We start from the raw sequence: 62,663 nt of genomic DNA, 5'->3' as shown, positions 1-62,663 counted from the left end.
CGGCAAGTGGGATCTTCCCAGACCGGGGCGCGAACCCGGTTCCCCTGCATCGGCAGGCGGACGCGCAACCACTGCGCCACCAGGGAAGCCCAGTGATGTTTTTTAAATGTATGTTTTCTCTTTATTGTTATTTTTAAAAATACAATTAATTTTTGCATAATGATCTTAACCTAGACATTTTGCTGAACCTTGACTAGTGCTAATAATTTGCATGAAATTTTTTTAAAATTTTCAATATACATAGTTTTATCTAGGATTAATAACTGTTTCCTTTTCTTCCCATCCTTTTGCTATCTCCTTTTCTTCTTTATTTTACTTTCTTTTATTTACTTTATTTATCCAGGACTTTCAGTGCAATATCCAATAGGTGTGATAATAATAAACTTTTAATATGGTTCCTGATATTAAAGGAAATTCTTCTATTTTTTTTTTTACCCTTATAATGTTGAGTGTAAGTTATTGACCCTTGTTATGTACCTGGTACTTCCCAACCTTTTGGGCATGATTAACACCCACAGAAAATACAGTTTTTAGCATGCAATGATGGAAATGGATGAGGCTTCTCAAGGCAGGAGACAACAGACCAGGTTGCTCTGCCGACTCAGGCCACACCAGCTGCGCCTAAGCCTGAGGAGATAACATGGTAGCACAGCTGCAACACATTCTTGGTTTGCAGGTTAAAGCTTTATCTTGATCTGAGGAATGTATTGGGTTGGCCAAAAGGTTCGTTCGTTTTTTTCCGTAAGATGGCTCTAGTAGCACTTAGTTGTCTTTAATTTCATTCAAAACAATTTTGTTAGATTGTATGTGACAGCTGTCTTATCAGCGTGCATTTAAAAACAGACATCAAAATTGGTGAGTTTTTGTGTAGCCATTTTAATACTGAAGATGGAAGAAAAAAAGCAACATTTTCACGCCTATTGTGCTTTATTATATCAAGAAAGGTAAAAACACAACTGAAATGCAAAAAAAGATTTGTGCAGTGTATGGAGAAGGTGCTGTGACTGATCGAACAGTCATAAGTGGTTTGTGAAGTTTTATGCTGGAGATTTCTCCCTGGATTATGCTCCATGGTCGGATAGACCAGTTGAAGTTGATAGCGATCAAATCTAGACATTAATTGAGAACAATCAACATTATCCCACGTGGGAGATAGCCAACATACTCAAAATAGTCAAATCAAGTGTTGGAAATCACTGCACCAGCTTGGTTACGTGAATCGCTTTGATATTTGGGTTCAACATAAGTTAAGTGAAGACAACATTCTTGTCCGTATTTCCTCATGCGATTCTCTACTGAAACGTAATGAAAACGTTCCGTTTTTAAAACAAATTGTGGCGGGCAATGAAAGGTGGATACTGTTCAATAATATGAAATGGAAGAGATCGTGGGGCAAGCGAAATGAAACACCACCAACCACTCCAAAGGCCAGTCTTCATCCAAAGAAGGTGATGTTGTGTATTTGGTAGGATTGGAAGGGAGTCCTCTATTCTGAGCTCCTTCTGGAAAACCAAACGATTAATTCCAACAAGTACTGCTCCCAATTAGACCAACTGAAAGCAGCACTTGACAAAAAGCATCCAGAATTAGTCAACAGAAAACGCATAATCTTCCATCAGGATAACGCAAGACCGCATGTTTCTTTAATGACCAGGTAAAAACTATCAAATCTTGGCTGGGAAGTTCTGATTCATCTGCCATATTCACCAGACATTGCACCTTCGGATTTCCACTTACTTAGGTCTTTACAAAATTCTCTTAATGAAAAAAATTTCTATTCCCTGGAAAACTGTAAAAGGCACCTTGAACAGTCCTTTGCTCAAAAAGATAAAAAGTTTTGGGGAGATGGAATTATGAAGTTGCCTGAAAAATGGCAGAAGGTGGTGGAAGAAAAGGGTGAATACGTTGTTCAGTAGTTCTTGGTGAAAATGAAAAACGTGTCTTTTATTTTTACTTAAAAACTCAAGGCACTTTTTGGCTAACTCAATAACTAGGAGGACCAAACTGGCCCAGTATTTTTATTTCTTTAGTTCAGTCCTTGGGTACTATTAGCAGCAGTGGTTTCAGTTGCTGAGTATACGAAGGCAAATCAAGAATAAATATCACACCTGCATATTCCATTGAAAAATGGCAGAAGGTAGTGGAAGAAAAGGGTGAATACGTTGTTCAGTAGTTCTTGGTGAAAATGAAAAACGTGTCTTTTATTTTTACTTAAAAACTCAAGGCACTTTTTGGCTAACTCAATAACTAGGAGGACCAAACTGGCCCAGTATTTTTATTTCTTTAGTTCAGTCCTTGGGTATTATTAGCAGCAGTGGTTTCAGTTGCTGAGTATACGAAGGCAAATCAAGAATAAATATCACACCTGCATATTCCATTTGAGTCCTCTTGGAAGAATAGGAAAAGAGTCAGTGTAATTTGCTATGTGCTGAACCTTCTCCCCTAGGAATATTTCTCAGAAATAGCTGCAAATGTTGCTTTTCCTATTGGAAAGCATCATAATTTTATGAACGATTTGAACTTCAGCAGAGCCCAGTGGTATATGTTGCCATTCAGCCCATCACTGCATGGCTTGAGTTCCACTATGTTCATTCCTTTCCTGGGCCCACTTTGCCACTTCAAGTGATAGAACTAGAGCATCAACTTGATTCCAGTCACCTTCAGAAACCAGAAAGAATTTTTGGTGAGCAAGAGTTCTACTTTGATCTGCACTCAGGATTGCCATAGTGATTTCTGAAGAATGGTACGTGACACAGGGGTCCCTTTATCATTCAGTTATCTATGTCCACTTACCAGACCAAGCTGCAAGTCCATAAGCAACCATTCAAGATTCAATAAGCATGTAATTGCGGGGATTTCACTTGTGTCCAGTTCTCTTACTGCCAGGAATAGGGCCTGTAGCTCAGCCCACCGGGCTGCTGACTTGCTTTTGCCTTCTTCTGTGAAGGGTTTGTGATTTGCTGGACACAGGACAGCTATTTTCCTCATGGAGCCATGGCTCTCCATTCTGGAACTGCCACCTGTGAATCAGGCCAAGTCCCTCATATCCTTGGGACATTGTTGGAATGATGAGGCCCATAAGTAAGAGCAGCAGACAAGTCTTCAGATGGCCTTTTCGGAGGTCCTAGTGGAAAACAGGCTACTTGCTCATGAATAAGTTATGGATAGGCTGAGTCCCACTGTGTATCATGGCTGTAATATCGCTTCCATTTTATGAAGGAATTCAACATTTCCCTTCTTGTTGGGATGCTTTTTTGATACTACTCATGACATGGGGGTAATTCAGCAGCTGATATAATTTTATGTTCTTCAGTTAATGGGGCTGTCATAGTAAACACCCAATAAGTAGCTAGTAACTATCTTTAAAAGAAATACACCACAGTATATCTGAGCAGTATAAGATAATTTTCTAGTTGACCACGATTATGGGCTTTTGCCAAGAAGACTTGAGTCTGCATGAAGGCAGGGTGGTTGACACTTTGAATATCATTTCTACATTGGTGTCTGTATTAGTCAGCACAGGCTGCTTTTAACAAAATATCATAGACTGGGTGGGTTAAACAACAGACATTTATTTCACAGGTCTTGAGGCTGGGAAGTCTGAGATGAGGGTGCCAGCATGGTCAGTTTCTGATGAAAGCTCTCTTCCTGGAAGGCAAGCGGCTTCCTCATATGGGGGAAAGAGAGCTATCCTGTCTCTTCCTCTTCCTATAAGAACACTAATCCCAACATGGGGGCCCCACCCACCCCATGACCTCATCTAAACCTAATTATCTCCCAAAGACCCCATGTCCAAATACCATCACATTAGGAATTAGGGCTTCAACATATGAATTGGCAGGGGGGCACAAACATTCGGTCTATAACATTATGCCTCTGGATCCCCCAAATTCATGTCCTTCTTGCATGCAAAATACATTCACCCATCCCAACAGCCCCCCAAATCCTAACTCCTTCCAGCATCAACTCTAAATAAGTCCAAAGTCTCATCTAAATTAGGCAGGGTGAGATGTGAGGTATGATTCATCTTGAGGTAAATTCCTCTCCAGATGAGAACCTGTGAAACCAGCTACTTCAGTCAGTTCAGGCTGCTGGAACAAAATACCACCAACTGGGTGGCTTAAACAACAGAGGTTTACAATTCTGGAGGCTGGAAACCCAACATTGGAGAGCAGCATGGTTGAGCTTTGGTATTGGCCCTCCTCCTGGCTTGCAGGTGGCTGTCTTCTCTTTGAATCCTCCCGTGGTGGAGAGAGAGAGCACGAGTTCTGGTCTCTTCCTGATCTTATAAGGACACTAACTCCATCATGTGCCCGCTGTGATCTCATTTAAACCTAACTGCCTCACAAACACCCACCTCAAAATACCATCAGATTGGGCATTAGCGCTCCAACATAGGAATTTAAAGCTCCAACACAATTCAGTCCATTGCGGTCCACACAGGATAGTTTGAGCTACAGACTCTGCAGTTTCAAGAAGGCTTGTGTTGTTCAAGCTTCTAACCAAAAATGACCTTTTCCCAGGTGATGTAAATTAATTAGGCCCAATAGTGTCTTTAAGTGGGGGATATGATTTCTCCAAAAGCAAGTAGGCCCATTAGGCATTAGGCCTCCTGTCTAGTCTAATAACGGAGGTTGGGGAACAAGAACAATGTATTCCTAGTGGTCTGCAGTGTATCACAGGGCACTCCAGCCCATATAATCCTCCCGAAGTTTACAGTCTATGCAAGGTTCTGGATTGTTTTCGGGGTTCATAAACCATCTTCCATCAGTCATATGATCATAGTAAAGTTGCTTTCAGGTTGATTCTCTGTTTCAGAAATAATCATAATGTCATCTCTATTGAGCACTAGAACACTGTAATCTAGTTGTATTACACTAGATCTGCCTCACTATACTTGTGACAGTACATAAGGGAGTTCAAACATCCTTGAGGCAAATGTACACTGGAAAAAATTCCACATGAATGCACACTGTTGATGACACTCCCTAGCAACCGATATTGAAAAAAGGCATTAGCCCAGCCAACTATGGAAAACCGGTCATCTTTAGCGTGTTGAGTCATGTGTAGCAGTTGAATAGTCTGGGCCATACTGGGGACTGCAGAAGCTATTAGGGCTGCTGTTTACTGGAGTCTCCTGTAGCCCTGGGTCAGCCTCCACGATGCATCGTCTTCCTCACGGGCAACCTCAGGTTACTGTGGAGGGAGGGTGTGGGATCAACACACCTGTCCTTAATTCGGACGGTAATTTTTTGTGGCTGTAGGCACATGACAGTGGTTCAAATTAACCACTTCAAAACTCTAAGGGCCCCCATTATTCAAATCCAGTTACTACTGGATTTAGGGCAGATCTACAAGTTGTTTATCTTCCTTGTTCTACTCAGCACAGGGAAGGATTTTTAGTCAATGACTACATAGATAGCAATGATACATTCAGGTGAGGAAGTTACCCCCACAGCGGAATTTTGAAAATCACTTATTCCAACTTTTAATGACTTTAATTTTTATTCTTCTTAGAGTAGCATCTCTCTACTCCCCTAAATTAATTCTATCACCTCCCCAAGGGGCTCACGAGCAGGCCAAGGCAGTGCTCCTGTATCCAGCTGACCTAAAAGAGTTCCTTCTCCATCGGCAGGCCATCTCACCCACACGTTTGTAAAAGACCTTGGTTCTCGCACAGGGATTGGTCAGGAGAGCCCATCCGTCATGTCATGCTCTTCCTCTGTTCCTGCCTGTGGTTGGCAGTATTCTAAAGATGTCCTGTCAAGATTCACATACCCTGTTGATTCAGGTGAAAACTAATCTAGGCACTTCCCTGAAGGGACTTTAAAGATGGAATTAAGGTTACTAATCAGGTCAGTTTACAATGGCAAGAACATCCTGGATAATTATCCAGGTGGACCCAGTGTAGCCACGTGAGTCCTTGAAAACTGAAGAGGAAGGCAGAATCCAGAGAGTTGCAGCAGAAGGGAAAGTTCGAGAGATCTGAAGCATGAGGGCTGGATCGACTGCTGCTGGCTTTGAAGGGGACCACAATCAGGGAATGTAGGTGGTCTTTAGAAGCCGAGAAGAACGCCCAGCCACCAACCAGCAAGGAAGCGGGCTGCAGTTCCACACCCACATGGAAGTGGATTCTACCAGCAACTGGAATGAGCATGTAAGTTCTTTTCCAGAGCCTTCTGACACCTTGACTTTGGCTTTGTGGGACCTGGAGCAAGGAAACTAGCTAAGCTTACTAGGCTTCTCATCTATAGCACCATGAGATAGTAAAGTCTCTTGTTTCAGGAAGTAGTAATAGAAAACCCATACCTTGCCTTAGTAGTAAATGTGTGCATTTTGGAAACTCGATGCTGTAGGCTCATGAGAACCTTTCTCTATCTGAATTTCCCCTAATTTTGGACAAGACAAGCATTTCTGCTTTGATATTTTTATATCTTGGGAAGTTCAAGGAGAGACAGTTGTGTTTCCTTGGCTTTATCTAAAATTCTATCCAATTTCCTCCTTGTTAATGCCATTTTAAATTAACCATCTAAAGACTTCCACACCATTAGGTCATGAATTCTTGCCCTTTACTTGTTTTGATTACTTTTTTTTGGTAAAACCCTAACATTTGTATTTTCTTGAAGTCTTATGGTTGGAAGCTGGGATTAAAGATCCACAACTGCCTCTTTTACATCCTCTGAGATCTCAAGAGCAAAATCACATATGGTGTCGATGATGGTGGGACGCCTTGTATCATAACCTGGGTGAGGGGCATCAAATAGTGAGTCTGTTTCACTGTCACAGAGCCAGTCCAGCACTGCCTGCATCAGCAGCATTCCTGCAGCTTCAGTAGATACTGACATTTCAATGACAAGGGAAGGACAGAGCAATTACTCTTCTCTTCTATTCATTCTAGGAATGAATAGCTCCTGTCCTAATCCACTCTCGTCAGCAATGATTTTTCCTAGAACTATCCCCACAAAGATAGCAGCCAAGAGGATCAGGGATGAATGCAAACATCCCCCTCTACTCAACAGTGTTCCAAGCCAGAGACACTGCAGCTTGATCTAAAATTCTCAGGAGCCATTTTAACAAGGGTCATCAGGACAGCGCTTGTAACAATTTACAAAACACCTCCACTTTGTTACTAATTAATCCCTTGCTCCACTGGCTTCCTGCCCTCCATGATCTACTGGCCCTGACTGGACTACCTTCTTGGCTGCAGCGGGTCTCCCAGGCTAAACTGACCCATCAGAAGTTATACTGCCCAGGTTCCTGTGGTTGGAGCTCCACTTGCTAGCCAAAGAGGATGAAACTCAACCCAAGGATATTCTGAACCTTTACTTTTGCTAATGTTAAAAGCTTCAACTGTAACGGATTTAGCCAACCTGCCATCAGCTTGCTCTTGTCTTCTAATTTTGCTCGCTCTTGGCATTTAGGTTCTATCATTTCTAGATTGCAATGGAAAGTCTTATAATCAGTAACTGATTTCAAAGCCTGTGCAACTTCAAACCAAGTGTGGAAACCACCTCTGCACCAATATTTCATTTTCATCCCCTTTCTCAGAATCATCCTTTTTCTTTCTAAATAATGCCTAAGCCACACTTGCAGCAAAAAGTAAGTCAGAAGTCTACTAAGCAATCCCACGTCTAATGCCAACTGTACCAAAAGAGTGTTTGACTGCTAAGGACCCCGAAATAACAATGCTTATAAATTTATACTCTACTATAGGAAAAGGATACAATATAACTATAGTGTTGAAATAAAGTTTCAGATCACTGCCAAAGACTATCTCATAGCCAGGGGTCTGGGAAGGCTTGGTACAAGTTTCTATCTTCTATAAGGGTCATGGTTGTAAGCACTTTCTTTCTTGGATCAGAAAGATCTACACGTGCATAGAATGCCTTGGAACTAGGGAGCCCAAAATGGAATATCACTGGGTTATAAAATATTTTGCTGGTCATATACACATATTCTTGCTACAAAATCGGCCTTAACAGTAGAAGTTTCCAGGGGGGGAGATACAAATCATCAATCTCATTCTTGCCAATAAACAATGCTGACAAGCTCGTAAAAACCACCCTAAAACTCCTCCAAACCATGGTTACAAAAGCGACATTACTAATCCGCATGTTTCACGTGTTGGAACCAGAGGTTAGTGTCATGCAGGAACTTTAGCAATACAGTTCAGACAGATTCCAGGTCTGCCAGAAATTAACCTGCACAGCACATCATGCTGAAGAATGGTCCTATTCCTAATTTTCTATTATGATTGGGGAGTTGATAGGTATCAAATTCTTTCACTGCATTTAATCATTTAAATGACTACATATTTTTCATCTTTTATCTGTTACTATGCAAAATTTACACTAATTTCCCCCCCTAATGTTAACCCACGTTTGTTTTTCTGGTGCTTTGCTAGATCTGGTCTGATCATATTTTATTTGGAAATTTTTTCCATTTTTGTTCATGAATGAATTGACCTGTATAATTCCTTTCTCATTCCATGCCTCCTCTGGTTTTGTTACCAAGTTTATATAAGCTTTATTGAACCAACTGGGGAGTGTTACCTATTTTTCTATTCTCTGGAAGAGTTTGTAACAGATTTTTTTTTTCCCTAAAAGTTGTATAGCATATTTTCTTTTTAATTTCAAACTTCTGATTCGATTTCTTTAATGGCTATCCAATTACCGTCTTTTTAGTTTTAGGATCTATCTTGGTATGTTGAATTTTTATAACTTTCTGATTTTATTTTTTCATAGATATTGTGATAAAGTTGATCTTTTAAATCTCAGCTATCTATATTTATGCCCCTTTTTTGGTCCTAATATTATTAATTAGTAGTTAGTTTATTGAATAATCAATAATGGCAACATTTTCTCCTTCCCCTCCAAGAGACTGCTGTAGGCTGGAAACTTGCAGTGAGATAGAGGGTCTTGATTTACCTTCTCTCTTTTTGCCTTTCCCAGCTAGCTAACTGGGCCTTGACTCTTCAAGACTTGGTATGTAGGGAATAAGAATGGGACGAATGAAGGAGCTGTCTTACTTTAACTGGTCCAAGATTAAAATGACTTCCACTTCCCTGGGCCTGAAGTATGATTCAGCCTGTATCCTGGTGATTTCTGAATGCTTTAGATGTATTTTCATTTCTTCATCCTCTTTCATGTCTTCTCTATTTCTGGATTCACTATAACAAGAAATGTACCCATTTTATCGACTGCTTCAAAAAACACACTTTAGGACTTCTTTGAGTGTCTCTACTGTATCTTTTTCCCCTATCTCTCTAAATGAGTTAAGGTTTAAAGCATTTAGAACACAGCCTGACTATATATGTGCCATAAGTGATAACTCTTATAACCCACTAGGAAATAAACTTTACTAGAGTCCACTTTGTTCAATGCTATGTTCTCAGCCCATAGAACAGTTCCTAGCACAATGAAATAAAATGAATGTCTCTTTTTATCTTTCGAGCCTTCTTTTTCTGTTGTTTCTCCCACATCTTAAAGAGAATATTTATTTCACTAATTTTCATTCTTCTTCATTCTAAAATAAAAGAACATTTACATCTGTAAATTTCTCTAAATGTACAGATTTTCCTGCATCCTACAATTTTTTTTTTTTTTTTTGTGGTAGGCGGGCCTCCCCCTGCCGTGGCCTCTCCCGTTGCGGAGCACAGGCTCCGGACGCGCAGGCCCAGCGGCCATGGCTCACGGGTCCACCCGCTCCGCGGCATGTGGGATCCTCCTGGACCGGGGCACGAACCCGCGTGCCCTGCATCAGCAGGCGGACTCTCAACCACTGCGCCACCAGGGAAGCCCTCCCCCCCTTGCTTTATAATCCTCTCCTTGTGTTGCTCTCCCAAGGACTGTGAGTAACCTTCGGGCAGGGTTTATCACGTATCACGCCTGGTTTGTTACATATCATCAGGCCCAAGCACACAGGCCTGGAGCAGAATAACTGTCTGATCAAAGTTTGTTAAATGAGTGAATAATTAATAATGAAAACTAACATTCCCGTCCTACAATTTTAATAAGCATATTTTCCTTTCTTGTTTAGTTCTAAGTATATTTTAGTTCCTATCATTTTCAAACATGTTATTTGTGTTTTTAAATGTCTAGATTTGGGTAATATTTTCTTTTGTTATAGATTTATAAACTAATTGTGTTGTGGTCAAAGAATATATTAGTAATAACAAATTTTTTTCAATCTGTTGAAACTTACTTTATGATACACTAGGTATATGATTTTCTCTTACTTTTTGCATGTGTATACATTCCCTGCTTGTCGAATGTAGAGTTTTATAAATTTCTACTTTGTTTTCAAACTTTTGGTCTCAGGACCTCTGTATAGTCTTAAAAATATACCGAGGACTCCAAAGACCTTTTTTTAAAAAATGTGGGCTGTATCTAACAATATTTCCCATATTAGAAGTTAAAACTGAGACATTTAAAAATAAAACTTTTAAAATTGTCATTTAGGGCTTCCCTGGTGGCGCAGCGGTTGCGCGTCCGCCTGCCGATGCAGGGGAACCGGGTTCGCGCCCCGGTCTGGGAGGATCCCACGTGCCGCGGAGCGGCTGGGCCCGTGAGCCATGGCCGCTGAGCCTGCGCGTCCGGAGCCTGTGCTCCGCAACGGCAGAGGCCACGACAGAGGGAGGCCCGCATACCACAAAAAAAAAATAAAAAATAAAATTGTCATTTAAAATTAACCATAAAACCATTAAACATCAAGAAACAACAACTATAAAATGTAATTATTTCTAGTTTTTTTCCTCATATATGTTACACAAATCAATCTAAAAATTAATAGTATTTTCTGAATTTATTTTCCCTCAACACCACTAAATGAGATCTGCAGACCAGAAGCAACAGCATCACCCCGGAACTTGAGAAATACAAATTCAGAACTACTGACTCAGATTCTGTAAGGAGTGGTTGGAAACTGTGTTTATTCAGGCTCTCCAGGTAACTGATGCTTACTACATATGAGAAGCATCGCTTTAATGCTGTACAATGATCTTTCCATTTTAAAAAAATACAGTTTTATTCTTATTTTTAAACTTTTATTGTTAGAGTCTATATACAGAAAAGTACATGAACCATAAGGGCAGAGCTCAATGCATTTTCACAAAGTAAACACATCTGTGTAACAGCACTCAGATCAAGAAACAAAACATTAGCTGTACCCCTGACTTTTAACACTCTTGATTAATTTGCTGTTTTTTGAGCTTCAAGCTCAAATCGTATCATGTAGTGAGTACCTTTCTTTGGTTTCTCACTTTTTTTTTTTTTTTGCGGTACGCGGGCCTCTCACTGTCGCGGCCTTTCCCGTTGCGGAGCACAGGCTCCGGACACGCAGGCTCAGCGGCCATGGCTCACGGGCCCAGCCGCTCCGCGGCATGTGGGATCCTCCCGGACCGGGGCACGAACCCGTGTCCCCTGCATCGGCAGGCGGACTCCCAACCACTGCGCCACCAGGGAAGGCCTGGTTTCTCACTTTTGCTCAACATTTTGTTCATGAGATGCATAAATGGAGTTCCCTCCACAAAAGTTAATTCATTCTCTATTACTACATAGCACATTGCTATAGTATCCATTCTGCTATTAGACATTTGAGTTGTTCAGTTTTTTACAATTACAAATAGACCTGCTATAGACATCCTTGTACATGCCTTTTGGTTAGGATGTGTATGTATAACACACAAGGCATATATATGTATAATATGTAGTTCATTTGAAAGGGTTCCTAAAAACATGTCATATTTAATACAGAACCTTCTAAATGTCAAGGAAATTCATCACCACTGGAGACAGAAAAACACACATTTTTAATTAAAAATGTATTCCATATTGTACTATGAACTTACTAAACACAAGTTTCAGCATTTGTAAATTTAGCCTGTTTTCTATACAAAAACCTTTAAAAAGTTTGTTTTGTTTCGACCATTTTCAGATCAATGCTCTATTCTGATTATTTTCAGGTTGTCTAGGTCAGCAGTGTGCAATGGAAATATAATGCAAGCCACATATGTAGTTTTAAATTTTCTAGTAGTCTCATTGAAAAAGAAAAAGCATAACTTCCAGAAAAATTGGTCAAACATTTGTACCATTAGCCAAAGTAGGATGACTGAAAAAGGAGACAAGCAACAGAGAGGGAGAAAATTCCAGGGCAGAAAGAAATCCTGAGAGGTAATGTCCTGTTACAGAAAAAATTCCAGCTCTGGAGTCTGGGACTTTGTTTCAAATGGCAACTCCATCATTTTAAATTATTAACCAAATTAGTTTCTGAGCCCCTTGGTCCTCATTTACACTATTTCTTTGAGAACTTTCGTGAGGATTAAATATTTACATATGTTAAACTTTTAGAATAAACTAGATGCTCAATTTAAAAATATATGTATTTGAATCTGCTGAATGCCTGCACTGGCTACTATGCTGTATGCATAAAAGGGATGAAACCTAGGGTTTGTTCTCAATCAGATTATAACTTAATCTTCTAGTCATTAGGAATAGCAGTGTTTTATGAGCTTTCTGCCTGATGGAATTTTGAACCTACGGTGAATGGGCTGACATCATAATCAATTTGTTCTCATAACACACGTTCAATAATTGACTTAGTCTATATCCTCTGCTATTTCTCCTCCTATAAAAGTTTCATGTTAAGTCAGATGTAGTTCCCACAGCAGTCACTACCGTATAAAACTAGATCGCTTTTATAAATTACTTTTGTTATGCAGAAAAACAGATAGCAATATAAATATTTTATGGTAAGTATTTTACTTATTTCAAAAATCAGGATACTGGAATCATCAAAAAAAAAATATTCCATGATCAGCTTCATGTTTTCAGGCTTCAAGAGAAACACTTTTTTAAAGGGGACTCTTGGCAAAAACGCATTCATGGAGCAAAATGAGACAGACCTCGCATTTTGCAAACAGGGACAAAGAAAATTCCAAATTCATTCTGGAGACATATGTAAGGTCACGCAGCACCCAGAGCCTTCCATCTTTCTACCCACTGCTAACACCCACCTCTTTTCACGAATTTGATTGCTAACTGCTCAAGAGCAGCAGGTGAAAGAGACGGCAGGATTCAGCCTCAATCATTGTTGCCAGTCTCCCTCAGCTTCCGCTCAAAGTCTAGCAGGTGTTTAACTTCCCGGAAACGCCCCCAACCCCCCACGCACACTCACGCAACACTCCGCCCCCACAGGAAAGGTCGCCTACACTAGATTCCCACGCTCCCCGAGGCGGTCCCGGGAGCAGAGGCTTTGAGGACGCGACCGCGCAGGCGTCCCAGTTCCGCGCAGGCGCCGTAGTTCCGCGCATGCTCAGAGGCGGAGGTCGGAGGGGTCCTGGGAGGGTAGCGGAGGCAGGCCTGCCCCGCCCCCGCCGAGCGTCCCTTCCCCGCCCAAGCCAACCGGCTTCCCTTTCCGGGAGCGCAGGGGGCGGCCGCCGGTGTCTCTTTCTCTCCGCTCCGCAGAGTCGGCTCTTGCAGCTCCTCTGCGGCGAGCATGGCAGCTCGGAGACGCGGGGCCGCCCTGCGATTCTGCGCTACAGGTAAAGGCCGCGCGGGGCGATGCGGGCGGGCGCGGAGACCCTCCCCCGTTGGGATCGGGTGCGGGGGCCTGGCAGGGTCTTGGCCCGGGGTGGGGAGAGGCCTGGGGGCCGCCGAGATGCCCTTCGGGTTCTGGGTCCCGAGACTGAGCGGACGCCTTAGGGTCCTTCCCCGGCGCAGCTTCGCTGTGCATCCGCGCCTTCCGTTTGCTTCCGTTCTCGGTGCGGCAGGAAGTTTCAGGAGCGCTGATTCCGTCGATGGGTGTCAAGGATGCTGCCTTCCCAGCTGGTGGCCAAACCTGCTTTGCCTTTAGGTTCTGAGTCTTGTCACATCTGAAGAATCTTTACCCACGCGGGGGCCAATGAGAGGGAGGTTCAAGGACGGGTCCTGGTCGGGCCTCCGTGGGCTGTGCGATGTGAGAAGTGACCAGCGGGCGTGTTGGCCTTTCTCATTCTCCGGCCGGCATCGGGTACCCTGGTTCTCACCTCAGTGTGTCCACTTGCACAGCAGCCGTTTAGTTCTCTCTACGTGCCAGGCACTGTTCTGTAATCAGTATTAGGAGCGTAGCTTAATTTTGTTTCTATCAATTTGGGGGCGGGAGGAACGGTATTTTGAATGGCGTTTGAAGTTTATACTGAGAAGATAATTGTTACTAGAGAAAAAGAAATAAAGAAGAGCAATTTTCATCTCTACTCCAAAAAGATGGAATGGTAAAAAGGAAAAATAGGATGAAAATAAACATATATTTAAAGAGAAATTAAGTGTCTCAGATTTACTAGCCTACATAGAACTTGCTGTCACCATACGGTCGTAAATATTTATTAAACAGGTGAACTACAGTACTTATGCTTTTGCATCATTTGTGCTCTGGGATGGATGAATGATGAGTTTTTCGGTAGGCTGTAAGAAACTAAAAGCATTTTATAGGTGAATAAGCATATAAGCCAAAAGATAAATCAGCATTTATTATACTGTATACATTTTGTCTTTTTTTTTCAGTTTTTTTACTTGATATGGCTTTCTGTAAAGGATATGTAGAAGATTTAGATGAATCGTGAGTATATATTTTTTAAAATGGTATCTTCACTTCTTCCAACTGTGATGTTATCTGAATATTTGTATGAATCTAATATTTTTAAAAATAACACTTGTTTTATTGAGCACTTAATCAAAACTACATAATTTGCTAATTCTGTATGGAGGTAGATTTTTTTTTAGGTATAGTTGATTTACAGTGTTATATTAGTTTCGAATGTACTACGAAGTGTGAATGTAATCTTTTAATAACAGAGACAGTAATGAGCAATGCTAATGTAGCACCAGTTTTGTTCCAGGAGTTGCCCTAAGTGCTATATATGTATGAAATGGGATTGTGCTCAAGAGTTTTATGAACAGTTATAAGAATAAAAAATTGGCAAACTCTTCTATCTTACCATTTTACCTGTACATTTGTTAAGTCTTTTGGCCTTAGTCACTACTGAGTGGGGGCTGGAATTTGGTCACCACGCAGTAACACAGCATTAATCACAAGGCCTCGCTTATAGTAGGTGAGGAGTGCTGCCTCAGACCAAAATCCTGCGCGTGATTGATCTTTCAGGCCTGACCATAGGCAATTACAAGGCTTTTCCTGGCAGGCCTCCCGCGCGGGAAGCTGCCCTTCCCACAGCTGACTTGGGGCACAGCCAATGCACTGCAGTCTCTGGAGGGAGTTGTAGTCATAGCCTCAGGCCCCCAGGGCAGCCGTGCTCATGTGCGTGTCTTCAAACGCCATTCAAAGAGGCCCAGTTGCCTCTTTGGAAGGCCTCCTTGTTGGGGGCCTCATGTAAGGCATTTCTTAGGAAAGCCTCCTCTGGGAAACTCCTTATTGAGCGGTGTGGCTGAGGCTCTTTTCTCCACTTGGACTCAGTACCCTTCCACTCCTGTCCTTCCCTTCTCTTTTCCTCTGCCCATGGGTCCTGAGAGAGCCAGAAGCCTTTGGTTCAGGGCTCCTCAACAGTGAGCTGAGTTTCTCTGACTGTGCTGCATTCGCCTGCCCCCTCGCCTCTTCCAGTTCCACTCAGAAAAATGGAACACTGAGGAGCTGGCACCTGTTCTTGCTGCCTCTTGGTTTGCACCGTCGTAGTGAGTGAGTAGAGTCTTGATTGTGACTTTCAGTTCGGCTTGTTGTCCTAATTAACCACCTGTACACAGCAGAATTGGTGCAGCAGCAGGGTGGTCAGTTGAGCACGGCCCTGCTCTGGAGGAGCGGAAAGCCCAAAGGTCCCACGGGGCACTCAGCAGCCTTGCTAATGGGTATTGGGGCGCCCTAGTGGATTGTTTATGCCACTGCCTTTGAGCTGGGCACCAACCAACAGGATGCTCTAGAGGCCCTTTGAGTCTCAGGGAAACCATGGTTAACACAGAGGTGATTTTGTTAAGCTTCATGGTGCCTGGAAGGGTGTGTCGCTCTAGACCTGATCCTTAAGAACACCCTAACAGCGTGACTTTGCTTAAGGAGGAGGAAGAAGCAGGGATAGGCGGGTGCAGATGCCCGAGACCCTAACCTGCCTCGGCCGGGTGCTACGTGAACTAACGGTTTGGGCCCATCTGTAGTGAGTTTCCGGTAACTGAAGAACACATCTGGCCCACCTTCACAGAGGCTGAAGTGGCCCTGCAAGCCTCCTGGTGGTCTCCTGGGGCTGTGGTGAGGGATTAGGAACAGTGGGTGATGAGACTGTTAACCAGACTCAGAGTTCTAGGTTTGTCCTTTCTGTTCCTGTTTGTTACTGGACCCAGTTAAGCCTCCTTATGAAGTCAGGTCAGTCAGTCTGTGACACAGTCCAAGCCTTAAGTGACAAATTTCTGGCCATGGAAAAAGCAGCCACCATGAGGAGAACAAAGGTTGACCAGCACAGAGTGACAGTAAGCGGGAACTGGGTGCCCTCTCCGGGCCGACCCACGCAAGAGCCTTTCCAGAAGCCCCGAGTCAGGTTGCGCGGCAGGGCTCTCAGAGGAGGAGAGTGATGGGCTCCTTACCAAGGACCTCATGGCCAGGTACCAACCTGTGAGGGGTCTGATGGGCTTTTTCAAAGGTCGGCGTGATGACAGCCCTGTGGCTGTTAGAATTACGCCCACCAGCCTGCCTAGTGAGTCTGGAGACAAGTCAGAGAGTCCCAAAACCTTTACCCAGACCTTGACAGGGTGTTCGGTTGAGGCCTCTCTCTCCCGGGGGGGGCTGCCAAGGTCAGAGTTCATTGGGGAGGTGGAGGAGAATTGCACGACTTGGGTCTTTTGGATATCAGTATACAGGTGAGTATGATCCCTACGAGCCCTGCTACCAGGAGGAGGAGGATACGTATAATGCTCTCGGGTTTTGAGTCTGTGATGACCAATACCAGCCTGCTTGCCCAGGCCCGGTTCTGGCTGAGTACTTTTGGGCCCCTCCTCTTCACCATGGTAACTGGCGTAGATGTATTAGCTGTGTGTGCTGCTGCTTGCCTTGGTCCCCAAGCCCCAGTGCGGATTGCTGCACTTAAGGCCATCTTCTTGGAGCGCTGGAAGACTGAACCTACCCGACCTTCAGCTCTTAGTGCCATTGTCTCCCCAAAACGGTGTTGGCTGCCTGGTGAGTAAAAGAAATAACTGAGCTGAAGGAAGCCAGAGTGCTCTGTGAGCCTTTTTCTATTCAGGAGCCCCACCCCAGCCCCCGACCCCCTTCTGGCCTGTGCACAAGGCCTTGGGTACCTGGAGACTCAACATTGATGACAGGTGGCTCAGTACCATGGTGGTACCTGACATCAGGAAGGTGCTACTAGAGGGAGCTTGGTCTGTGGCCTTAATGATGTCAGGTGCCAGCATGTGTCCTCACTGGGCTGATAAGGATCAGTTTCCTTCATTTGGAATGGATTCAACACACCTTTAATAGCCCATGCTTATCTCAATTGCCTGGCTGTCTGCTCTCAGTAGGTAGGCCATGACCTGGAAGACCTCCTAGAGGGAGCACAGACCTTCCACCATATTGATACCAGCTCCTAGACTGCCCAGACATGGTCACTGTCCAACAAGGACCCGACGCCATGATGACTCACAGGTGGCAACGTGGCTGGGCTGTTAATACCGACAAAGTGTAACAGCTGAGATGCCTGGGGGGTGATCTGGGAAGCAGTACAACATCTCATCCTAGAGGAGATCATTACCAAACTCTTGGCCCTTTCTGACCCCCAAAATAAAAAAGGCTCAGGGATTGATGGGCTTATTGGGCTACTGATGTTGTCACATAACTCGTGCAGGGATCTGGCACTGCCTTTGAGTTGGGCAGCAACCAACAGGATGCTCTAGAGGCCCTTAGGCAGCCCACCAGGCTTCCCTTCTCCTGGGTCTTCCTGGTCCACATCTGCCATTTGAGTTACACATCTCAACGACCTCTCAGTTCACTGATGGGAGCCTGTGGCAGAAGGACGACATCACAAACCAGCACAGACCTGGTAAGCCCCCCAAGTTGGCTGAAAGATACATAGCTTTCGAGAGGCAGTTACTGGCCTGTTGGCCGTTGGTGGACGAGTGTGGTAGTAGACTCACGAGCAGATATTCTAATCATGTTGCTGAAGAATGATAGCTTTGGAATCTCATGAACTAGGAATGTCACCTCCAGGAGCTCAGCTGGAGTCTCACAATTCAGTGAAAAGGTCTCCCGAGTGTCCCTCCACCTCCCAGGAGTAACAGCCAAGGAGCCACTGCCTCTTCTGGCCCATGGGGGACCCAGACATAGAGACCTCCCATACCACCTATGGGCCTGGTTCACTGATGGCTCCTCCTGGGATGGAACTGGGTGCAGCCCACTTCCAACCTGAAAGAGACCTGTCCTTCCCAAGCGTGGTAAAGGACCTTTGCACAGTGGGCAGCTTCATGCAGAGTGTGGAAGACTGAGACCTGCCCTGCCGTTCCCCCACCTGCGCCTTGCTCCAGCCCTCGCACATAGGCCCTGCTGTGTGTTCACTGACTCGCTGGGCGCTGGCAGAGGGCTCGGCCACTGGTTGTGTGGCATATAAAGCAGACCCCCTGTGAGGATGGGACGTTGGGATGAAGATCGGTTCTGCCCCTACTGAGCATTTTGTTCCCTCCGTGGTTGCTCACCAGGAAGGCCCCTGTGCTGACAAAGGGAAACGACCAGTGAGCATCCCGTGCTTGTCAGCGGAACACAGGAACTGAATTGTGAATTGTTCTCCAGTTCATCCACAAGAGGATGGCCCTTGGAAATTCAGACACCGTTGTAGGTTGAGCTGGCATGCACAGATTGCCACTGCTGTGGGAAGACTGAACCAGCATGAAAAAGCTGTCCCGCTTGTCAGACCCTGGTCAAGGCTAAACGTTACTACCCAGGAGCACATCACCTCACGTTGGGCCAGGGCGTTCTCAGCAGATAGAACACACTAGGCACCTCATCCCACCATAGCATCCCCCGGATCCTGACTGCAGTTGACACTTTGTCTAGCCATCCCCACGCATTCCACTGACTTGGGCCACACTGTCAGGCCCTGTAGGACGACATTTGTTTCCTGTTCTGGATTCCTGAGAGCGCTGTATCTGGTAACAGCCCTGGATTTGCAGTCCAAGCTACACATCAGTGAGCTCAGTCGTGGGGCATACGGTGGACTCTCCGTATCACCCCTAATCCACAGGGGTGTTGAGCATTTTAATGAACAGTTAAAGGACAGGTTTAATCAGCGGATGGGAGGGGATAAGATTACCACGGCCTGGATTACACGTCTCAGGCAAGCGGCCTGGGGGCTGAAGGCAGCAGTTCCCCAGTCCGGTACTTCTCATTAACCCTGCATGTGCGAACACGTCTGCCCCTTCCTTTAATTGTACGCCCTTCTACAATTATGACACTTTCCACTCCATGTGGGGCCCTGTAAGGGACTTCTGTACCCTTCGACTCCTTCCCAAAGACTCAAATTGGTGGGAGAGGAGGATGGCTATTAAACATCAAGGAGGTGGGGACGGCAGCCTCCAACATTGGTCGCTGGGTGCAGAGCATGGGGTTTTATCTAAAGACCTCAAAAATAATGACCATCATTTAGAGGGCTCTGGTTCAACAACTTGCTTAAGGTGGCCGTGACACTTTCCTGGGTAGCCCCACGAGATGAATATAAAATAGAATTTTTTACTATAAACCACAGGGGAGCCAAGCCAAAATATTTGGGGGGTTGATTAAGGGCGCTGTCCTTGTCCGTGGTACACAGCAGACTTTGTTGCAGTTGTGTAGATGTGAACATCTTTGGACCTAACAGCTATGGTATGGGGATATGTTCTCTTTGTCTTACCTATAGGGTTAAGAATCTTATTAAAATATCCCCACAGAGAACTTTTGTCATTCATCCAGTACAAATTGAATATAGACCACTGTGCAAGGCACTAGGAGATGAAACAAATACACTCCTTCTCGCTTAGTGTATCTATGGTTGGATAATATGTAAGTAACTACAACGTGTGGAAATTGATGAGAATCATAAAGAGGGTAAAGATGATATGGAGAGATGGTTTCTAGCTTTGAGGAATTTAGGAAGGCATTACAGAGTTAGCAGTGCTTTTGGCTGGATAGGATTTGAATATGAAAGAATGTAGAAAGTCAAACATTGTGAGTTTAGTTGTGGTAAGTACCATAGTCTGATTGGAAATCATACTCACATTTGAATATGATTATATACTCAAATATATAATCATATATATTTGATTGGGTGTTTATATTTGAGTGGGAAGATAAGTTGGAGCCAGAGTAGTGTAGCAATTTGTACTTTTTTTTGTAAGTGGTGGGAAGGGACCTAGAAAATGTCAAATAAGAGTAACATGATCAGAACTGTGTTTTAGGAAAATTCTTTGTAGAGTATTGTGTCAGGGTTCCCCAAAGCACCCCCAGCTTCACTGATTGACTAGGAACACTCAGAGGATTGAGCCTGTCGTGGAAGTCAGCGCCATGATTTGTTTCAGTGAGAGAACACAAAGGAAAATCAACAAAGGGAAAGGGCACGTGGGGCGAATTCCAGGGGAAACCAGGAACAAGTTTCCAAGAGTCCTCTCAGTAGAGTCACACAGGACGTGCTTAATTTCTTCATCAGGAGGTGCAACCACAAGTGTGAAACGCTACCTACTAAGGAACCTCATTAGAGACTCTGCCCAGGAATTTTTATTGGGGATCGGCCATGCAAGCACCCCTCTGCCTAGCCATTACCAAAATTCCAGACTCCCTGAAGGAAAGTGGCTGTTCATCACAAAACCACATTGTTTGTACAGTGGGAGACCAGTGAACCACCCTTAGCAGGAAAGGGTGGGAAACCCTCCTGAAATTCAAGTTCTCAGATGCCACCCAGGGACCAGTCCTGCACGCAGGCCCTTCTAAGGCTAACCCCTCAGGTCTGCTCTCTAATGTACAGGTATAAGTGGAGAAGAGGGGCTACAAGCTAAAGCATTTGTCTGTTGGTGTTTCTACTAAGTCCCACTTTAATTTTTTTTTGACCCTTTACTCCTAATTATCATTTCTCTACTTTTATTAAGATGTTTAATGGATAAGATCTAGAGGTCTCTCAGTAAAAATAAAAATTTATTAAAAGAATTTGTTCTATGCTCCTATATTTATCAATTTATTATCTTTACCTGTACTATTCAGTTGTAAAGTGGAAACCTACAATCAAAGATTTGTTTTCTTGTTTTTGTTTTTTAGATTTAAAGAAAATCGAAAGGATGACATTTGGCTTGTAGATGTGAGTATGTAAACTTTTTGTATTAAGTAACTGCCCCTACCATTTTAAGTGTTATTTTGCATTCTCTTCACCCCAATATGTAATAGACAGTACTAATGTATATTACCCACTTTGTTTGCTCAGGTAGTACCATTTGGGTTTTTATATTAAAGTGAACCTCAAAGCCTTAGGATTCCTGGCAGGGGAATGATGAAATTCAGTGAGGTCCACTTGTGGATTATGTCTGAGGGAGATCACGGTATGATTTTATTACAGAATTCACTCTTATTTTTTCATATTATCCAAGAGATTGAGTATATTAATATCACTTGGCAGTCAAAATCGTATTTTCATCTTAGTAGTCAACAAAATCAGATTTTCATCTTCCTTTCCTCACTTTGACGTTTTGAATGTATTTAAACCTTATGATGTTTGGGATTTATTTTGACATGCCTCAGTAAAAAAGTAGAGTGGCAGCAAAAGAGATGGAGTGAGAATGGCAGAGCTGACAGTCATTGAAGCCAGGCAATGAGGCATAAAGGTCCCTTGTTTAATTCTGTCTGTTTGCTTTTGTATATGTTTGAACATTTCCATAGTGTAATATTAAAAGGGAGATAAATCTTGTTTCATAAAAGTACAACAAGCAGTTTGTTACACTATTTCACTGGAGGAACCTAAGTGCCACCCCAGCCATCTGGTGATTCTGAAGAGGAACGAACTAGGGTTTTAGTTTCGTCAGCCTGACTTGTCACTGTACCAAACCAGCCATCCTGATGATCCCCACATCTTACCAGTGGTTACGCTTAGAACAGCAGAGGCACCTGCTTCCTGTGTTGGAATTTTTGTAATAGAAATAAATTTTATCATTAACACTTAAGGGGTGTTCATATGATATATGAAGTGTATTTGGTGGTTTAATTTTATATATAATATGGACATACTTGGGAGCAAAGATGCTTTATTGTAAATCATCTACTTTAAATAGATGTCAGTAGTCATTTAAACTTAAAGTAGTATCTTTGTTGAGGTATATCCTAGGAGATGACCTGTCTAGTTTGTGTATATGTGTGTTCTTTTATTTTGAAACCACTTTAAAAATTATATTTAGACTTTTTGTCTAAAATAAGTTATTATCCAATCATTTAGTAAAAGATTCTTTTAAAATTAAGATTGATACCCAAAGTAGCACAGTATCTTAGTGGTTTTCTCTCTTTTTTTTTTTCAAACAAGTTTTATGCACCATGGTGTGGCCACTGTAAAAAACTGGAACCAATTTGGAATGAAGTTGGTCTCGAGATGAAAAGCATTGGTTCTCCAGTTAAAGTTGGAAAGATGGACGCTACTTCCTATTCCAGTAAGCATCTACTCGGTTTATTATTCTACTGTTCTTGTAATGAAAGTGTTTTAATTACATGAAGCAGTCAGTATTCAAGGTAAGAGGAAGAAATATATATATATATTTTTTTGCTCATGTAAAATTAAAATTATCTTAGAGATTTCAGACTCTATATTTTATGAGTGAGATGACTTAACCATTGAATGTGTAATATGCAGTCTATGTTAATCTTACACCCAATATAGATGTATGAGCCATTGTTCCTATTTTGAGCCCACTTGAGATAATCAGTTGCCTGAGACAGCCACAGAAATTTGAGTGTTGAGCTCTTGATATTGCTGCATGGCTTAAGAGTGAGAGTTTGCTGTCTGAGTAGCCTGAATGTCACGGTAGAGGAGCAACGGGAACTCGAAGGACAAGCTGAGTTAGGATAAATACAAGTGAGGATCGGGAAAGTGTTCACGTTAGAGAGAATATCAAAGCAAAATCATAGAGCTGAAAAAGAGTTCAGTGAGTCTGTACCAGAGACTAGAATGTCTTCGAGGAGAAACTGGCAAACCACAGCGCTGGACAGTCTGGCCCCGCCTGCTTTGTACATACAGCTCGACTGGAACAAGTCACTCTCCTTTGTTTACCCTTATTTATGGCTGTTTTCATGTCCCAGAGGCAGATTCAAGTAGTTACAGCAGAGACTGTAGGCCCCACGAAGCCTAAAATATTTATTATCAGACCCTGTACAGATAAAGTTTACCAACACCTGTCTTAAAGGATTTGGGAAAAGGCAAAATTAAGTTTAGAGAAGTATGAGGTATCACACAGATTTGGAAAGGGCATGGCTTCAGAAAGTAGATCAAATACGGCTCTGCCTACTACTTTTGCCCTGTAGCATGGGGAAAGTTTCTTAACGTCTCTAAACTTTGATTTCCACATGGGTGAATATTTCATTATAATGAATTTTTTATTGGTTGTTTTGAGATTAGAGTGAGGTAGCACATGTACAGTCCCTCGTAGTATGCAATAAATGTAGGTTCCCTTTTCCTTTAATTAATAAAGAAAGTGGAAGTATGAAATGCAAAATGCATATTTCATTTTAGGAAATCAGCATTGTACTCTGGGTATAAGTTTGGAACAACACAGACGTATGTTTTAAGCCCAAGTCTATCATCTCTTACTTTTGTGGCTTTTGGAAAGTGCTTAACCTCTCTTAATTTTAGTTTCCTTGTCTGCAAATGAGAGAGTGATAATTCTCAAGGTTGTGAGGACTGTATTAATATTTCTTATTCAAAACCCCTAGCACAATGGCTAGTACTTACAAGGTGCTAAGGGATAATACCAGATTTTAAGAGCCTCTCAGGTGGGACAAAGTGTTTTGGATTTTATCAGTTGTCAATTGAGAGGTAATACACATTTTTGAGAAGCCATATTATTTGATAAAAACGTTTTTGAAAAGAAGAACAGATGAAAAGAAGAACTTTTGTTAGAGACAAACAGATCATCTAAGTGGACTTTTATATACATCTTGGTATAGGGTGCTGGGAGGGCAGACTTGGGTGGTTGGCAGGGCAGTAAAGAGGAAACAGTAATTCTCATAGACATTTGCAAGGGTTAAATCACAGATGTGCTAGGTTGGCTCTGGTATAAAGAAAAACAATTGAAAATAATAGTGTAAGATTCCTGGCACAATTCATATTGAACTACATTACCACTGGTTAAATGGAAAAGAATAATACATTTCATTTTGTGTGTGTTTTCATGTTAGCAGCTGTTTTGAATTTGTGGTATTTTGCTTTATTGATGTTTGGGAATATGGGGAACTAGAGTGCAGGTGAGATGTTAGAACTGGAATTACTGAGTCACACAAGTGAATTGCTGCGACTTTGAGAGGGGATGAGATCGATGGCAGGAAGTTATCTTAGAGAGAGAGATAAGATAATATTCTTGAGTTGGTACTTCTTGAAATAAGCTTTTACAGTGTTTAAGAAATTATTCCTTTTAACTGTTGTGAAAGTCAATTCTTGTGTCTAGGCATATATGTTGATTAGACATGCATACACATACATTCGTCCATACAGTCATTCATTTATTTCAGTCAGTCAAAGGATAACCAATAAACATAAATAAATTGTCTGGTGTTTAGTGTTTAATGTCAGTGATGGATGAATTTTTCATTCTGTTATGGAATCAAGAAGATGTTTTATGTGCTATGGAGAAAAGAAATATCTTCCTAAAAAAAGTAGTTAAGTATTCAAGAACTACCGTCTAGAGATTACAAATAGATTTTTGGCATATAATTCTTAAAGTTTTCTTAAATATTTCAAGGCAGCTCAAATACAGGCATTTTAGTAGAAGTTGGAATCAAACAGGTGAAGAAATTGAATTTCTTTTTTCAGGCTAGCTGTTGGCAGTATTCTGCATCTAACTATAGAGCACTAAAGGATTGGTTGTTTTGTACATGTTTCTTGCATCCCCATAGGTTGCTTTTCAGACGGTTATAGCATCGGTGTTTCCCAGCGTTTACTCTGCAGGCTGCCTGCATTAGGATTACCTGGGGTGCTCGGTATAAATTCAGATTTCAAAGGCCCACACCAGCCCTACCAAATGAAAAGCAGATTGAGTCATAAGAATCTGTTTTTTTTTTTTTTTTTTTTTCGGTACGCGGGCCTCTCACTGCTGTGGCCTCTCCCGTTGCGGAGCACAGGCTCCGGACGTGCAGGCTCAGCGGCCATGGCTCACGGGCCCAGCCGCTCCGCGGCATGTGGGATCCTCCCAAACCGGGGCACGAACCCGGTTCCCCTGCATCGGCAGGCGGACGCGCAACCACTGCGCCACCAGGGGAGCCCAAGAATCTGTATTTTTAACATGGACTTCAGGTGATTCTGCTGCACACTCAAGTTAGAGAATCACAGAGTAAAGTATTATTTTGATGGATAGTTATTTATAGGATCTCAGTTTAGGGTGGGATAGGATTATTCAGTGATCAAGTGTAGAAAATCTCTTAGACTGTTTGATGGTAGCTTATTTCTCAATCATGTAATTGCAGTGATTGAAATAAATGCCATCACACTCAGTCTAACAAATCTCTGTGTATAGAAATTTTGAACAGGAGAGATTTGAACTTTCATGATTTACCCTGCCCTGTGTGTATCAAAAGTTTCTTGATGCATGGTTTTAATTAATAATATATCAAATAACATTAAAAAGTTGTATAATGTCCAGTGTAAATTCACATATTATTTTAGCCTTTCTTTGTCTACATATTCCTTCAAAAATGAGCACAAAAATTGTTTCTCATTCAGAAGTTAAAATGTTATGATGCTACCTGTAGTCATGTACTGATTCCTATTATGAAACCACTGAAATTCCATTTATTCCTCAACCTAAGTGTGACATCATTTTATAGTAAAGATCATATTTTACCCCCCTTTCATGTATAAACTTTCAAGGGCATTTGGCCAATAACATTCTTATTCTGATTCTTAGATCTCAGATATATTTGCAGATCAGTCTTACCTTTCTAGATTATAAGCCCTTTTAGTCAGTGACTATATTTCAGGGTTGCTCAAACTTGGTACTGTTGACATTTTGGGCCAGATAATTCTTTGTTTTGTGGGGGAGAAGAGTTTTCCTATGCCTTGTAGGATATTTAGCAGCATTCTTGGCCTCTACCCACTAGATGCCAGTAGCTCCCTTTTCTCCCCACCCCCTAAGTTGTGGCAACCAGAAATGTCTCCAGACATTGAGGGCAAAATCACCCCCACTTGAGAACCTCTGCATTATTTTATTCCCTTCCCAGGTTAGACACATAGTGACGCTCAGTAAACACTAAGAAAAATAGTATTTTTGAGCTGAAAAGGATTTCAGGTTGAGTTCAACCCCTCACTTTTTCCCTCCTTTCATTGTGTAGATGAAGTAACAGAAGGTAATTAGCAGTGAACTGACTTTACTAATTTCAGACATCAAAGTTAGCAGCAGAATTAGGCCCAGAATCCAAGATCACCCTGATTCAAAGTCAGGCCTGTCTTAACCATCAAGTTGTTATCATTTCAAGGAGAAAACAAATGAAATAGGGAGCTTTATGCTTAACCTTATTTTCTGAACATTTAAAATTACAAAATTTCAGGGGAAGTTATTCACATTGCAGATGGATTCTTCAGTTTAATGGAATTGCTCTCAGGTTTCTGTATAAACCATTGTTCTTTGATAGGAAACCATAAAGAACAAAAGATTTAAACCCACACTTGAGTTTCAGTATCGGCCCTGCTGCCTAATCAACGCTTGCTTTCTAACGAGTTAACAAGTCTTCCGAAGTATTAGCTTATCTGAAAGATAACATTAGCATCCGTCACCCCACCTCACAAAACTGTTTTGAGGGGTAGTTGAAGGCATATTAATGCCAGTTATAAGATATCTACACATGCTAGTTCTTATTAATATTTTCTGCACATTAGTGTGTCAACAGGTAATTACTTAACAGTGAGGTCAGGACCAAGAATAGAAGAAAATGGACTCAGCATTTGAGCATCTGTATGTGCCGAACTCTCTGTTAGATTCTTTTCCACACTTCCTTGTTTTAAATACCACCCATAGCCCTACAAGATGAGTGGTATCCCCAGAAGTGGACACGGAATCCAAAGTGAAGGAGCTTGCACTGAGCTGCATGGACAATAAATGGAGATGTTGGAACCCTAACCTGGGTCATTATGTGCCTGTAACTCATGCCTTGCTGTGTGCCTCTTTAATTATACAATCATTTACATTTAGGAAAACCTACCTTTGAAGTTTTAGCAGTCATTGTCAGTTGAAATTCTGTCAGAGATGAAAGTAATGTTCAAAGAACCAAAGGGCTAAAGGTTGGGTGGTATCATCTCCATCTTATAGGTAAGAAAACTGAGGTCAAGGAAATTAAGTGATGGCGTTATGTGTGGAGCCGGGATTTTCTCTCTGAAGCCTATCATGAGAACCATAACGTCAGCTATAAAATCCCACCACTGTATTTTCTCATTGATTGCATATTTTTTTTTTTTTTTTTTTGCGGTACGCGGGCCTCTCACTGTTGTGGCCTCTCCCGTTGCGGAGCACAGGCTCCGGACGCACAGGCTCAGCGGCCATGGCTCACGGGCCCAGCCTCTCCGCGGCATGTGGGATCTTCCCAGACCGGGGCACAAACCTGTGTCCCCTGCCTCGGCAGGCGGACTCTCAATCACTGCGCCACCAGGGAAGCCCCACATATTTCATTTTTTTAATTTGATTTGTGTACAAATAAATTTTACACTAAATTATGTAAGCAATTGCTACTGGGCTACACCACCCCCTCCAGTCAATTTTATTAGTCTTTATATTTTGGCAGTTTTTAATGAGGTTTAGTTGAAAGTAATAATGGCTTATATTTACCTGCCTTCTTAATTTGGGATGGGGAGCATTAAGAACATACATTACACACATAATCTGTGTTTTTTCTTGGAAGAGGGCAATCTCAATAACAGCAGTATTCAATTAGAATATGCTTGACCTGAAAATACTTGCAAATGATGTAACCAATAAGGGTTTAATACCAAAATATAGAAACAGCTTATACAACTCAATAAAAAAAAAAAAAACCTGATTAAAAAATGGGCAGAAGACCTAAATAGACATTTCTCCAAAAGAGACATACAGATGGCTAACAGGCATATGAAAAGATGCTTAACGTCCCTAATTATTAGAGAAATGCAAATCAAAACTACAATGGGATATCACCTCTTACTTCTCAGAATGGCCATCATCAAAAAGTCTACAAATAACAAATGTTGGCGAGGATGTGGAGAAAACAGTTCTATACTGTTGGTGGGAATTAAATTGATGCAGCCACTATGGAAAACAGTATGGAGGTTCCTTAAAAAACTAAAAGTAGAGCTACCATATGATCCAGCAATCCCACTCCTGGGTATATATCCGGAAGAAATGAAAACTCTAATTTGAAAAAATACATGCACTCCAGTGTTCACAGCAGCACTATTTATAATACCCAAGACATGGAAACAACCCAAGGGCCAACAGACGATTGGCTTAAGAAGATGTGGTATATATACACAATGGAATGTTACTCAGCCATAAAAAAAGAATGAAACTCTGCCATTTGTAACAATGTGGATGGACCTAAAAAGTATTATGCTTAGTGAAATAAGTCAGACAGAGAAAGATAAATACTTTATGTTATCACTTATCTGTGGAATCTGAAAAATAAAACGAATGTGTACAACAGCACTGAAACGGACTCACAGATAATAGAAAACAAACTAGTGGATACCAGTAGGGAGAGGGAAGCAAGGAGGGGCAAGATAAGAATGTGGAATTAAGAGCTACCAACTAGTATATATAAAATAAATAAGCACCAAGGATGTATTGTACAGCACAGGGAAATACAGCCATAATAACTGTAGATGAAGTGTAATCTATAAAAATATTGTCACTATGCTGTACACCTGAAACTCATATAATATTGTAAATCAACTATACTTCAATAAAATATGTGTGTGTGTATGTATGTGTGTGTGTGTGTGTGTGTGTGTATATGTATATATATATATACTTGACAGAATAAGTCCTAAATTAGAGATTGGCACAAATAAATTATGTAACTGGTCTAAGTTCACATGACTATTCAGAGGCAGAACCTGTATCTTCATATATATATGTATATATATTTACATATATATATGTATATATATATATACCAAGTTCCTATTTTTGTTACCTCTGTTGTTCGTGTTGCCTCTAATAAAAACCATTGTTGATCACTATCCGGAACCTTCTGGTCACCTCTCTCCATGCATTTAAGGGAGAAGCTCTAGAGTTGATAAGGGAAGGAGGAGAGATTTTCGATATTATTTGCCACAAATTCACTTTGCCTTTATTCTTGTGTATTGATGGGGAGTGATGAGAAACCAAAATTAATGATTACTAAAGTGATGAGTAAATCAGAACTCACATATAGAGGTAGTTTTCTTATACCCAGCTATCATAAGAATATATTCTGGAAATAAAAGAAAATTAACAAAAGGAGAGATCATGTGAGTAAATACAGTATACTTTGCATATACTAGGATAAGTGTAAGTATATTGTATTTTGTCTACTAACTGAGAATATTTTATTTCTTCTTTCCTGTCCTAATTGCCTTGAATCTGTAAAGTAGTATAGTATTAATTTCCCATAGTGATTACTATACCTCTTAAAGTCCTAATTCTCTGTTGTTTGCCTGTTTTCATTACTATTTCTCCTTTCCCTCAAAAGGATGCCACTGTAGTGACTGTGTCTCATTTTAATTAACGTGCGATTTGAGAATAATCTTTGAAATAACTGGAATTACTCTAGGTTATTACAGAAGCAGAAACTTTTAAAACAAGTAGATAAAGTTGCTTTTAGATCATATATTAAATTAATTTTGCAATTATGATTTATGTTTTTAACATTAAAATACAAAGCAGTTCTTTTAAGACTCAGAAAACACTAAAGGAAGAGACGGGCTTTTTTTGAAGAAATATTTGTCCTGGAAATGAAGTCAAATGAGGAGTGAGACTTTATTTATATATGTGTGTGTGTATATATATATTATCTTTTTAGAACAAGAATATCTTTTAAAGTAAGTACTTTAGAGATAAAAATTTACTCTTTTGGCTTTTTTTTTTTAATTTTGTTATAGTATTTTTGTGCAGGTCGTAAGTTGGATTATTAATTAATTATTTTGTATGAGAATGTCATGTTTTTTCTTTTTTGTATGTGTTTATATTCTTTTATAAGAATTGAAAACAGCATATCTATATGGGTTTGTACAAATATATATTTTTTTAAGTAAAAGGCTCATTTATTACCTAGTTTCTCATTTTAAAAAAATTTAGAATTATTTATTCTTTTTCTTACCAAGGCATTGCTTCAGAGTTTGGAGTTCGAGGTTATCCAACAATTAAGCTGTAAGTTGAGTGTTGTATGTTTATATGTGTATTTTTATTAGTTCACTCTACTTACATTTTATTACATTAATTTCTAGTAGCTTCCTTGGAGGACTGAAGATTTGGGTTCCGCAGTTCTTTCTAGGTGCAGTATGTGATCCAGGGAGAGGGACTTCATCCGTGCTTTTCTGTGCACTTAAGTTAATGTGTGGTTTATGGCTAATTCACCAAATGTGTTTTGAGTTTACTGTGACAGGCGCTGAGCAGGACAAGGTATACAGTTGTAAATTAGGAAAGCTCTACCCCTGAGGAGCTCAAGGGTATATTCTGTTTAACTTGTGAATCCTGTCTCCTAACAAATTTTACTTTTCTATAATTGAAATAGACTTATTTCATTAGAGATGAAAGAAAGAATCAAATTGATGGATGTTAATTCTCATCTGTAGATGTTGATCAGGTCTAAGACAGCGTATATGGTAGAAGAAATACTGTGATAATTCTAAAGGACTTGTGTTTTATAATCATGATGTTATTGAATTTTCTCATGAGTTTAATCCTGATCTCATCCTTATTTCAATAATGTGGAGAGTTGAGGAATTATTTTGAAACTTATTTTTATTATAAAGTAAGTTATTTTAGTATTTTTAAATCTCAGATTTTAAAATTTGACTAATTTAAATTTTTTTATTTCTTGGATTTTGTGTTGGCCTCCCTTCCTTCCCCCACTGTTTAAAAATGTTTGCTAAGGGAATTCCCTGGCAGTTCAGTGGTTGGGACTCTTTGCTTTCACTGCTGAGGGCACAGGTTCAGTCCCTGGTCAGGGAACTAAGATCCCACAGGCCACATGGCGTGGCCAAAAAAAAAAATAATATAGTATAATATAAAATTTAAAAAAACACGCACACACACAAAATACTTCCAGGGCAGAACCTTTAAAAAAAAAAGTTTGTAAGCCTCTTTGACTTTCTTGTGTTCAGTAAATTATCTTTTCTATTCTTTCTGTTTAATTGTAGATGTTCTACTGTGCTTTCACAATTTAAAAAAAAATTTCAGTTAGTTGGACACAATTCATTGGCAGGCTTTTGGAAATTTATCTAATTTTCTAGAAGAGGTATTTTCATGCACTGTTTTACTCTTTAATCTTGGAGCATCTGTCACATTACTCTGATGTTGTATTGCTTAAAATTGGTTTTACCTTTACCAAAATACTTTTTGTTTGTTTGTTTGTTTGTTTGTTTTTTTATTGGGCTATAGGGGATGGGTTGGGAAATATCTCTGTAAGTTATGCCCTACTAGGGAAATGTCCATCCTAATTTTCCTGGGATAGCTTTCGGAGCTTTTTCTTTTTCTTGGAGCTGCTGCTCTTGCTGGCAGCAGCCTCTTCAGGTCCACTGATGAGAGGCTCCTCCTTGGAAGAGAATTTCCTCTTTTTCTTGGGGACCCTCTTGTTTCCTGAGTCTTCAGGGTCACTATCTGGTTCCTCTTTGGGGAAAGATTTCTTCCTCTTGGTAAGACTTCCACTGCCAGCTGTCTCTTCAAGATCACTACTAACCAGCTCCTCCTTGGAAAAAGATTTCTTTTTTTACCAAAATACTTTTAATTCCCTGTCCTTTCACTTACTTTTTAATAGAGAGGATAATGAGAATTAAGCTTTGATGAGTTCTTGACTGTGAATGTATATATTTTTCATTTATCAGAAGGCATAGACACAATGCAATTATCAAATACAGAGTAAAATATTTTCATGTAATTTTAATAAAGTACAGCCTTTTTCTTTGCATTTTGGTTGTTGGTTCTCTGAAGCCAGTTATTGGCTGTTTTTTACATGATTATGCTACTTCTAAAATTCCACTGCATTTACTATTTTATATGCTGTAATTTGTGTTACAATAGAGAGTGATTATCATTAAATGTGAAAACAGTTGAAATAATCTAAACTTTTACCCTATTTTCTTTTTTGAAGATTAAAAGGTGACCTGGCGTATAATTATAGAGGACCACGAACTAAAGATGATATAATTGAGTTTGCTCACAGAGTGTCTGGGTAAGTTCATATTATGATGGGCCTTTACTATATAATATTAGTATTTGCAAGTTAAATGTATTTGAGTAAACCATATTGAACATACATATTTTTAGGTGTTTAGCCTAAATAAAATTTGTCTATTTATTTATAAAGGAAAGCTAGGGTTACGTAGCATATGCAAAGAGCTCCTCGAGAGGAATAAAAGGGTCCGTGATCTTATGTACTTGTTAGCCTCACATTTAAATTCACTTTGTGTATAGAAGAATATTTTCCCCAATGGATTTTTAATGCATTTTCAAAACTTGATTACTTCTAACAACTTTGTGAATCTTATTTTTTTTATTATAATTTTGCCTTTGTACTGCCTGGTTTACATTCATTTATTTTTCTTGTTATCTAATTTCAGTTTTAAGAGAAACCCCACAGTATTATATTCTAAATAAACTTGGGCTTTAATCCCTAGCCTTTAATACCAGAAAACGCTGTTTAGATGCAGCTAAAATACTTTCCCTCATCTTTCACATGCTGCTTTATGCCAACTGTGAGGTATTATTGCACATTTCGCTTAGAAAGTAATATAATTAGAAACCAGAGATCTTTCTGAGTTACAGATCTCTGAAGTTTTACTGCTAAGGAAACAAATTCTTCTGTGTTTCCTTTTGGTTTGAATGTGGTGATTTTTTTTTTTTTTTTTTTTACTCTACATCTTTTTTTTTTTCCCTGGCACGTGGGCCTCTCACTGTTGTGGCCTCTCCCGTTGCGGAGCACAGGCTCCGGACGCGCAGGCTCAGCGGCCGTGGCTCACGGGCCCAGCCGCTCCGCGGCACGTGGGATCCTCCCAGACCGGGGCACGAACCCGTGTCCCCTGCATCGTCAGGAGGACCCTCAACCACTGCGCCACCAGGGAAGCCCTTTACTCTACATCTTGCTGGTGTATAAAGAAAGTTGGTGCATATAATTATTTAATGTAATTATGTGTAACTTCTGGAAGAGAACATTTATCAAAATAGGTTAACCTACTTTGACTTTGAAAGTATGGTTGCTTATGAGTTTGACAGGATATATTATATTGATAGCTTTAAATAATTTTAACATAAATTAAAATATTGGAATGGATTTGTTGGGTGGTATGACACTATCTAGCTTAAATTATTTGAGAAAAGGCACAGAATTAGGAATGGTCTTTGTATATTAAAGTTTGCAAAGCTTTAGTAAACTATAATTTTCACTATTTTCTCATTGATTGCATATTTCATTTTCTTTATTTGTGAATAAATAAATTTTGAGATAACTTTATATTACATGAGGGGGTCGCCAGTAGGATTATTTTATTCCTCTATGGTTTAAATTAGTCTTTATGTTTTGGCAATTTTTAATGAGTTTTAGTTTAAGCTTAAGATGGCCTTCTGATGTAACTGGGAGTGACTCTACTGCAAAGGAAATTTCAAGAGTCAGTTCTGGAGTTGCATCACTTACTCGTTAATTACTAAAGTATTAAAATAGAGGCTAGAGTATAGTGATGCAATGCATTTAAAGAATTGTGTGTTTCGAAAATGTTTGCCTTTGCAGAATACATTTTGTTCTTTTTTGCAAATGTGATGGAGTAAAACTCTAATAATATAGACCACACTAAAAAAAGACTGCCTCTTAGCTTTTAATAGTATTTCATAAGTGATACATTTTATAATAATCTTTGGTATAATTCATTTCTCAGTCTATTTGGCTTTGAAAATGACTGTATATAAAACTTTTTGTAGTTTTGTTTTCTCTTCATGAGATTCTCATATGCTAATATGACTACCATTTTCCATTTTATTTTTCCTGAGAAGAATAACACTTAGGAAACATTTTAGATTTTAACCTTTATAGTGTGTTTTAAAACTAGCATTTAAGTGGTCAGAGTAAGACATAGCTATTCTAAACATTATATTATAAACTCCTGGGATAGCATTTCACAGTGTGTTTGTGTGAATGATCTTTCGAAAGGGAGAAAAAAATAATTCTCATGCGGATTGTTTTGTTTTTAGCTGAGGATTCTAAATGGATTATAGTTCCATCTTTGCCTATCAAAACATTGGTTCAGATGATACTCTCTAAAGGGATGTATTTAAAGCTTATTTTTTAAACTGGTAGATTAAATTGTAGGTACTGTATTTTTATTATATGGGTATAACAGTGGTCATGGGCCATAGTTTATTAGATTTATGTAGATTGAGTGATATACTTAAAATGCAATTCATACAATATTAAAGCTTTGTAACTTTAGATATGATAGGATGACATATAAATAGGAGTAAATTATGTACTATCCTTAGTTCAAGTGCAGGTTTTTTTGTTTTGTTTTATTTTCAAACAGGGCTCTAATTCGGCCACTTCCAAGTCAGCAAATGTTTGAACATGTGCGGAAGAGGCATCGTGTATTTTTTGTTTATATAGGTGGAGAGTCACCTCTGAAGGTATCAAATGATTTTATTCTTTAATCCACAAGCACAGATATATTGTAATTTAATTTTCTGTATAATGAGGGCTTCACCAAAAACTCAGGACTTATTTCACTCTTACTAGAAATACTTTAGTTCAATCTAAGTATTTTTATAATAAAAACACTTCGTCATATACTCTCTATAGTATTTGCCTTCATGAAACAGAATTGAGTAAAAAGTGGGTGGATGTTGCCTGTGTTAGTATATTTCTTCTATTGACCTGGTTATTTAGATTTTGTATTGCTTTTTAGCATTTTGAGTCTTTGAAACTGCAACATGCAGTTTGAGTGTAAACTTTTTAAAAGCAAAAGCTCATTGTCTTAAGATTATTGTATGTATGTATGTTTGTGTTTGCATGTCAGACACACGCATCTCTTCCTATAATCATCATCAAATTAAATTAATAAATAGGAATTGAGCTTGTTATATTTAATGAACTTTATTTGAAGGCATATAAAAGCACTTAGTTAACAATGGTCTTTTGCCTTAGAAACAGTTTATTTCATTTCCTTATATTTAATCTTTTCACATGAAAAGACTTAAGGTAGCTAATTGTGATGATACTACTTAGCAGTGATACTACTTGCTCTGAATGTTTAATGAGGAATGAATTTTGATCTTGATTAATATTTAAAAAGTCACCTTTTTTCTGTTTGTATCTTCACAGGAGAAATACATCGATGCTGCTTCAGAATTAATTGTATATACATACTTTTTTTCTGCCTCAGAAGAAGTCGTTCCTGAGGTAATATTTAAAGTTGGATTTTAAGTAGTGTATTAATTACTATATATATATTCAACAACTGTTTGTTGTCCTTTAATTGTGTGCCATGCACAGTTTTAAGTCCTGGATTATTGATGGCAAGCAAAATCATCAGGACCCTGATAGGATGGAGTTTACGTTCTCATGGGTGGGGGAAGTGGACTAAATTTTAGTATTGCAGATAAGACCCTTCTCTTGGGTCCTCAGACTGAGATAGTGGTCCTCGGTAAACAAAGCTATAAACAGGATATCATAACGGCTCTAAAAAATAATAAAGGAGCAGTGTGATAGTAAGGACATTTAGAGGTGGGATGGCTACTCTTGATTGATTGATCAAGAAATGTCTGTCTGAGGAGAAAATACATCTGAACTGGGACTTACGGGATGTGAAGGAGCCACGCACAGATCTGTGGCCATAGTAAACCAGAGACAAGGAACAGACGTTACAGACGGCCAAGATGAGAACCTGCCTGGCATAGTGGAGTAACAGAGCCATAGGCATTGTGGCTGAACTGCAGTGAGAAAGGAGATGGGAGGTAGGCAGAGGCCAGTGGAGGCCTTCTAGGTCATGGCCACGCATGTGAGGACTTAGTCTCAAGTTCATATTAAGGACATTGCTCTGTGCTAAGTGCAGAAACAGTTGGATCAGGATGAGACTAGATCAGGAAGCTCAGTTGAACTCTTGAAGTAATCTAGGATTTAGGCTTGAAAGTTAGTAAGAGAATTAGGAAGAAGTGAAAGAATTGTACTTGGAGATAGAATTTTTTGAGCTTGTTCTAGAGGAAAAGAGGTGCTTCAAGGATGACTTTTAGGTTTTTGGCCTGAACAACTGGTTAGATGGTGGTGTTATTTATGAGCTGGGGAATACTGGGGAAGGAACAAGTTGGAGTATGGGAGGAGTGATGGAGTTTTGAAGGTTTATTTTAATTTAAGTTGATGTATTAGGCATCCAAGTACAAGCATCAGATAAGAGTTTGGAGGTAAGTCACGGCTGCATAAATGAAATAAACTTATTAGACATGGGATGCAAATCTGGGGGGAGATAAGAGGGTCCAGGTCCTAACAGCAAAGGACAGACAATGAGAAGAAATTGCCAGTAAAGGAGGAAAACAAGGTGAATGGGAAGCCAAGATAAAAAGTGTTTAAGGAAGGAGTGGCCAGTTGTGCAAGATGCTGTGAAGCAACCAAGGTGAGGAGAGGAAAGAACCATGGTGTTTGTCCCCATAGCGGTTGTGGGTGGTTTGAAGAGAAACAGTTCCAGAGGAGTCATGGGGACAAGTGACTCCCGGGTGTGATTTCAGAGACTGGCTCACTCAGGGGTGCCCTTGAAAGGGAGAGATGCTGAATGCTGTGAGATACTCCCAGGGTACCTGTGTGGATGAGCTGCCAGCCATGGGTGAATAGAGGCCTGCTGGATGGTAGAGCCTCACCTGAGAGCTTCACCACTGCCCTTACAATAGTTATTTTCCTGGTGCTGTAATGTAACCAGATCATCCTAGATCACCTGTGACATACCTTCCTCCCTTTTTAATCTTCCCAGGATAGCTGTCCTTATTTTTATTTTATTATTCTTTTTACCTTTTTAGTTATCTACTGATTCATTTGTTGATATGCTCAGTATTACCACACTCATGTAGTGATTCTGTGTGGCTTACCTAAATTATATCTTTTCTGCTCTGATACTGATTTCTCTACTGTAATTTTATTATTTTGAAATAAGTACAACACAGGTATAAGAAGCAGGTACCCACCGAATGGATTCCTTATTATTGATTGCCATTGTAAGTTCCCATTCATAAAGCAGTTTATCGTTTAAGCCTGCCCTCACCTCTCAGCGTGTGTTAGCAGATCTCACTCTCCTAACGCCCCAGTGAGGTGGGTGCTCTGAGTCCTGGATTCACGGGAAGCCGACTCCCGGGATGAAGTGATGGACTCGTTGTTTCACAGCCTGGGAGTGCTGGGCAGAACCTACCTGTGCTGATTGCTCCCTTAGGCCCTGCTCTTCCGCCGTTTCAGAGTGCCTCCTGGCCTTCACTTCCTGTGATATCTTTGAGTCTGTTAACTCTAAGAATATTTCATGGTTTCACCATAGCAAACAGGGCACCGTGCCGGGGGTGTATAAAGAGATATCAAGCCCAGTCCTTGGATGAGCTAGGGATTGACTGTGTTCTTTTTAACTCTTGGTAACTTTTTTGTGGTTGTCATCATTGTGGTTTTTTCCCCCCTGAACTTTCAATGATTTTGAACTCACAGCTACCAACTGAAATTTTTTTTTCTGATTTTCGCAGTATGTGACCCTGAAAGAGATGCCCGCTGTGCTTGTTTTCAAAGATGAAACTTACTTTGTTTATGATGGTAAGTTCCAAAGTTTTAACTCATGTAAACACTTTCTAGTTACAATGTTGTATCTATTATGGGGCTTAGGTGTTGACGAAAGATTTAGTAAATGCAGCTGCTGCTTACATTTCCCATTAGTTGAATGACTGCTAGGTTTTTCTTACCCTTCAACTTTAGTTTTTCCACTCAGTGTTCTTTCATTCTGAGTTTGGCTATAGTAAATTTCTCTTTTTGTCAGATCGTTTGCCTTTTTTAGAAATGAGCCCTAGGCAATTTCTTTTTTTTTTTTTTTTTTTTTTACGCGCGGTATGTGGGCTTCTCACTGCTGTGGCCTCTCCCGTTGCCGGGCACAGGCTCCGAACGCGCAGGCCCAGCGGCCACGGCTCACGGGCCCAGCTGCTCCCCGGCATGTGGGATCTTCCCAGACCAGGGCACGAACCCGTGTCCCCTGCATCGGCAGGCGGATTCTCAACCACTGCGCCACCAGGGAAGCCCGGCAATTTCTATACATTACTTTAAAATATTCACAATTAATTTTAAAAAGGTCTAACATTTGAGACACACAAAGAAGTGAAAGAAATAAACCATCTTCAATAGTGGTGAAGCCCTGGGGTATTCTTCTATAGCCTTTTCTCTCCCTCCCTGACAGAAGTAACCACCCACCTGCTATTCAGCATTTCTTTGTTGAAGCAAATACTTGGTCTATTTTTAAAATATTTTTATTATATCAAACACACATTATAGTAAAGAGAATGCTAAAATAATAAGACTCTACATACATACCTGTCACCCGGGTGAGACAGTTACTAAGATCTTACCATGTTTGCTTCAACGATTTTTTTTCCTTTGTTGAAGCATTTTAGCAAATCCCAGTGGCATTTCATCGCTATGTGCTTCATTATGCCTCCCTGACTACATGTTTATTATGCATTTCTTTAAAAATGTGGGCTTTTTGGAGTTTCTTTTTTTAAGATAACCACATGCTATTGTAACACTTAACAAAATTAACAGTAATTCCTTGGTATTATCAAATACTTACTACCAGAGTTCGCAGACTGGGCTTTGAGGTAGCTTAGGGCAGTGCGGCAGACTCACAGGGGCATGGGGAGATAGTTCGGATTTCAGGAAGCATTGAAACTCGACATCTGTTGGACAGTACACAGCCACTGAAAAGCAAAAGCGAATGCAAAATCTCACCTACTAGCGATGTTAGTAACGTTGTACATTACATACAATTAATGAAATAAAAAATTCAGTTTCTCATTCTTACTAGCTACTTTTCATATACTCAGTGGCCTTGTGTGGCTTTTGTTGGAGAGCACAGATAGGGACCATTTTATTCATATCAGAAACATTCTAGAGAGTTACTTTTACTGAATCAAACTTGGGTCCACTCTCCTGTGTGCAGTAAAGCCAATGTGCTGACGCCGGGTTGTGGTGAAGGAAAGGGCAGCTTCAGTGCGGGGCGCCGAGCAAGGAGTCCAGGGCAGCTAGTGCTCAAAGGCCGGGTGACGGGGGGCAGCCACAGGGTATGTGATCAGCTGGTGCACAGTCCTCTGGTTGGTTGATGGTGAGGTAACAGCAAGGGCCGCGTCAGTTAACACTATCAGTCCTTAGGCTCCAGTAGGCCTGGGGGATAAGTGCTCCTGGTCATCCAAACAACTCAGGAAGTGTGCACCAGATACGGTTACTTAAGCAGAGAATATGGGAGAAGGGCCCCCCAGGACTGCCCCTTAGGGGTCTTGCTCAGTCATATTATTTTATGATGGAGAAGAAACTAGAAGTGTTTGAGAGCTGTAAGCTTTGAGTTGCTTAAATGACTCAAATGAATAGAAGAATATCTAATAAAAGGAATATTTTGATTGTCTTGTTTTAGTCAAAGGAGCATTTTAATTGTTTTGACAGTAACATGAAGACAAAGCAGTTCTAAAATCTTACATCTTCACTATCTTTAGATAAATGTGAGGACTGTGTTTTGTTTCTTAATGTAGTATAATAACCACCATTTACCTGTTATGTTTTGTACAGCAGGTACTATTTGCTTAACTCGATATTTTCATTTTATTCTCACCTTAGTCTGGTAGTAAGGCAGATAGATAAATATCCTGAGATTACAGAGAGGGTAGCTAAGAATGTTAGATAAAGGAGAGAGATTTGTAGTTAAATTGCAGGTTCATTCCTTTGCTCATTCATTGGATATTTGTTGAATGGCTGCATGAGACATTGGGCTTAAAAAGGAAATTAAGAGGAACTTGCATATGTGAAAATGTGTTAAGGAAAATTCATATTCTATCCACTTATTCTTCATCTACACTCCTTGTATGATAAGCACTTAGTATATTCAATATATTGTCTTATTTGATCATTACAACAATCTTGTGAGATCAGCAGTCTTACTGTTTTATAAACAAACAGGATTAAAGAGATTGTTTTTGTTTTTTCCAAGTTAAAATAGTACATGGTATAATCAAGATTCAGCCTTCAGATTTCTTGTTCTAGTTGCATTATGAGTTTCTTAACTCAGAGAGCCACTTCGCTTTTTTTTTAAAAAAAGACCTGATTTTCTTTATTAAAGAATACATTTAAGTCTAAATAATGGCTAAGAAGTGCCCTTCCCATCCGTGTTTCAGATGTGGCCCCCCGATGCTTAAGAAAGAGAGGGGTAGTGTGTTTAGTATCTACAGCTGTTTTGAAGGCCAACATTTTCTAACCTGCTGTAGTCAGCACTTAGAACCGGCCTGAAGTCTTCAGATAAAAGGTTACTTTGAATGCTTATCCTACTATTACATTGTTGTTAATAATTTCAGGAACAGTGGGATGGGGCTTAGGAGGATAGTTTATTTCCTAATGAGTTTTAGATTTACCACTTTTGTGAATAATCTTTAGAAAATTTGCTTTTGACCTGGAGTGGAGATTATGGCCCAATAATCAACTTCTAGTTTTATGTTTTTTTTCCTAATTCATAAATCCAAATCCATAAATACTTTCAGATTTGCATTATATTACTTATTTTATACGTTTGATAACTTGAAAATGTTTTGTTTAGCAATGCAAGTGACAGAAAAAGCACATCTTTCAAGAAATCAGTAAAATCCAGTCTTCATCCATATTGGTAGGCTTTTATATCAACTTCTTTTTCATGCAGTTGTAATAATTTTTCAGAATTACTTCAGAATTATATTTCTAATCAGGACATAATTCTCTTGGATATTGTAAATGTTTCCTGTCTGCTTATCAGAGGAAGTATTTGACGTTGAAAAGGGCTGAAATAGTATGTGTGACTTTATATGTGAGTTTGCTTTACATATGAAGGAGGGTTGTAAACTGAGGTCAAAATGTCATAAAATAGAGAAGAACAAAGAAATTGTAATAAAAATTGCCCATAATGCCATCATCCAAGAATAACCATCAACTCAGGAAAACTATTTAATAGGAGTATATATATGCCTTCATTTTATCATTCTATCAGTTTTTTTCATACTTTAGTTTTTACAGAGTTACAGTCATGTTGTAATATTGTTTTGTTACCTGCTTTACCACTTAATTATTATAATTTTTAAAAATATATAAATGGTCTTTCTCAACATGTACCATAATGATTTAAATTATTTCCTGTTTAGGATGTTTCAGTTATTTCCTTTATTTTTATTTATCTATCTTTTGCTATTTTCAGTGGTGCTATAATGATGAATTGTTTTTTGCATTAATCCTTTTTTTACATTTGATTGCTTCAAATAGCTTTCTAAAAATGAAATTTATGAATTTAAGATTATGATCTGATGTCAGGCATTTTATACATGCTGCTAGATTAAACATTATAAACATTTTAACATCATATTTACACTATAATTTATCAACTTTGTTTTGTTTAAGAGTACGAAGATGGTGATCTATCATCTTGGATCAACAGGGAGAGGTTTCAGAATTATCTTACGATGGATGGCTTCCTCTTGTATGAACTTGGAGATACCGGTAACAAGCATATATACAACTCTCCATCACACTACAAAACTTTTCCTTAACTGATTACTTCAATCTGTAGAAAATAAATTTTTTAAGTTCTATTTCATAATATCATTCCTTCTTTCAGACCTGAATGCCACTTCAACTTTATGAGAATATAGATTAACATTAACCAAAGAACATACCTTTGCATGTGGAATAAAGATTAGCTGGAAAGGGTTTACTAATAGAGGTGATAGTGACAGGGAAAACAGAGCCTGGAGAATAAGGAAATGAGAACAAATAGCCAGCCAGAAAGCTGTCCGCAGGACGCCGATTTTGTAATAGGAGTTGGAATACAAATTATCACAACCTTTGAAAGCCTGCTTTTACCTGTGAAGAAAATATGGGCATCAGATTGGCATGGTTTCTTGAAGTTATGTAATTGAAAATGATAAGCAAAGCAAATATAAATATGGATGCAAAAAAGAAAGCTGTAAGGAACTACAGCTGTAAGGACTAGTCTCAAATAGACGTGAACTACAAAAATTGTAAGAAGCTAACCATGTAAATTTTAGGAGGAAGTGTTTTGTAAGTTTATTATGAATTACAAATAAGAAATAAGCCCTGGTTATTGTTGCCACATTTGTTTCCATTCACAACTTTATGATAGTTGGATGAAGGTATAGTTTTAGATTAAAAGAATGGGAAAATGTTACTCAAGGGTCAATTTTTTTTATCTGAGAAATAATAGGTATAGAGTTTCCTCTTCATGATTTCCTGCTCTTGGATCTGGTTAAGAATACAAATTAGAAGCGCTCTAACACATTTTTCTGTTACTTTGTAACTTCCACAGGATGGTGTTTGTTCTGGTTCTTGAGCCTTCTTTTAATGTTCTATGTCTGGTGACGCTTTCCTCGCAGAGGGAGGTGTGTATTAGCTCATTGTTGGAAGTTGACGCGGATACTGCCAGAGACTGGGTTTACTTGCTGATTCACGCAGGCCCGTGTGAAGGGAAACGGGGGAGAATGTAGGAATACGGTAGTTCTGTTCTCAGTACAGCATCGTAGAGGCGGCAGTTAAAATAGGCAGCTTTGCCAAAGCTCTTCAGTGTCTTCTCCCAGATTGATGTGGAAAGAAGTTGGCTATGGCAGTGTGTCTCTGTGTTCCCAGCATAATTGCCCTGGTTGGGTGTCAGCTTCGGCTGTGCCCCGCTTGTGGTCCTACCTGGCCACTTGTCATATAAGCCCCGCAACAGACTCCTGGCCCTCGGTGGCTTCAGACACCTGGTGTATTTTCAGGACTTCTGGCGACTGCAGGTCCCTGCATCTTCCCACTCCTGCTTACTTTCCCGTTTTGTCTCACTCACTCCCGTCTCCGGCCACGCTGACTGTTCAGTTTCCTGAAAAAGCTGTGTACCTTGCACCAGAGCACCTTTAAACATTCTGTTTTCTCTGTCTGGAAAAGTGTAGTGAATTTATATTCATCTGTCAAACTCAGACCAAGTACTGCTTTCTTAGGAAAGTCTTTCACTAACCCCCTGGAACTACATTAGTTTACTCTTATAAAATGTTCTTTTATAAACCCCATGTCCCTGTCCTCCCAAAGTCTCTGACTGTCAGCCGCACGCCTGTGTGTGTGTGTGAGTGTCTTCTCCCAGCGCAGAGCTGTGTCTTTGTGCTCCTCACCGTGGCCTCGGGAACTCGCCGTGCGCTGGGTCCATTGCTCGGTGCCCAGTGACTGTGAACTTAATACGCGAGAAACCACCTGTGTCGGCCTGTGGGAAGATGCTGGACACGTTGTAGGCATTTTGAAAAAACTCATGAAGCACTTTAAATTAAAGACATAACAGTAAAAACCAAACACTGAACAGTAAATGCAGTAATATTTCAAGAGGGGAGATAAACATTATGAACTAATGTTTTTCGCTGAGGGTGAAAAGAAGCATCAAGATTGCATAGAATTTAAAGTTTGCATAGAATTTAAGTATGAAATTAGAGAAGATATGGGGATGAGATTGAAAGATTGTCGATTTAATCCTACGTTTATATACCTACTCTGAGCCAGAAACTATTGCAGTATTTGTACATGTAATCTCATTCACCTCTCCAGATGACTTTGAAATAGATAATAGTTTCTAAAGTAAGTTGGCGTCCGCTGAGGTTAAGGCACATGGCTAATGGATGCTGTGCTTCACCGCTGTTCTCCCAGGCCTGGAACATAGTAGACCCTGCTGGATCACAGGGTCTGGTCTTCTGACTTCCATACCAGTGCTCTGGTTGCTACGTCACGCTGCCGTCCTGGAGGATGTCAGAGATGAATATGATCTATGTTCTGTTGAGGGTTAAATAAATTTGAGTCAGTTTTATTTTGTGCATTAATTACTAGCAAACAGTGGCCCGTGGTACCAAAGGGAATAACGCTGTAAAAATCATTTTCTTGTTCTATACCATTTTTTCAGAGCTGTAGTAATTCTTAGTATATTTCTTTTATTAACTGGTTCCTTATAGTTTCAGTTTTCAACAAAATACTTACTTTAGTGTGTGGGTTGTGTGAAAAAAATAACAATTTGAGTATGTGAATTGTTAAATATTTACTATTATTGATATTTGCACTTCAGGGATGGGAGGTAGGTGGGAGTTTATCACGTGGAGTCAACAGTTCACTGTTTCACTGTTTCACTCTGCTAAGCATAACATGTTTAAGATAATTGGAATTGAATTCTGGAAGCTATATACTATTTTCCTGTTCATATTGCTACAGTAATAATTGAAAAGTTTAATGAGGATTATTGAATTTAGATATGTCATTCTTAATTTCAGGAAAGCTTGTGGCTATTGCAGTAATTGATGAGAAAAATACATCAGTTGAACATACCAGGTATGGTGCCTTGACATAGTTTTAAGCTTCAAATATCATCCAATTCAGACTTTACATGGCTTCAGATAAACTTGACATAGTATCTTACTTTTCCTGCAGTGTTAGATATTAGATAAGGCAGCATATATTATAATTGAATAATTATATTTTTCAAGTTGATGAAATGGAATATTCATGTATTTTTTGTTTTCTCACAGATTAAAGTCAATTATTCAGGAAGTTGCTAGAGATTATAGAGACCAGTTTCACAGGTAGGTGTTTGCATTCTGGAAGTCTCCATTATCTTTGTCTAATTAGGTTTTGTAATACAGTAAAGCAAAAGTAGGAGTATTTCATACTGTCAAAGATGAATCAAGGAGCTGAAGTGAATTACAGCATGTAGCATTTCAGTGAGAATTGTTTGGACTTGGAAGTTTATTGATATATGTCTTACAAGTTAAAAAAAAAACTTATAAATTGTATCATACCTGAGTCTTGATAGGATTTGGGATAAATTGGTGGTAAGAAAATATGCACATACAGGCATATACCTCAGAGGTATTGCAGGCTTGGCTCCAGCCCAGTGCAGTACAGCAAGTCACATGAAATTTTTGGTTTCCTAGTACATATAAAAGTTATGTTTCTGTATATTAAGTGTGCAGTATCATTGTGTCTAAAAGCTGTACATACTTTAAAAATGCTGACCATCATCTGAGGCTTCAGTGAGTTGTAATATTTTTGCTGGTGAGGGTCTTGCCCTGATGTTGATGGCTGCTGGCTGACCAGGGTGGTGGTCACTGCAGGTCAGGGTGGCTGTGGCTTTTTCTTAAAATGGGACAGCGGTGAAGTTTGCCTCGTCCATTGACTCTTCCTTTCATGAACGATTTCTCCGTAGCATTGGTAGCATTTTACCCATAGTAGAACGTCTTTCAAAATCTGAAGCAGTCCTCTCAAACCTTGCTCCCTTTGTCAACTACGTTTATGTAATATTCTAAATCCTCTAAATGTTGTCATTTCAATAGTCTTCACAGCCTCTTCACCAGGAGTAGATCCCTGGAACCACTTTTAAGGAACCACTTTGCCTGCTCATCCCTAAGAAGCAGCTCCTCATCCATTCAAGTTTTATCACAAGATTATACCAATTCAGTCACATCTTCAGGCTCCACTTCTAAGTCTAGTTTTCTTACTGTATTCACCACATCTGCAATTACTTCCTCTCCTGAAATCTTGAACCCCTCAAAATCATCCATGAGGGTGGGAATCAGCTTCTTCCAGACTCCTGTTAATGTTGATATTTGACCTCTTCCTGTGAATCAGGAATGTTCTTAATGGCATCTAGAATGGTGACTCCTTGCCAGAGGTTTTCAGTTTACTTTGCCCAGATTCATCAGAGGAATCACTATCTATGGCAGCTGTGGCCTTAGGAAACGTGTTTCTTCAACAAGAAGACTTGAAAGTCAAAATGACTCTCGATCCATGAGCTGCAGAATGGGTGTTGTGTTAGCAGGAGTGAAAACAACATTAATCTCATTGTGCATCTCCGTCAGAGCTCTTGGGTGACCCAAGTGCATTGTCAATGAGTAGTAATATTTTTAAAGGAATCTTTCTTTTTCTGAGCAGTAGGTCTCAACAGTGGGGCTTAAAATATTCAGTAAACCATGTTGTCAATAGATGTGCTGCATCCAGGCTTTGCTGTTCATTTGCAGGGCAAAAGGCAGGATAGATTTAGCATAAATCTTAAGGACCCTAGTATGTTCAGAATGGTAAATGAGCATTGGCTTCAGCTTAAAGTCACCAACCGTGTTTGCCCCTAACAAGATAGTCAGCCTGTCCTTTGAAGTTTTGAAGCCAGGCATTGTTGACTTCTCCTCCCTAGCTAGAAAAGTCCTAGATGGCGGCTTCTGCCAGTATAAGGCTGTTTCATCTACACTGAAAATCTGTTGTTTAGTGTAGCCACCTTCATGACTTATCTTAGCTAGACCTTCTGGATAACTTGCTGCAGCTTCTATATCAGCACTTGCTGATTCACCTTTCACTTCCATGTTACAGAGATGGCTTCTTTCCTTCAACCTCATGAACCCACCTCTGCTAGCTTCAGATTCAGACTTTTCTTCTACAGCTTCCTCTCCTCTCTTAGCCTTCATAGAATTGAAGGGAGTTAGGGCCTTGCTTTGGATTAGGCTTCACCTTAAGGAAATATTGTGGCTGGTTTGATCTTCTACCCGGACCACAAAAACTTTTCTGCATATCAGTAAGAAGGTTGTTTTACTTTCTAACCATTCGTGTACTCACTGGTGTAGCACTTTTAATTTCCTTCAAGAAGTTTTCCTTTGCATTCACAGCTTGGCTAATTGTTTGCTGGAAGAGGCCTAGCTTTCAGCCTACCTGAGCTTTCAACTTCCCTTCCTTACTAAGCTTGATCTTTTATAGCTTTTGATTTAAAGTGAAAGACGTGGGACTCTTACGCTTGAACATTTAGAGGCCATTGTAGTGTTATTAACTGGTCTAATTTCAATATTGTTGTGTCTCAAGGAATAGGGAGGCCCAGGGAGAGGGGGAGGGAGAGAGGTGGGGGAAACGGCTGGTTGGTGGGAGCAGTCAGAACACACAAAACATTTACTGCTTAAATTCGAAGTCTTGTATGGGCACAGTTCGTGGCACCCCGAACATCACAATGGTTACATCAAAAATCATTGCCCACAGATCGCCAGAGCAGATATAATAATAATGAAAAAAGTTTGAAATATTGTGAGAATTACCAAAAGTGTGACACAGCGACACGAAATGAGCAAATGCTGTTGGAAAAGTAGCACAGATAGACTCACTCAAAGCAGGGTTGCCAGAAACCTTCAGTTTGTAAAAAACATAGTATCTGGGAACTGCAGTAAAGCAAAGCCCAATAAAAGGAGGTTGCCTGTATACTCATACATTTGAGATAAAATTAAATGAGCAATCACAAGTCAGATACAGACAGATGACGATTTTAATAGGAACTCAAAGAATAATGGAACATAAAAAATAGGTGATATTTTTTCCTGTATGCTAAATCAGTTTGTTACTGTCATAAGACAGTCAGTATAAATTTGTTGCATTACTTAATTATTATGCCCTTTTTATTCTAAGCCTTCTAATGATATATCAATGATATATGTATTTCTTGTGTTACACAGTATGAAACAAAATAGAAAGGTCTTAAAATTTGCTTAATTTGTTACGTGTTTGTATCTCAAGAGCCAGTAGAATTCATACTTTTTTATATTTATTGTATGTGATTGATATGTTAAATGTTTACAGTGTTTGCATGCTTACCAAACCTTAAATTCAGTGCTTTGTATTTATCTTTTTTTGTATTTAATATTGTCCTCTCTCTGTTCTTTTTGGTTGTTGTTTAGGGATTTTCAGTTTGGCCATATGGATGGAAATGACTATATAAATACCTTGCTGATGGAGTAAGTAAAATGCTAAATGATGAAATGATTTTGCTATCAACTCTATCAATTTCTTTTTTTTTTTTTTTTTTTTTGGCCACACTGTGTGGCTGTGGGATTTTAGTTCCCTGACCAGGGATTAAACCTGTGCCCGCTGCAGTGGAAGCATGGAGTCCTAAGCACTGGACCTCCAGGGAAGTCCCAACTCTATCAATTTTTAAATTTCTGTTTTTCAGAGACAGGCAGGACTAATAGCAAGTTCTCTATACTAAAAAAAAAACACTCCCGATTTAATGTTGACAATTTATAGTATTTTGGAAAGAAAACATCATTCAAAAACTTGTAAACTTTGTAGTTTAATATGAACCCTAAGTTCAGTTTTAATGAATAAATGTAACTTAAGTAGAAAATTTTTAGCATTCAATAGTTAATTGCTATCCTAGAAGAATTTAACAGACTAAGTTTATAGGAAAACTTTGCAGCTTTAATATAATATTGATTATGCTTATGATGTAAAGATATGATTTGTCACTTCAGAAAGTTGATATTAGAAAACATTTACCAGACCTATACTGAATTAATAAGTTTCAAATGAAAGCCTACTCTATTCAGTGGACGTTTAGTGAGTATTTGCTGTAAGTCACACACTGTGTTTGGCATTGCACTATGGATGCAAAAAAATGAGTAAATGATAGAGGCCCTGTCTTCAGGTGCTCACAGCCGCTGGGTGAGACAGCATGGTGACTCCAGCACTGTGTGGGAAGGCCTGTGTGGTATGGAGCCCTGGAAACAGAGAGAGACCCACCCACACCAAAATGCACAGCAAGGCGCAGGGGCTCAAGAAACGCTTGCCACAAGAGCCGGTAATTAAGGGAGATTTCTAAAGAATGAGAAGTAGCTGAATGAAGAATGCAGTGAGGTTATTTCAGGCAGAGTATAATAGCAAACACAAGAGTGTTTGGAAAATGGGTCTTAAAATAGCCCGGATGGGAAGATGGCAGAAGCCCTCCAGAGCTTTACCAACTTATAAACCCAGAATAACATTCATAATTTTCAGGTAAGAACCTAAAATTACGAAGTAAAGTACTTTTATTCATTTATAATCAATTCATTATCCTTATTCCAATAAGAATTTGAGAGGGTTTACCGAAGACATAAAGTACCAGATGTAATACATAATGAAGAAATCAAGACAAAGGGAAATAAAATAAAGGATCTATACAATTACTAAAGGTACTTAAACAATTTGAATTTTTTTTTTTGAATTTTTAATATTCAAGACAAAGTAGAAAAACATTGTTTATACATTTCCCATCCCCTATAGAATAACTTTTGCTTATAGGAGTATGGCTGACCTTGTAGAAATCTAAGAGAAATTGCTGTGCTATATAATCTCATAAAGGGGGGCACATTATAATAGAAATGTTTTTAATAGGATCGTTACAGTATATATAGTAGGGACTTCAATACAACCATTTATAATGTCCTTGGAGGCAAGCCAATAAAGTGATGCAGTAAAACATTTTGGGCAAGAGGCCAAAGCACTTTGCATCTGATAAATAACTCCTTGATTCAGGATACTATTCAGAATTTCTAGAGATGGATGGACATTCCTTCATGAGTATTACTTCTAATGTGAGTTGTGAGATAGAAGTTTTGCTACAGTTATGGTCAGAGAACAATAATCTCTACCACCAACGCCTATTGTTTGTTTTTTTAAAAATTCATACTTTGCTGCTTTTTTTTGAGAGAAGAGAGAAGGCATATAATGATGGCTATATAATAATCGAAAGTCCTTAATGAGGACTTACCCTGTGACCAACACTGGACTGAGTAGTCAATGTATGTTTTCTGACTTCTACACTAACTCAGTAAGGTATAAGTACTGTTATTTCCATTTTATATAGATGAGGAAATTGAAATTTCTTAGAAGAAACTCAAGGAAGTTAAATAATAAGCCAAAGGATGCTCAGCAAGTAAGTCAAAGAGATCCAGTCCTCCAGTGCAGATCTCTCTTACTGCAGAATCTCCTGACTACTGTGAGATCAGTGTTGACACATAAATTCGTAGAATTTAATAAGTACTGATGCCTAAAAGTTTTTAACTTAGGGCGGATACGTGATATTATATAAGATAGTTAACACTGTAGCATTGACGATGTTTTTTACTTTTTCTCAAAGTAAATAGGGTACTCTCAGAACTTCGGTCTATTAAATTATTTTGTATTTGATTTTTGTGAGTATAGTTAAGAGGGAATAGGATGAGGTGCTATTTTTCATCGTTATTCAAATGGAATTATTTCAGAACAAATTGTTTCTAGTTCAGCTGTGTATTTAACTTTTTCATAAGATATATTTTTATAGGAAGATCAGGTTCTACTTCATTCCATAAAAATAGAATTTTGCTACTGATGCAGTATGATGATAACTAAATTGCTATAAGTTAAAAAGTTGTCTCATGTTTTTATAAACAAGAATGAAGCTAAGATTTTTTTTAAAATTACAGTTAATTATTGCCTAACAATAATACTGGATAACAAAACACCCTGACAACCAATGGCATAAAACAGCAATCCTTTATTCTCTCTCACTCATCTGGGCTTGGCTAACCTTAGCAGGGCACAGCCAGACGTGGCTCCAAGCTGCCAGTTAGGTCCAGGTCTACCCTACGTATCTTCCATTTCCTTGACCCTGGAGGGATATTTTCCTGGGGGATATTCTCATGGCAATAGCAGAAACACAAGAAGGCAAGCACATTTCAAGCCTCTGCTTCAGTCATTTCTGTGCCTTCCCATTGGCCAAACCACACGGCTGAGGCTAACATCAGGGATCATGTATGCACGTTTTGCCTCAATGAGAGAAGGACGTGGTGTGGGGAGGGATAGAGAATTATAAACAAGAAAGCAACCTCCTGGACCCAGTTACTTATGTGGTGATAATACAGTGCTGTAAATTGTTTCTACTGTAGAGTTTTGTGCTTTTGCATAATACATTCGTATAGACATATGAATAACCATATGATATGTAGGTGGCATACAGAAACTGATATGTAGGTGGCATACAGAATTAAGCACCTTTTTATGATTATGCGAAACCCTATTCCTGAAGGGGAAAAAAAATTATTTGAAGTAAATGACACATTAATAATATTATGGTTTTTGCCTGCAAACTGAATTGACGTCTAGTATATCACTGAAGCACCCATGAGGATGGGGTGATTATACCATAGGGTAGTGGGAGTTCAGAGAATGTGCAATAGTATTTATTGAATGTGTATTATGTATTGATACAAGGAATGTGCTGGATATTTAACTTGAATTTTCTCATTTAACTTCTGTAGCAAGATAGGTACCCTGCCCCCCACACCTTTATTCATTTATAAATGAAAAATATTAGACTTAAACAAAGTTGTGGGAAAGCATCAGATCCGAACACAGGCAGTGTAACTCTGGAGACCATGCTGTTCCCTCTCTAGTTGCCGGAACGTCCTTTAACTGAGGTGGGCTGTATATGATTAAAGTGATGGTATTTAAGATAAACTTGTGGCCAGGAATGATATTGTCCAGAAATTGATACTTCATACATAATAATTTTTATCCTTAGGTTTGATCGTGACTACTCATTTGTCTGATGTTGTACACTAATAGTTTTCATAAATGTTAATTTAGCTATTTTTTAAATTGATGCACAATTTGAAATTTTCTTTCTGTAAACAAAGGAAGGCAAAGCTATTATAGCTCCCTCCTTTTGTACTTCTAGTTATTTATATATAATTCAAATAAGTATCAGAATATTTGTTGTCTCTGTGTTTAACGTGTATTTTGATTTCTTTTGTTTTTCTATTTTCAGTGAAGTAAAAGTCCCAACTGTGGTTGTACTGAATACTTCAAACCAACAGTACTTTTTACTAGATAGACAGATTAAGAATGCAGAGGACATGGTCCAGTTCATTCATAACATTTTGGATGGCACAGTAGATGTGAGTTTTTGCTTTAACTGCAATGGGGTGATGGGAGGAGGTGGAGGAGAAATGAGTTCTTGTCTTCTGATTCTGAAAGAAAGAGTCGGCCATCAGCCAGGGTGAGGGGCAGGCCTCCATCCTTGCTTCTCTCACATGATAGGCAGAGTCACATTCCCCAGGACCTAAGTGGCAGAGGCTGCTAATGGGTGGAATGTTATTTGGAGGACATAGATTGTCATCGTGATGGGGGGAGGTGTTACTGGCATTTAGAGTCAGGGGCTGGGGATGCTAAGAGGTCTGCAGGGTACAGAGCTATCCGATAGTGAACCTCCTGACTCTTAGTACCTCTCTGGATTCAAGAATACAATTGCATTAAGTTACCTGGATTGGTTTTCTAAAACAACCTGTGAATAGCACCACAGTTTCTTAAAAGATCAGGAAATGTGTTTAAAACCAGCCCCAGTGGAGTGTTCCAAATATAATCCTATAAAATATTTCTCAGAAATGATGAATGGATAATCTTAACTGTTTTTTCCTGTAAGCCATATTTGCAGTGTTTTTCAAAGTGGGTTGTAGCCCGTGTTAGAGGGTCATGAAATCACTTCAGCAGGTTGCGGCCAACATGCATCTTATCAATATACGAGAATAAAATAAGAAAAGAAGAGACTTCAGTGCCTTTGTGAAGTGTAATTATTACTTTGTGAGACTTGTTTCAGCTTTACACAGACTATATTTGAAAGTTGCCTCACAGAGTAACAAGTATTTCTTCTTTGGAAACACTCTTAATCACACAGTAGGAATTTTGTATTTGTGAAGATAACACTTGTTGAAAGGATGCTCGCCTGTGTGAGTGAGAACCCTTCTATTTGTAAGCTGGTGAAACTCAAGGAATGAGCCAGACTTTAGGCAAGGCTGAATGCAGGGATTTGATGGATTTTCATCAGGAACTTTTCTTCCTCTGCCTTCCAGCACTTTTTTCTTTCTGGGTTTCATCATCGGAGAGACTCTCCCTGCAGGACAGCGAGGATCCTGCAGCAGCTGTAACACTCTCAGCTAAACTGAAAAGCTGGGCAGGCCGGCACTTGGGTGGGTCAGCCTCAGCCAAGCTGCTTGGACTGTGACCAGGGAGGGTGCGTTTTCAGAGGAGAATCAGACTGTGTCCGTACAAGAGAGCAGGAGGGTGGGACAGAAAAACCAGCCAGTAGTTACTCCGTGGCTCTTTCGGGTGCTCTGTGTCATCTTTTGTAGTCAGCTCTTGACCTGCTATTGTAAGATTATCTAACAGAAAAATGAAGTAATGTACTGAAATAACAGTTTAATTGTTTTTTTCTTGTTAAATTTAAGGCCCAAGGAGGGGATAGCATTTTGCAGAGATTGAAAAGAATAGTATTTGATGCCAAATCTACTATTGTGGTAAGTTGTGACAGTGTGTTTAGTGTCACTAATAATTGAGAATATATAGGTATGTAGGTTATGTCTAACTAAGGTAAAATCTGGAATTTTCAAGGATTCGGTGAAAATACATATTCTTAACTTGCAAGATAAGAACTAGTACATATTTACGTTAAGAAAAGATACTAATCAGGTGGATATTAAGTTTCTCCAATTATTCATTTCTGTATGATTGGTGATTTAACTGGAATTCAGAATCACTTAACCTGATGGCATGACTTAAAGTGTTTTTCAGAGTTTCTTTCCTCTTCCTGCCCTTTTCAGTCCTTGGATCTGAAGCCTTCTTGCTGAGAACTCTAAGAAATCTCTCTTACTGTCCCAGCTTCAACTGTCAGTCAGCTTGACTGCAGGGCAGCCCTAAATTTGTTGGAGCCTTAAACTTAGTTCTGGTTGTCTATCTGGAGCTCCTCCACGGGTATTTTCATTCATTACGGCCAAAAGCAAAATAGAGCTAACCTTCTGTTGGTGAGAAGTAAAGTCATGCTAATAACTCATTAGTTACAACGTGCATCCTTCAGTTTGTCAGTGACCTTCTTTCCACGGATTGGGCCCTTTTCCCATTATATGTGGCTGCTGCACTAGCCTCCACTTGGTTTTCACACTTCCTCTTGCCCTGCCTCCAGTCCTCTACCTAATTAGTATTACTAAAATAATCAGTGCTGATCACTTTCCTTCCCTTTTCCAGTGATGCCCCTCACAGTCCTCTGTCTGTCTCACATATTCTCCTCCTCAGTCTTTGAGCTCACACTGTACCCTGGCCTGCCTTGTTCTTACGCTTAAATTTATGCCTCAAAACACCTTTATTCTGTGATGCCTTTTTCCATGATCTCAATCCAAAGTGACACTGCTCTCCTCTGAACTTGTCTATTTAGTTCTCAAGAGTTACAGTCACAATCCATAGAATATATTAGAGTTGAAAAACCTATTCAGTTAAATTGCTTTTACTTTTCTGGGAGCCGAGGAGACAGGATGTAAACTGAGGGAAATTATTAAGTTAATGTTGCTTTACTACTAACCAGACAAGTAAAAAATGTTATGTGAAGAGAATATTACCTTCTTTATGGTCAATAACCACCCTTTTCCACAGCAGATTCCTATAGCCAGGATGTAACTGTACAGCTCTTGGCACATAATAGCCATCTCAAAGAGACCTTTGTGATTAATGTGAGAAAAATACACATCTTTTGAAAAGGTAGTGGAGAATTTGGTGCCTTTTTCTGCTGCCAGTAGCTGGTTATACATACACACATACATGGGTATAGAATTTCTAAAGGGTCTTTCACATGATAGTCACGACGGCAATATTGACATTGATTCACTGGAACTAAAAGCAAGTTGGACGGCAGCAAGAGGACGAAATCTGTAGTGGTTTTAAATTCATTTGTGCTGTTTATATCAGAATACAAGTGAGGGATGTAATTCTCTTTCCGCAGTCTATATTCAAGAGCTCTCCACTTACGGGCTGCTTTCTCTTTGGCCTGCCACTGGGTGTCATCAGCATCATGTGCTACGGCATCTACACGGCTGACACAGATGGAGGTTACATAGAAGAACGGTATGATGTGTCCAAAAGTGAGGCGGAAAGCCCAGAACCGGTAGAAGAGAGCAAAGAAAAACAGGAGCCCAGGAGTGGGGACTCTCTGGTGCCTGCGGTGCAAGAACCCAAAGATGTGTTAGAAAAGAAGAAAGATTGAGACTTGACTGAGATAAAATATTTCATAGGATTTCAAATTATTAAAGAGTCTATTTATTGAATTTAGACATTTAATCATGACCTTTACAGAAGAGAACATGGTGTTTGTATTTTGCTAACATCAACTGCATGGGTTATAAAATAGTCCTTCCGTAAATGGGGAGATGTTTGGAGCAAAGAGATGAAACGTTTGTCTACAACAAACAAAATCAAAACACTCCATCAAAGTTTACCTTATAGATGTTGTTCGACCAGATCAGTTCTATTTGCATGTTTCTCTATCCGAATATTCTGTTACAAAATTAAGATTCTTGGGCAGAATATTTAAATTGGCCAGGCAGGTAGAAGATACATGTGTGATAGAGAAAAATAATACCTCCACCTCCTACCATCCATTCTCCTCATGTTTTGGATAAGATTTATATGGACAAAATTAAGTCTTTAAAATTTAGGCACTTTAAGGAGAACTAATAACTTTTTCCAAGGATCAAATTAAGATTATGAGATAAAATAATTCGGTTTTATACAGAATAGTGATTTTATTTTGTTATTTTTAAAGGAGAGGAACTGTTACTTTTTACCTTTATACTCAGTTGCATTATACAACTTTCATATGGGCCTATATCGTGGGGAAAAAAATAGTCTTATGTTTAATCTTTGCAGGAGAAACAGGATTTACTTGGATCAGTGATTTCAAATGATGCCCTGGACACTGAGAAGGTGTCTCAACCAACACTGCAGGAAGGGAGGGGTGTCTCTGTCACTCCTACACTGCTTTAGCCAGAACAGCATACTTTTATTTCTCTGTTTTATATATTGGGATTTCGTCTAAAATTTTTTCTTTGGTAAAAAGCTCCTGCTGCTTTTTAAAAAGTAATATATATCATGTTTTTATTTTATGGTATGGTAACTTTATAGTAATTTATAATCTAGTGTGTGTGTATGTATATCTATATATACACATACACATGTACACATATAAAATTTATTGACATCTGTTATGTAATATTATGGGCGTGTCTGTGTTCATAATGAGTAATGAGTGGCATAATCAGCCTGTTAAGAAACTTCATGTCCAGTGATTCAAGACATCTGCCAGTTACCTTCTCCATCCTCCCAGTTGCTATCCATTTCAGCTTATGACCTCTCGTCTTCTCTCCATAACGGAATAACATAGGAATTCTATCCCAAGTTATGTACAGAAACTGGTATTTTTAAAATAACAGTGTGGTATGTTTATTGTAGATTAGTTTATGTTTGAGACCTTCATTTTAGCTAAGTTTAGGATTTTTATTAAGTGACTGTAATTTGGGTGGTTATTCATTGAGTTATGAAACATTTTAAAATGTTTCATCACTTTAAAACTATGTAATTCATGGTCCTGATAGTGAAGCTGTTTAGGGCCGTGGTCCCCAGGGCGGCCTGGGGCTATTTCTGATGCCATGGTTATCAGTACTAATCTGACGCTCTTGTGCCTTTGTCCTAAGGAGTTACTGGGAATTGCTCTCCTGTACCTTTTAGTATATAGTCATTACTTGTTCTTAATGTTTGGCGCCCCATTATTATCATTTCTATAAATGAAGCACGTATGCAGTCACAGGAAATTTCACAAAATACTAGAATGAAATGTTATTCTTAAATGGAAACTGGAGATAAATGCTGTTAATTTAACAAGGAAATTTCTCTCTAAAGAAAACGAGCGAGTCTTTTAGAAAATAGACATTAATGTTGGCAGCAGTCAGGCTTATCTTGCAGCTGTGAAGAGCTTAGCTAAATACAAGTGCCTCACGTTAGTCTCAGCCTGGTAGGGAAGTTACAGCTTAGCCACTACCAGTGACAGGAGGAAGCTGTAAAAATGTCATGGCTTTTTTCTTCATGTTTATCACTAACAGATGTCTGTTATCGGCATGGTTTTGTCTTTTGTCAAGCACACCTATAAATTAAAGACCAAAACAGGGAAAAGAAAAAAAAAGGAGCAAAGCTTAATATGTATCAACAAAGTCCAGTGTTCTTTGTATTTCGAGATTTTCTTGTCTATAAGTTAATGCCTTAGTTCTCTGTTATCTTTTTTCACAACACTATACTGTTGCCCCATATTCTTATTTGTGTTTTCAAAATGTGTCTATTTGGGAAACAAAAAGTGTAGATGGTTTGTAAGTGAATAATTTTTTTAATTAAAATTTTGCTTTTTACTTGTCTCTACTTTAGGATATTGTCACAATATCCTCACAAAACAAGTTGAAAATTTTTGCTCACTAGTATGGTTTTCCCCTCAATGTGATATCAGAGTTTACTAGAAATGCCGTTTTCATTTTAGGAAAGATTACTTCAAAATAAAGGTAGGTTTCTTAATGAACCTTGTAGAAGAACATAGATATCATCCTAATTCAAGGATGAATGTCACTGTGATTACATGTCAATAGAGGGAATACCCTTCAGCACGTTGGAGTTTTGCCTTCTCTTTCAGTTGCAATAAAGTTCTGTTTCTAACTTCTAATATTCAAGATCCTAGATGCTTGCTGTTGCTGAATCTGGTGCTCAGACAGTTTTTAAAGATATTTCAAAGAGAGAAAGTGCGTGTTTTTATGGAGCAGCGCACCCCATTATAGCTTGCAGTCCTTGCTGTTTCATTGTACACATTAATATTTCTCTAGCTCTCTGAAACAGGTGGATTAGACCTGGAATTTTCACTTGCTTCTTTATACATAGTGCTCCCTGGTATCTGAGTTAGAAATAACATGAAGAGCCAAATGTCTAGAGGCTGAAGGACGGGTCTATATGAAGAGTCAAACAATTAGCTATATTGTTTTTATTTAGTGGATATTTGTTCTTGTTGATATTTCTTGTGTTTTGTTTCAGGGGCTTTTGGGTTTTGATTTTGCAAAAAGTAATTTAAATATTTGCATCATTGCTTCATATCATATGGAAGTAGGACAGGGAAAAATCACTCAGCTATTCTTTTTATATAGAGAGTGTTCAAATAAACAAGTGTAGGATGTTAAGACTATCAATTAATTGGTGGGATTAGGTTTGCCATTTTATTTTTATAAATATATATTTTTTCTGAATGTGTCTTGAGTCCAAGAGTGGGCAAAAAATAATTTTCTACTTTGGACTAATGTATAAAGGTTTTTGAAAGTTTGTGTTACTAACTCGTTGAATTCATGATATCCTGCCTTACGGCACCAATTGTAAATCTTCATTTTTCTAAAATAAATTAATTGAAAACATGTAACCGTTTGTTATTTTTACCATTTATCTTTTGGTTGTCTGGGATGTAAATAATTCTCTGTGCAAAGAAAAAAGGACAGTTGAGACTCATATTCCACAGTGGTTTTTCTTTTCCCTTTTATTAATGGTAAGTTATTTGTAATTATAGACACAGTTTTAAAATTTAAACAGACTTGATAGAGATAAGATTGTAATCTGATTCTTTCATATTGAAGATGAAGAACCTGAGATTCATAGGTTTGATATATTTTGTATTTGTAAAACCTGATCATTTTAAATATTAATTACAGAGTTTAAAGCTAGAATAATTGGATTTGAGTCCTTGATCCAACTGCCAGAGTGTGATCTTGGATACAATACAACCACCCCTCACTTTCACTGTCACTAAAATGGGAATCTAAAGCCTCAAGGTTTTCTTTTTTAAAATAGCAAACAAATGGGGAAAGTATATTATGAAAAAACAAAACTTTTTGCAGATTAGTGTTTTGTAATTTGTTTTTCCCATTTTATGCCATGAGCATATCTTTTAGAATCACTCTGGCACAGGAATAACCGCCACAAAATTGGTTGCACACAGCCTGTGGATGTGTGCAGACTGACTGGTTAGAACGGGCCTCTTCTGATAAGAGCCCTCAACTTTTTTCTAAGTCCATTCCTATAAACAGAAAAGATGTTTTAAACAAGTAGTAAAAAAAAGGGGCTATTATTTTGTTGCAGTTTATTCTTTCAGCAAATGTTTATTAAATGTCTTCTATGTACTCCTGAGGATCCAGCAGTAAAAGGCAGTCACAGCCTCAGTCCTCCTGGAGTATTTAGCTGCAATAACTGGTACTCAGGCTTACTTAAAGCGCTCATTTGTAGGTTTTCTATTTTTCTGTTTTTCTTAGTTTCCCTTCTCATATGATTTGTTGTTCAGCATCTAATTGTTGCTATTAGATCTTTGGGATCTTTGGGACTCAGAGGGTAAGAGACCAGGACAATACAGATGGCATCAGTATGAAGGGCTGGGGTTTACTCAGCGTGTTTGTGACTGTCTGTGGGTGGATGACAGGGAGGGGGGTGCAGTTCAGCGTGAGGGAGCACTGGACAAAAGGAATCTCCAGGGATGCAGTTGGCTTCCTGGGGGGTCAGAATTCCCACATGGAAAATAAGTAAACATAAGCCGACATTTCTTTCTGAGACAGATTCTGTAAGGCCATAAATGCAAGCACTAAAGCCACCCTCTACGCCCATGTTTACAACCGGCCCTTCCCTTTCCAGCAAAAAGTCCAAAAAGAGTGGTGGCCGGCTTTTATATAGTAAATTTTAGTTGGGTGGATGAAGCAGTCAAGTGAAACTGATGAATATGTAATAGGAACTGAGGATATTTTTCCTCTCATTCAGAGTTTTCATATGGGGCCCGGCATCCCTGTCTCCATCACTAGGGTCACTTAAAGATTTATGGAACAGTGGTTTTCTTCCTTCAAAGTTGTTTGATACTCTGCAGTTTCTGAACATATGTTTGATGTTAGTAGAGATTCTATATCAAACCATAAGAATCTACAGTAAATGATCAGATTTTAATGACTCATACAATGACATTTAATATTTTGATGTACACTCAAAAATAATCTGTGTAAATAATAAATCTGTGTTAAATTCCTTTGTCTCCTTTTTACTCTTAAACTGTTTAGGAAACTATAAGATTCTGAGTTGGCATTATTGAGACTTCTGGACTATATGACTTTTCCAAACAGTACTTTATTGTTCTAAACCAAATAATTGATAGAAGGACTTAATATTAAAGATTTTTGTAAAGTAAAAGATTACTCCCTTTTTGTACAACAGGTGATTTTGGAAGGAGTGAAAGAATTTACAAAATTCACCCTATTTTTGGACATAGGTTAATTTCACATTTTTAATAAAAACTAGGTAGTTTAGTTTTCAAGATTATCATATAAACCTCTTATGCCCAAATTACTACCCTTACCACAATCTATTCCTCTCAGTTGACAGTATGATCTCAAATTGTGAATTGCTGGCCTTCAAAATAGTGAGTTTTTCTCTGTGGTCCTTGTAAATACATAGAGTGATTTAAATATTAACCGTGAAGCATAACGGTAATTTCCACAGGTGCCTAAGGACCTCTAGGAAGATACACCGGGAACATTTTTTTCCCAGAAAGATCCAGTTATTTATTAAAGTATGAGGTACTACTCGGATATTATGGAGGAAAGCTGTTGATTAATCTTTTTAAATGAATAGTATGAAGTATAGTTTAAGGAGCTTTGGGAGATAAACTGCGGTTGACATCTGAGTAGAATCACTCAATTGTTTAAATCTGAACAAGTCACTTAACCTCCCTTGCTCATTATCTCTGATGGGGGGACAGTGGCTTGTCCCCCCCATTCCCTTCTCAGGAGTGAAGTTGGGAACCTTAAACTCGGTGGTGGTATCATGTATGTGCTTTATAAAGAGGCTGAAGTTTTATGGGACTCGGTAGAAAAATGTCAAGACGTTAGGGTGTGTTGGCCACTGCCTGTGATCTTCGGGAATGTCCTTATAGGAAAGAGACAGCATGGGAAGACAGGAAGGGAGCGTACAGCTCTGCAGAGAACCTTCTCCCTGAAGCCAACAGTATGTGACTGAGGTAACCATTTTCCTTTTTTATTTGCAAAAGCCAAATTCCTTGCTCCAGGATTAATTTTTTTTAATTAATTTATTTATTTATGGCTGTGTTGGGTCTTCGTTTCTGTGCGAGGGCTTTCTCTAGTTGCGGCGAGCGGGGGCCACTCTTCATCGCGGTGCGCGGGGCTCTCACTGTCGTGGCCTCTCTTGCTGCGGAGCACAGGCTCCAGACACGCAGGCTCAGTAGTTGTGGCTCACGGGCCCAGTTGCTCTGCGGCATGTGGGATCTTCCCAGACCAGGACTCGAACCCGTGTCCCCTGCACTGGCAGGCAGATTCTCAACCACTGCGCCACCAGGGAAGCCCCAGGATTAATTTAAGAATCACTCACATATGGCCACAGGGAACGACAGTTTAGAGTCTCCTGACCACATAGCTCACCCTACTGCCAAATGATGATCTCCTAGCTCTCTATCTGGAAAAACACGGTATTTCTAGAAGTAGTAAGTGCTGTACGTTGTTTTCTTATCTAAATTTCCGTGGGGAAAAGGATTTCAGTCAACGATGCTAAATCAGTTGGCTATCCCATGGGGAAAAAGAGTGACCATTCACTGATCTCACCTCACACCACACACAAAAATTAATTCAAAATGGATCATAGACCTAAATATGAAAAATTTTCTTAGAGAAAATCTTCCTGACCTTTGGTGTAGAACAACTGCTTAAAGAGGACACAAGACGACTAACGTGAAAAAAAGTATCAATTGAAACTCATTAGAATTAAGAATTTCTGTTTATCAAAAGACACCATCAGACAGTAAAAAGAAAGATGTTCACAATTTTTACATCTACCAAAGGACTTGTATCCAGAATATACAAAGAACATTTGCAAGTCAATAAGGAAAAGACAATCCAATGTAAACAATGCACAAAGGATGGGAATAGGCACTTTACAAAAGAGAATTTCCAAGGGGTCAATGAGACTACTAGCAGGTACTCAACATCATGCCTCATTCAGTCTCTTGATTTTAAAAATCTCACAAATCTGTATCCAGCTTGTGTATCTGACTTGACATCTCTACTTGGGTGTTTAATAGGCAGTTCAAACACCGTGTCCTAAACACTTTGATTTTCCACCAAATGCCTGCTGTTACTCAGTCTTTCTCATCTCAGTAAATGGTAACTTCGTTTTTCTAATTACTCAGGTCAGAAACCCTGGATCTATCCATAGCTTCTTTCCTTCAACACCTGATATCTAACCTGTGAGAAATTGTTAGCTGTATCTTTATTTTTTAAAATTTATTTATTTTATTTATTTTTGGCTGCGTTGGGTCTTCATTGATGCGCGCGGGCTTTCTCTAGTTGCGG

The 62,663-nt window shown here is 39.3% G+C and overlaps 1 protein-coding gene and 1 long non-coding RNA gene across 4 annotated transcripts; one reads left to right on the top strand and one right to left on the bottom strand.

Moving 5' to 3' along the window:
- Window positions 1-2,985: 2,985 nt before the first annotated feature.
- LOC102990869 (uncharacterized) lies at window positions 2,986-13,222 on the bottom strand. Of its 2 annotated transcripts, none has more exons than XR_448740.4 (3): window positions 13,013-13,222; window positions 9,029-9,169; window positions 2,986-5,196 (listed from the first exon to the last, which is right to left on the bottom strand). It is a non-coding gene; the product is annotated as an uncharacterized lncRNA (long non-coding RNA). The 2 variants fall into 2 exon arrangements; XR_003677325.2 differs by having other exon boundaries at window positions 2,986-4,809.
- A 159-nt stretch (window positions 13,223-13,381) lies between these two features.
- TMX3 (thioredoxin related transmembrane protein 3) lies at window positions 13,382-57,403 on the top strand. Of its 2 annotated transcripts, XM_024133907.3 has the most exons (16): window positions 13,382-13,540; window positions 14,538-14,592; window positions 21,235-21,274; window positions 22,484-22,607; window positions 30,491-30,536; window positions 32,479-32,559; window positions 34,898-34,997; window positions 35,692-35,769; window positions 38,076-38,142; window positions 41,998-42,096; window positions 44,889-44,946; window positions 45,144-45,197; window positions 48,318-48,374; window positions 52,202-52,331; window positions 53,658-53,726; window positions 55,199-57,403. In XM_024133907.3, the coding sequence occupies exons 1-16, from the start codon at window positions 13,495-13,497 to the stop codon at window positions 55,457-55,459; spliced, it is 1,365 nt and encodes a 454-aa protein (XP_023989675.1). In that variant the 5' UTR covers window positions 13,382-13,494; the 3' UTR covers window positions 55,460-57,403. The 2 variants fall into 2 exon arrangements, with proteins under 2 accessions (XP_023989675.1, XP_007121607.1); XM_007121545.4 differs by lacking the exons at window positions 13,382-13,540; window positions 14,538-14,592; window positions 21,235-21,274; window positions 30,491-30,536 and having other exon boundaries at window positions 22,533-22,607.
- Window positions 57,404-62,663: the final 5,260 nt, after the last annotated feature.

Source organism: Physeter macrocephalus, chromosome 19 (assembly GCF_002837175.3).
Source record: "Physeter macrocephalus isolate SW-GA chromosome 19, ASM283717v5, whole genome shotgun sequence".
Classification (NCBI taxonomy): Eukaryota; Metazoa; Chordata; class Mammalia; order Artiodactyla; family Physeteridae; genus Physeter; species Physeter macrocephalus.
This window is presented reverse-complemented; position numbering and strand designations above follow the sequence as displayed.

Bases quoted from the DNA above. Each gene is read 5' to 3' on its own strand.
- TMX3 (XM_024133907.3), top strand. From the start codon at position 13,495: ATGGCAGCTCGGAGACGCGGGGCCGCCCTGCGATTCTGCGCTACAG. The intron at 34,998-35,691 runs GTATCAAATGAT...GTATCTTCACAG, and splicing joins GTGGAGAGTCACCTCTGAAG to GAGAAATACATCGATGCTGC. The intron at 45,198-48,317 runs GTAGGTGTTTGC...GTTGTTGTTTAG, and splicing joins TATAGAGACCAGTTTCACAG to GGATTTTCAGTTTGGCCATA.